At 37.4% G+C, this 59,539-nt stretch overlaps 1 protein-coding gene across 1 annotated transcript; it reads left to right on the forward strand.

Moving 5' to 3' along the window:
* Window positions 1–12,759: 12,759 nt before the first annotated feature.
* TTC8 (tetratricopeptide repeat domain 8) lies at window positions 12,760–44,514 on the forward strand (the record flags this gene model as incomplete). Its single annotated transcript, XM_009701500.1, has 13 exons — window positions 12,760–12,880; window positions 17,317–17,380; window positions 17,535–17,694; window positions 18,607–18,696; window positions 22,338–22,382; window positions 28,624–28,709; window positions 31,811–31,898; window positions 35,657–35,767; window positions 37,825–37,964; window positions 39,248–39,422; window positions 40,745–40,867; window positions 42,705–42,788; window positions 44,325–44,514. Coding segments are annotated over 13 exons (1,404 nt in total), but the record flags the coding sequence as incomplete, so codon positions are not given.
* Window positions 44,515–59,539: the final 15,025 nt, after the last annotated feature.

The following is a 59,539-nucleotide window of genomic DNA, read 5'->3' on the forward strand; positions in this document are numbered from 1 at the left end:
CTCCCGCCCAGCCCCAGCAAAGTAAGCAGAGGGGAGTAGTGCAACAGTACGTTCTGCTGCTGGGAATGAGACGGTGACAGTAGTGGGGTGCAAGGACTCCCCACAAGAATTTTAACTCCCTCAAGCTTTTGCGGAGTTAAAGGAAGAAAAGCCAAGACTACGAATCAGATCTGCTTAAGGATGTTACTGTTGATTTTACACGGATGTTCAGGTACCACAGTTGCTGTATGGACTAAACCTCATAAGGTCAAGAGGCACTCAGGTATTAGCATGGGACAGAAGGTGTTTCCATTCCTCTTTCTGTGCTGTTTCTTCAGCTGCAAAGTCTCTGGAAATGTTGGGCATGTGTTGTGCAATACCTACATATCTTCTTACCCTTCTATAAGAAGGAAGGATTTGAGAATGTTGTTTCTGGATTAATATTTGTATGCGTGTAAACATTTTTACTGCTGTATTTGGAAAACAGTAATTGAATGGACTTTATCTTCATCATAAATACTTTACAGTAAATTAATAAGTCTCTCAAAGCATCCTATAGCTACATATTTCAAGAATCTCAAAGGCGGTTCCTTTCATCACAAAGGAATAGTCTTTAAAGAAAGCTGCATAGTCACACAAATGTGTAAATGTAAAGCACAGTAATTGTTTAAACTGGTTTAGGATAGATATTTAAAAGATGTTTTTGTTTATATTATACACTGTAAGGCACCAACAAGGAGCCATCAGCAGAAAAATTTTTAGTGGAGAAAGCGTTCTGTAACATTGGTCCTGAACAATAAATGGGACTGAGTATTAGTTCTGTGCAAGTCCTGTATCATTTATGTGTATTTACATTATTGAATCTTAGAATCATAGAATCGTTATGGTTGGAAGAGACCTCAAAGATCATCAAGTCCAACTGTATAACCAATGCCACCATGCTCGCTAAACCCTCTAAACCATGTCTCGAAGCGCCACATCTAAACGTTTTTTGAACACCTCCAGGGATGGTGAGTCTACCACCTCCCCAGGGAGCCCGTTCCAGTGCCTAATGACTCTAACAGTGAAGAATTTCTTCCTAATATCCAGCCTGAACCTCCTCCGGCGCAGCTTGAGACCGTTTCCTCTTGTCCTAATCTTGATACATTAAATCTTTGCATATGGAAGTACAGCACTTGCTTCATGATAGAAACTCTTGAGACAATACAGATAATAACAGTAAATAAGAGTTTTAAAGATCATAGCTCTTCTGTTGCTATTCATTTCTGATTCTTTTTGATTAGTAAAACATTTTCCAATCTATGATCTCAACATGGAAATATAAAGACAACTGCATTTCTACTGTATGCTGAAGCTCAAGTATAAAATTGTTTTATAACACCTGGCAACTGAAAACTTTGCTGGGCTGTTTCCAGTAGCACTGGGGAAACTTGTTGAAGACATCTGCAGCTAACAGAGGTGGGGTAAGGAACATAAGGTGTACAAGGCTGGGAAAAATGTTTAGGTGGAAAATAACAAAAGAACAATGAGACGATGTAGATCCCATTTGGGTTTTCTTCTTTCTTCCAAATATGGATCACACATGCTGCAAACATTTAAGTATATAAATTAAATTGTTTTCTTCGATAAAGCTACACATTCTCCTTAGAGAACCAGGACCTTACATACCAGCAATATAAGAGTTCTTCCAAATACTATATAAAGTTGGGACAAACAGTTGATCAGTTAATTTAATCTTTAAAATGATGACACCAGCCTGTAAGCTTCCTTATCTGTAAGAATGAAAGTGTGAAAACTTTTAAGATAATTATGCTTTGAGAAACAGTGGAGGATGGGGATATGAATGATGTCTATACTACATCAAATCACAAGCTCTTAGAAAAGGTCCCATGTGAAGTCTCAGATTTTAAGATTGAGTTTCATCAGTGTTTTGAAAAGACTTACAGGTCATAGTTGCCTGCAAAGGACTGGACTTCCTAACTTCAGTATGTTCATTTCAGAACTGTATTCCTGTTCACAGTTTTATGGGAAAAAGGTAGTCTTCATCAGCAGTATCTTTCAAACTTACCTGAAAGTTTAAATGGAAGAGACATGTCTTTGGTTTCTGTAGAGGCAAATTTGAAATATGGTTAGTTTGGCTCTTGCCCCATATAATCTTCTTCAAGAATCCTTATTAAGGGCTCTTTTTAAGCAGGAATTAATGACTTCTACAAATACTTAAAAATATATCTACTTTAGCTTGGAAAATATCAGTCTTCTCTTTAACATTGGAATGATGTTTCAGTCTTTCTCTGAAAAGAGATTTCATAGAGCAATGTTCGACTAAAACACATCACAAATTTGCAGACACCAGCAAGTGGGTTTTACTCTTAAATAAGTACTTTATGTAAGTGGGGTAACAGTTTAGAGACTTTTTAAAAAATAAAATAAATGGAGAGGTGGTTATTAGGTGGCAATTCAGCATGTTTCTTTAGAAGGATCATGGAGTATACTGTACTTCATGGTGTATAATGTAATGGCTATACAGCTTTCTTCCATCATTCTTCTCTGTCAGTCCAGACAAAGAGCACAGCTCCTGACAGGAGAAGGTGTAGCATTATTTATTTGGTACAGCAGGTTGGAGAAGCCAGAATATCGGTTAAATAACTTTCAAGAGTACAGCTTGAACCAAACTCAAACCAACTCAACACACAAAAACTTATATTTGAAATCTGTTCAAGTAAAACATTTTCTAATTATCTAGTTAAAACATAGCTTTAACATTCATGGCAGACTTAATGTGGAATGGCATTTCGCTTCTTCAGTCAACTGTGCTCATGATGTTTTAGATGTTACACTTTTTGTTGTAATCAACTCAAAATCTTAATATTTACTGGTTATCTGTCCAAATATGCCTGTATTTTATTATCCCGCTTCTCATTTGTAAAGCTTTGCAGGCCTTTTTCCCTAGCTTTGTCCTTGCATTTCCAGCTTATTGCTTGCTGCTTTCAGGTACCACTCTGTAACATTTGGTCTGCTAGACTTCAGGCATAGACTAGAGGAAATAGTAACATGCCTCAAGAATGTGTATTATATGTAGTTGAAACCTTACAAACTATTTGGAACCTACTTAATATAACAGAATGAAAAAACAAATCATGTTTATGTATTGCAGCATGTATACTTTGCATTTAATAGAACCATTTTTATAAAACCTTTGAAAGATACTAAACTTCAAGGCTGAACACTGAGGTAATTAGGACTCAAATGAGTGGCATACATTACTTAGTTCTCCTGGCTTGCCTAGTCTAATACTATTTTACATTATTCTGTATTTATTCTAATGGTGGCATATCAACTAAGTTGCAGTAGTTGTGAATACTAGGAAAGTGATCCACGATTACTTTTTTTTTTTTTAAAGTTAATTAAGAATCCAAGACCATTCTCAGGCAGATTGACTGTTGATTCCTGAAGTCTGTGTCACTTTTTAAGGTGGCGTGTTAGTGAAATCAGTAGTTCCTAAATATTTTGATTGAACTTAATTTCTGTCTTCTTCAGCCACCTACCAGAAAATGGTGCTGTCTTCTATCTGTGTGAATTACATTAGTAGTATTTTAGCATAACCTGGAGAAATAGCTAAAATTAAGTATATATCATTTTTGGTACCTAACCCAGTATGTGTGTTTTATTATACTTAAAAAACACATAGCAATTCTAAAACATTTAATGGTCAAACCCTTAATGGGAGCAATTCTGCAAATCAGGCCCAAGATATGTCATGTTCGGCACCAGGAAAGCAAACAGACAAATGACAACACTTATGGAAGGTTTGGATTAAGTGAGCTGCTGTGCAGCACAAGAGAATACTCAGCTGCTGTAATCACCGTGCCATCTGTTCTCATCCTCTTGTGCCATATTCAGCTAAGCATGTGCCTCCCAACCTCTGCAACCAGGGAAAGAAGGATCTTGTAAGAACAGTAGCCTCGGTCGCTGTTCAGGAATTCACTGCTTTGAACAGCATGCATTAGGATATGATATAAACCAAGCCACAGGAGAGGATACACTTTAAAGAGATGTTCAGGAATGGTTGAGTTAAACTGTGACTGTTACAAGTCAGAACTTTTTCATTTTCAGGCAACTAGCCTTCTCCCTTCTAAGACATATAATGTAACAATAAGTAAAGGAGGAGGCTAATGGTGCATAATCGGAGACTGTTTTCATGCCTGAAAGAGGCAACCTTGCTTGTCTGAAAGCCTGTCCATTTTTCCCTGCTGTCAGCTAGTCTGCTAAATGATAGCACCGCTCCTGCTCCATTGCATCCGCAACACTGTCGCAAAACTGTGGGCAGCTGAAAGCAGCTTTGTACAATAGCCTTAGAAGTAGGTGTTTTTGCCAGTCATACTGGTAAATGTAGTAAGAAATTTGCTTGACCAGTACATCTTGATATATGTCTAAATTTACCACTCCCTGTACATATAGCTTAGTATTCAGAGTATGTTTTCATCACAAGGATAATGATGTTTAAGATGTTCACCTTTGAGAACATGGTAAAAGATGATTTGAAGGTCTCAAAAATAAGTTTACTGATGATGTAATCAATAGTTACGTGAACATACATTTAGAAGCTATCTTACTTGGTGTAGAACTCTCTGAACTCTTGTTACCAAATGTGGTAAGCCTTTGAGGTTTTTAAGGTATGACGTTGACCTTTTAGGCAACTGACCATGAATCAGGAATTTTCTTATGTAGCAGTATCAAATGCTATGCCATTATAAGTTTGAATTCTTAAAGAACACGTCAATGAGATCAAAACATTTTAAAATCAATTATGTTTTCATGAAGAGTTCTTAATGAATAAAATGTGCTGAACATTTCGGTTAAAGAAAATTAGCTGCTACTGAGTTAGATTTTATGGAAGACTGAAATATTTTTTTCTATAAAATGTCCTGTGCATTTCTTCGTTTAAGAATTAGGAATATGAATTTTATTGATGGAATTTACTTCTATGCCGACAACCTTATCTCAGAATAGATAAAAGCTGTATTTTCTATGACTAGCATTTGGGCATACAAACACATAAAGAACTAATGTTCAGCTTAATTATTTCCTAATGTAAGCAAACAAGCGTTGTCTTCTATGTTTATAGTAATAGCATGACCTGGAGGAAATACAATCCAGGGCTGTCTCTGTTGATCATCCTGATTTGTTACCTAATCTGATTACTCTTCTTTGTGTTCCATATGTCAGATTCAAGGCAATAACCAGGACCGATGTACGAGGCCTGCTGTAGTTTAACAATAAAAAAAAAAATTGCCTAATGTAATTAATAGACATACAGTGGATACTTTAACTTGATTAATGGTCTACTATGAGGATTTGTTTTTGTTCATTCATCATTTCTCCTCCCATGGTGAACTTTCAGTTACTATTACTTGCATACTGTTTTTTGTAAGGTCATAATAAAGTTATCATGGATATGTTTATGTACATGGAACTTGATTCGAAAAAGAATCTTCAACTGAAATCAGTTACTGGTTCAAGAGACTGTAATTTATTAAGTTTATGCATAAAAATTAGTGATACCTACAGTGAAGCCATTGTTCCTGGATAATGTTTTTTCTGTGTTTCTGCTCTTAATAATTTGAAGAGCGTTTTCAGAATATGATATTTTAATATTCTGCATGTATTAAATCATACTCACCTGAAATTAATTGTAGAATGAAGCTTTATTAGAATATAAGGTATGTAATCTTGTTTCATTCCCTCTTCTAGGCTATAAGCATCAGAAGACTTATTTTTTCTAAGTATTTTTGGTCTTCAAATAAACTGACTTTACATATTAATTTTAAAATGCCCTCAGTGGATTTAGAGATCTGGGTTAAATCCTTCCTTCATTGCTTTTACAATCTTATTAATTTCAAAGGAGCTTTATATGTGTAAATGAAGAATAAATTTGACCTTTTGTTTTGAGATACAAGCTTACAGGGCAACGCCATTTGTTAATCCTCTCAAAGAAATCTTTATTTGGAATCTAGTACCAGTGGATTACTTGCATGAGTAGCAACTACTGGACCCACCCATCTTAAAATATATTATATTTTAATGTTAGTTTTTGTTGTTCCAGACTTGTGTTTAATGGGAGGGTTCTATCACCTGCTTGAGGGTTATTTAAAATCTTAAGTTACTTCTTGTCAAAAACTGAAACAATATAATAGTATGTATGAACAATGCATACTATCATCTACCATTAAAAGAGAGCAATGTTTTTAGTAAGTGTTATTGGTCAATTCTACTTTTTTCTGAAGTGATGAGGGATGTAATTTCTCAATTTTTTAGTAATATGAATGCTCCTATATAAGCAAATTTGTTTTATTTTTGAATTATCTTTTAAACTAATGAACAGTGCCTAAAGTAAGATACACATCTGTAACATCAAGGCATTTTTGAGTTAGTGTTGACGTAATATTCATAATGTTGTCCTCATTCGTTACTGTAGCACATACGGTATGGAAGATGACCTGTTGCTCTGAAACCATTTTCTACTACACCGTATGTGTCATAACACTCGGACACAATGGGGTGAATAAACTGCGAGCTGAAGTATCTCAATGTCCTTTTCTTTATTACTGAGAAAGCTAGAACAGTTTAATTTTTAGAAGACAAATACTGTGAATAAAACAACATATTAAAAGAACTTGGAGTTCATTTAATCATACATCTAAACTGCAAAGGCAGTTTCAGTGCCTTAGTCAAGCCCAGGTACATCACAGACAGCTGAGATTAATCTGTGAATTAATGTTTTGTTCCATAGAATACTCAATTTATAGCTGTGTTATGCATTCTAACACCGGTGAACAAGTTTGTGATTCCAAATATGATCCTTAAAAGACCACAGAAATTCCAGTACGCTACTGAAGCAAGATGCAAGAGCATCACCAGTCTTCTAGGTCCCTGCTGTCATGGAATTTACTGAGTAAAAATGCTCAAATTGAAAGAAGTAGACCGTATCTCATATTACAGAGGAAAAGAGTGAGCTTGACTTTGCCATTCTCTTGGCGAACCATGAGCCAGCAGTGTGCCCTGGCTGCAAAGGAAGCTAACAGCACTCTGGGCAGTGCTTCAACTTGGAGAAGATACTGGTGTGATCTAATAGCAGTCTTCTAATACATACAAGGAGGTTATCAAGAAGATGGAGCTAGGCGCTGCTCAGTGGTGCATGAAGTGAGAGACAGTGAACATAAATTGAAATGAAGAATGCTTTGGCTTGATACAAGGAAAAACGTTTCTCCATAAGGACAGTCAGGCAGTGGAACAGGTTGCACGGGGCATTGTGCAGTGTCCATCCTTGGAAGTTTTCGAGACCCAACTGGATAAAGCTCTGAGCAATCTCAACTGGCCTCATAGCTGACCTTGCTTTGAGCAGGGCTTTGGACTAGAGACCTCCTGAAGTCCCTTTCTAGTTTGAATTACTCTAAGGTTCTATATTCAATGTAATATAGCTGGCTTAACTGTGATAGATTTACTCAAGGCCAGATATGTAAGAAATTTTCCACTGCCTCGAGGAGCAGAAATGATCTGACTCTACAAAAGACTAATATTGATTTAGAGAAAGTAACATCTATCTCCCACCTTCCTTGGCTTTCCACCTAAAGCTAAGTAATATGTTATGAGAAATTCCTCTCCAGTCCCTGGAAGTAAGCTGCAGAAGCCCTGAAAGATAGTTTAAATATTATATAAACATGATAATTACACAATAAATTATGGTAAACCTACATTTCCTGTTGTTAGTATTTACTCACTTTTACCTCAAATTTTCAAGCAGATGCAAGTTCCTGCTTTTTGGCTTGTAGTAAACTTAATCTGGTAGTTTTCCTTTTGTTTATTGGATGATGCAATAAGCCATTAGTTTGACATTTATTCCACTTACGACATTACTTTCCAGAATACAATAAATACATTGTTTCCATCATAAAAGTACAAAAAAAATTCAATATATGCAGAAATTTTCTTTTAAGCACTTCAGTGATATCAGTGCGAGCACCATCAGCAGCTAACAAAAATGCATAAAGGTGGATTTTATTACGTAGGCATTCTAAAGCCCATGACCTAATAATCTGGTTAACTTTTGAGATATTTGCTTGCATCTTCCAAGTTTTTCTATCTTTTTTTTTTTAAATGTACCGTTTTTCAGTTTAATAATTCTGTAATGTTCACCTAAGATTTGGCCAACATGATCCAGCAGAAGCAAGAAAGCAAAAAGTATCTGAAAAATGTACTTACTGCAAATCTGCTTTCATTGTGTAAAACATTCATGAGCTCCTTAATATGTGTAAGTTGAGATAATGCAATAAAATAGAAATTTGGATATATGTGTCAGAGAGAAAATGTGTAAAATGAGGTGGTCACAGGATAATTCCATTTTTTGTTGGTCTTTTTACTGTTTGGCATTTCCATTCCTCAGTTTCTATATCCTCTCTTTTCAGGAGCCTGATTCTGAATACACCGTGTTTCAGGTAAATTATTTTCATAAATACAATTATTAGATACAATCATTGGGAAGAATTTCTGATACACTGAATAATACTTGTTTTATTGTTAAATCCTTAATGGCATCAATTTTTTTTTCATCATTGATAAGGCAATACCTTTGATAAGGGGTGTATTAAATAGGCAGCTTTTATATTTGATAGACATTTATTTTTCTCATATGTTTCCTATAGATTTATTCAGCAGTTCAGTAGCTTAATGCCTTCTAAAAGCTAAATTGAATCTATCTTGAACTGAATGACCTTCATCTGCTGAAGAGATTAGGAAAAAGTCAGTGTGTATTTCAGACAGAACAATGTTTATGCCTTTAGGGCCCACTTTAATGTTTCATTTAATGTGCTGTAATGGTGGGCTGTTACTTACGTCCTTCCTGCTCCTACAGCTCATTCTCACTGCCTACCTTGTGTGGAGTCTGGTAGCCTTGAAGCTGCATGATGATACTTTGCATAAGTGATGGAAGGCTGAGAGTAATTGGTTCGTTTTCACTCTATCCACATTAGCACTCGATTACTGCACTGGGAAGAATAGTAATATGCAGGTGGTGGCATCTTTTGGCTCCAGCCCACAGTCAGAAGAGATTAAATGCAATGTGAAATTGTATCTTTAAATACGGCTCAATAACATATTTTACAAGTCTCTAATTACATTCCAATGAAGTCATGCAAGTTGTTTGCATACAAAATGATTTCAGTGAAATACTGCCAGATATCTTCTTGACTTTAAAGATTACGCTTCACAAGGTAGTTGTTGTGTTCTGGGGTTTCAATTGTGTACAGAATAAAATTTATGATGATGGAAAGGATTATTGGAGAATGAAAACTCTTAGAAAAGTGTGTTACCAGATTCAGAAAATACATTTAGATTTAGAGTTTTATCTTTTTTTTTAATTTGGTTTTTGGACTTTTCAGGAACAAGAGGAAGATTTTCGATTCAGTGACAAACCAGTTCTGAGGAACTAAGTGAAAAACACTTTGTCACTTTTCTTTCTGGAGTTTAGACTTCTTAAGAAATATCCCATTTCTGTGCTTATGGTATATAAGATACTGCTTCCCTCTTTAGTCACTACTAGTTATTGTAAAGTTCTGTTCTGATTATGAGTTGAGTAAGCTAAATCTGTTACTATGTTGTGAATATATGGGTTGCCTGAAATGAGCTGTCCCTGTTTTGTTCCTACAAAATGCTCATTTCATAAAAACGCAAATCTTCTTCATAAATGCCAGACCTGTTCCTTGTCACAAACCAGAATTATCGATCCCGCAAAGAGAGAACCGATAATATAAGTGGAATCTGAGGCAACAGTTTGAGTGCTAAGTCGAGGTGTAAATAATACTGTCATGTGGTTGCTCAGAAATGTGTGCACTTTTTATGGCTTTTTGTGAACCTTCCTCTCACTGTTGGCAGTAATTCTTCTTCAAGGTTTGTGCTGCTCTTACTAATTTTAAGTGAAGTTTTTCAGCTGAAATTCTTCTACATCAGTTTCAGATTAAGCCCTTACAGATTTTCACTGAGCCAAAAATCTGTGCATTGTACTATAGTAAATTACTGAAGCTGTGTACTTTCTTATGAATAGAATTGTTAAAATTTTTCTGGATAATTAAAAACTGCAACACAGAAAGTAAACTTCATACAAGGATAAAGTAGCTATAGGAAATGCCAGGATTCCTGGTACAAATTCTTTATAGAAAGTCAGCAAAAGTTGAAATTACTGAGGTGTGAAGAAATTTTTGAACCTTGCATGAGTTTTACATCTCGTGATAAAAGACACCTTTACTTTCTGAACAAAAAAAACATCAAAAATTGTTGGGGAGGCTCTGTTTTAACAGAGAAATGTACATCTCGGGTTTTCTTTTACAAAATAAGACAATAGACCTATGCTGTAGTTCTAATAAAGTCCTACGTGACTTTTTATGAATAAGTAGCAATTTTTTAATGAATGAAAAGTGTCATAAATTTCATTTAATTCTTTTGAAAAAAAGATCTTTTTCCTACATCCCCCTTTGTAAATGTGTGTCAGTATACATTTCTAATTCCTTTTCCCATTTCTTGATTTTTCAGATATTCAGCATAACTGTGTACATGCATAGAAAATACACTTTTGTTTCATATAGGTCTTGTGACTAGTAGTTAGGAACTTTGAATTATCTTCTTGTCTCCCCAGGTAAAGGTCATCTTTCTATAGTTTAAGTCGTGAATTTGACATTTTTCTTTCTCTGCTGTTTTGATCAGAAGTCCTGTAACAAACGCTGCTGCAGGCAATACTCTAATCTACAGAGTGATGTTTAATTAAGATATAATATGTGATATTTGTATTTTTTGTTGGCTGTGAGGCTTCAGACTAGGAGCTTAAGACTGGAAGAACAGCCTAAGGAATCTATTTTTTATGACAGATGTTTGTCCAATAATGCTAAAGAGACGTTACTTTTAAAAACACGTTGGTTCATGTTTGTTATTGGAAAAATCACAATAATATATTTATGTCTATGTTAAGAACTGGCCTCAGTTTTAGCAATTAGTGTAGAGAAGTTGCTACTTTCAATTCCCAGGAAAAGGGGAATTGAGCAGCTTTTCTTTTCTCTACTAGGAAATTAGCCTGTGTTTGGCTATATTGAGACCTCTAATTTCAGCATAGTCCGAATATAGACATGATTATTTTGACTTCAGATGTATATGTCTTTGAAAAAAAGCAGAGTGCCGTCAAGGTGTTAAAAATTCAACAAACTAAGTACTTCTGTAGAATAATGAAAAACAGTTAAGGGTGTTGAACATTTAACTGCAAATCTCAATGCTAATTAAAGGTTGTCACCCTACTACGTAAGAAGAAACTAAAAGATAATAAAGCAGATCTGGATTATGTCTGTCTGGCCTAGATTCAAATCATCGTACCCTGTTCCTTTCTCTTCATACTTGAACAAAGGTTTCTAATTGTGGTTGAACTGGCTGGCTAAATCCCTCCTTTGCTTCTGCTTGGAAGAAAGCGCTTTTAAAAAGGAGAGTTAAATATTTTGACATTTTTCGATATACTTTCTTTTTGGTAGACAGTTATAAAGTTGCATAGAAATAGGAGGGAAGCGTAGAGGAAGGGATGGTCTGAGACATGATGAGTGAGATGTGTCCCATTAAATGATTACTTGAATTATTAAAAAAACCTGAAGTCCAGATCTTCTACCTCTTCTTTAAAGAACAAATGTTTCCATGTGTTTGACCTTTAGTTCTATTAAGGTAGCATCAGTCTGTTTCTATTTTGAAATGTCTCCTTAGCAAATATTAAACATGCTTTTCCACCAGACTACTGCACTCCGTGTCAGAAAAGAAACAAATCTAATTGTTTTGGTAGTGATTTTTACTCTGGAAAATTTATGATGATCTGTTCAGTATCTGAAGAAAGATCAGGGATTGGTCTTGTGGCTCCCTTTATGATGTCAGCTCTGTGAGTACATTATAGGCATATTAAATTATCAAAGTGGTTGTATCTGCACTTATTTTGTTGGTACTTCTGTGTGGCTGCCACTGTTTTTTCTTTTCCCTGTTGATTTGGTGTCTCTGCAGTCCACACAAAGCTTGTCACATAGGCTAGAATTATGCTTGCCTTTCAACGCTACTCATATGATCCTCCAAGTCATTTAATGTAGTAATTTGTCAGTTCAGTTCACTACAAGTACTTCAATAATCTCACAGTCTGAGATGCTTAATCTATACATTTACACATTTTTACAGCTGATGCTTTGAACAAAGGAGTTTTAGGTTATCTTTCTACAGTCACTTGTGGATAGTAATGTACTGTATCTTTGACTGCTGGTTAAAAGATTTTTGTTCTTTCTCTACAGATGCCTGGGGAGGGCATTACTTTGCATTACAATGGTTTACTTGCCGCCTTCTCCCATCCCAATTTAAATAAGGTGTCTGTCAGCAGTGGGTTTTGAATGGCACTGATAGCTGGGGATTTCTTCAAAAGCACAAGATCTCAGAGAGTTGCCTGTGACCTAAATTAGTCATAACTTTTCATGAGGCATGAAATTCTGTCCTCCAAACTCAGTGACTGTAGCTGTTCTGCTCTAAAAGAGTTGTCTAAAGTCTTGGTCCCCTTTCCACCTCCATCAGGCAACTGGTGGATATACCCAGCTGTTTAAGTCAATACTTTATTCAAGCCTATTAAAACTGTGATGGGAAAAATAATTTAAAAATGGCAAAATTGCTGATCAGATTATTTATTTGGTGTCTTGAATGTATTTTACTTTTTACTTTATCCTTATTCAGGCTGCCTGGAGCCTGAAAACACGAGCTTTGACAGAAATGGTGTATGTGGATGAAATCGATATGGATCAAGAAGGAATTGCAGAGATGATGCTAGATGAAAATGCCATTGCTCAAGTCGCACGTAAGAACGACTTTCACTTAAATACATTGAAGCAATGAGAGTTCTTTTGGTCAGGATTGTCATCTAGCATAAAATAGTACATACTGAGGGGACCTAATAACAGCTTTTAGCTTTTGCTACAAGATGAGTTTTAGATTGTTTTATGGTTGCATGGCAATGTTGAGATACATCACATGATCTTGATGTAGTGCTTAGGCCTGTCAGATGGGGTTTCAGACAAATAGTGTTTTGTCAGCTTTTCCTCTAAATTTCTGTACTCACTGGCTCTTTTCTGTCAGTGCTTTGATTTCTTTTACTCGTTTCTGGCTTCTTTAGGCACTGTGGGAAACTAGCAAAAAATATATGCCCTTGGGGTACTATGAATCTCATCCATATGCCTGTACTGTAGGCAGCAGTCTGGCCAAATCTGACATCACCTTTTTATATCATGATCCTGCAAACATTTTCTAACTGATTTTCTCTTTTCTGCTTTTCTCTGCTTTTTCCTCTCTTCCTTCCCATGGCAGTTCTTCAGCCCTGTCATTGTTTCTTGTATGCGGCTCTTTTCAGCTTCATCGGTTCCCTTCTAAGTGGGCAGTAATTAGTAGTCTTCCACTACTTTTTGGCATTACTTCTATTTTTCTCCGTTTCTTTAGTACAGTCCACATGGGAATTTTTATGGATCTTGTAAGATGTGACTCTCAACCACCTACCATGTCAAGGAATTCAAGGGAAGAACTGAACGTAGGCCAGAACTAATATTTGAAGCATTAAAAACTTTTCTCATCTGAATAGAAGTAGGCAAATTTATACCTGTCTGATTACATTTTTTAAAATTGTCATTACGTGCTAGGTCACATATAAACAGTCAAGCAGTACTCAAGTTGTGTTTATACATTATAATAATCTAATTACATGTATCCATCTTAGAACAGCATAATAATATACTCTAAGCATAATAGAGACCATCTGCCAAGAAAAATAATTTGATGAATATTATTGAGAAATAAGGCATTCTGGAAAAATACATTCATACTATATTTAAACTGAAAAAGGTAACTTTCTGGATAGTGTATCACAGATTTCAAAGCCAAAGAAAATCATTATGATAGTGTAGCTTGCACTCCTGTATCACTGAGATAAAACTTTGCTATTCGTGCTTCAAATCCAGATGTGCCTGGGCTGGTATATAGTTTTTCTGAAAGTGTAAGAAATTTCCAGAGAGAAGGAACCTCCTGCAATCCTCAGTAAATTATTAAATTTATTAGCTTTTATGAGCGTATGCCATATCTTTAGTGGGAATTACCAACTATAGCTCCAGCTGTTGCTTCTTTTTGTACATTTTATACCTGATATGAAGTCTTTATTTTCAAAGGTATATTTCCAAAGTAAATCGTTAAAACTGTCATTAAGTCATCCAGTGATATTTTCTTTGATAGGCTAAACAGTCTTCTCATTCTGAGGTGTATCTTTTAATTTTTGAGTTGAGTCTTGAAACTCTGTGCTTAACCCTTTCCAATTAATCTGCATGCTTTTTCAGTTGTAGTCACCAAACCAGATAACAGTCCACTGACATATAGAAAATACATTTTTCTTTTACAGCTTGATTTTACTTTCTTTATACATCTGAAGTGTTTTTGTGTTACACTTTTATATAAAAAGTTACCACAGATATCACTAGGGAGGGTGCAAAGACGATGGAGCCAGTCTTTGCAGTGCTGCTCAGTGACAGGACCAGAGGCAGTGGGTACAAATTGAAACATGGGACGCTCTGTGTAAACATCAGGAAACACTTTTTTTACTGTGAGGGTGACTGAACACTGGCAAAGCTTGCTCAGGGATGTTGTGGAGTCTCCCTTCCTGGAGATACTCAGAAACTGTCTAGACAGGGTCCTGGGCAGCTGGCTTTAGGTGGCCTTGCTTGAGCCTGGTTGGACCAGCTGACCTTCAGAGGTCCCTTCCAAACTCAACCATTCTGTGATTCTGTGATCACTTCCACTTTTACACATGATTTAATAAAAATGTATGCTTGCTGACTGTGGGCTTTTTCTTTTGCTGTTAAAGTGTGTTAGCCATAGTTGGTCTTGACTCAGTGGCAAATTTTCCAGGATATCATCCCAGACTATAATTACAGTTTACAAACTCAAAAACCTGTAGTGGTATCTCTCGTATTACAACTGGTATTGTCTGTACTTTGCTTACTAAGCAGTTCAAATCCTGTTGCATCGGTTACATGTCCATTTTAATTTTGCAACTGCCCTTATTTTAGTTTCCAGATTAAACTATCTTAATAATGATTTTGCTCTAATTCTTGCAGTAATAAATAATTACTGAATTGTATAGGGTCCACTGGAAACAACTGCTTTTCTGTGGTTCCTCTTCACATATATATAATGAAAAACATCTTCCACCAGTTTTTGAATTTTTATAATTTTACTGTGTTAATTTTCCATCAGTCTTGTTTATTAATAAAAATGTCCTATAGCATAATTTTACAGAAAATTCCTGATATATTACCTCTGGGCTCTTAACACCATCAATTTTATCAGCTAATGTTATAATCTTGTTTAAAAGTGTTACCTTGACAGCATATTTTTCGGTAACTCGTACTAATTGGCATTTATGGATAATCACAGCTATTTAATTAACTAGGGAGTTAAAGGAATCATCTGCAGTCATCACTAACTGCTGAAATTACACTCTTAAATTCTGTTGCTGTTAGTGGCCACATGCACTCCTGTGGACTTGTGATACCTATTCATAGCTAGTTCAGTTGGGATTCTCAAAGTAAGGACTGAGTGGCCTGGAGTGAGATCAAGGGAACTAAGTCCTGTAATCATTCTCCCAATACAGCAAAAGCACTAAACAATTGTAGTTATTAAAAAACATGTCTGGAAGAGGGATTTTAATGCCCTACCTTTTTAATATTAGTGTCATAGTTAAAAAAAAAGACTCAGAAAGTGGAAGACTGGTTCATTGTGTGCTGGCCTGAAAGCCACTTTCTCCACTTCTCAGAAGACTGCCCTAGTTATCACATTAGAAACTCTGCTGGGTGGACTGTCCACCCTTTCTGTTGTGGAGTAAAAAATTCAAGATTCACAGAGCTGTAAAGAGCAAGTAAGCAACAGAGATCCTACGTGTGGCCAGCCAGAAGAGAGAGAATCCTGAGTTTTGGTCCTTACTGTAACATCACTTGCATATTTATTTGGTTTTACCAAGGAGATCATGGTTAATACTTTCTTTGTATTATTTAACTTTAAATACAGCTGTAGCCAGGTGTGTTTTAGTCAGAGGTGCTTGGTATCAGCATGGATTAAAAAAGCTAGAAGGTGTTTAGATTGAGTTAGAAGTTACTGATTTGGACAAACTTGTTTAAATGATGAACTGGTAGTATCTCAGAGGGTGAGTATTAGCTTGAGGGTGTGAGAGAGAGAAGACTGAAAAAGGGCAAACTTGGGGTTTACCTTGGGGAAAAAAAGAAGGAAGGAAACTATCTACCTATCAGTTTAACTTCAGTTCTTGGAAATATTTGGAATAAAAGCAGTTCAAAAATATACAGAAAGTAAGTAGACGAGTAACAGTGATTTGTCAAGAACTGGCTATGTCTACTTAAATCTCATTCCTTTCTGTATGTGGTAACAAGCAGTGAACAGACCAGAAGGTATAGATGTCATATCTTGCTTTTAGCCAAGTTTTTAAAACCATCTCTTAGATGTTCACTTAGGAGATTAGAAAAACTGACTAGAATCAAATGTTAGCGAAGATGATGGAAAACCTACATGCTGGAACTAGTAATCCATAATGATCCACTGTCAAAACAGAAATATGTGAAACGGGGGATCCTTCATCTGTTCCCCTGAGCTCAAGCCAATTCAGTATTTTTATTGACGACCTTTGGATATGGATGAGTTTGAAATTTACTGTGCCCTCAATTGTGGGTGGGAGTCCTACATGGGTCTAATGACATGAGATGTCATTCTGCATCTGCCCTGTAGCTGAAGGTTTTGGTTTACTTACACATGTCTGGGTGCTATTTTAGTCCTAGATAGAAAATATACCATTTCAAATTAGCATGATCTCATTGTTCCAGTAACCTTTCTTACGTCCATGCTATATGTTGCTCCTAAGATGTTCTTGAGAATTGTTGTGGGTTAACCCTGGTAGGCAGCTAACCCCCACACAGCCACTCCCTCGCTCCCCCTAAGTGGGCTGGGGGAGAGAATGGGAAGGGTAAAAGTGAGAAAGCATGATCATTGTGCCAGGTTTCTTGCAACAGTCTGACAATGTATCAGTAGTACAGTGCAATATTTATTTTTTGTCTTCTTTGTCTAGTGCTATGTCCCCTCAGTTTGAACAAAGAAATTTCCAGTTTATTGTAAAATACAATCACTTTTTAAAATGCTTTGGACAAGGGTGTAGTAGCTCAATGTGAAATGAAAAATGCTGTCATTTTATAGGACCAGGAACATCTTTGAAACTCCCTGGAACTAGCCAAGGTGGAGGCCCCAGCCCAGCTGTTAGGTATGTGATTGTTTATTTTTTTTAAATGTGACTAGTTACAAATGAGCAAATCCTAAATTTTACTTCTGAAAATTAAATACTTCAGATATAAGTGTTTAAATTCTCTATCGATAAATACCACTCAACATAAGGATAATGTGCTTAACATCTTCAGGCCAGTAACTCAATCAGGAAGACCTATTACAGGATTTGTGAGACCCAGCACGCAAAGTGGACGGCCAAGTACTATGGAACAGGCTATAAAAACACCTCGAACAGCTCTCACGGCTCATCCAATTACTAGTGCTTCTGGGAGATATGGCAGGCTAGGAACGGTAGGTTGACTGTTCTCAGAATGATGCCTTTCTTGGTCATAGTATCAGGTACAGTGACATTGTAAGTGACTTAAAAGCTGCATCTAAACTCAAGTTTAAAGGAGGTGGGCATTTTTATTTTTTTGTTTAAATTGTTTTCAAAGTAGGGTTTGAAAATGCTACTTCTTGCTAGTTTGCTAGTCTGTTTATATAAAAACTGTACATAAATTCACAAGTTCACAAAAATTCACATAAATTCCAAATTAACAAGTTCTGTGAGACTCATTTTTATTCACTGAAGGCCATGAAAAGTCTATGACTTGATTTCACCAAAAGTATGTTGAAAGCTTCTCCAAGTTTTTCAGTTTATTACAAAACAGTTACTTAATCTCTCAGTGTCTATCACTTCAGAAGATAAGGAAAATAAACTATACTAGTTTTATCCTGTTCTATTGGCAAAACTAATAAACTGCATCTGGCACGAATATGTAATACAGATTAACATCACGTTATTACATCACATAGTTAAATGTGGTATCTTCTCACTATCGCAGGTATGAATTGATCTTCCTTAATCTTTCTTGAAGATTTTTTTGTTGTGTATCCCAACTACCTTCAGTCCATCTAACAGTTAGTCCAAGCTACATGCTTAGGCACATTACAGAAATAGTGGAAAGAGAGAAGAAAAAGGTAATTCCAGAAGGTAATTCATACAGCCTCTTTCAGGGACTGTATGGAAATAGGACAAATTCCTGGCTTTCAGAAATGATGAAATTCAGTAAGAAGACTCTATACTACACAGTAGAGCAATGCATCTGCAAATGCTTTGGTTGGGTTGGGTTGTTGGGTTTTTTTGATACTACTAATATTTTGAACGTTTTCAGGAAAAGTGTAGGGGATCTTCCCACTTAAAAACTTTTTTCTCCCCTTCAGGCTTCAATGCTAACAAATCCAGATGGCCCTTTCATAAATCTGTCTCGACTGAATTTGGCAAAATATGCTCAAAAACCCAAACTGGCAAAGGTATGTAACTATTTTGATTAACGTTGTGATATCTTTTCTTATTTTCTGGCATCATTCTAATGTAGCTGTACATGAGATTGGGGAAACAAACAATGATGAACTGTGTTGCAAGTGTAAACTTCAGAAAAATAATGTGTTATTTATATTTGACGGTGCTTACCAGACTTGAAATTGAAAATATGTCTGAAGAGGTTGAAAGTATAACCTAGGAAAAACATTTGTATAGAATAAAATATTCCATTGGTAAATAACTTTGAGCTGTGCATATAGGAGTGATGAAGGGCAACTAAAAAAAAAAAAACCAGGAAGAAAACCAGCAGAACCCTCCTCAGTGTCCAGAAACGTGGCAATGCTGGCCTAAAAATGTTCAAGTGGTTTGGATTTTTCCCTTTGATTTTATGGCATGAGTTAACACTTCTTATATAAAAGTATTTCATATTTTTGTTCAGAATTCTTCTTCATTTTCAGTTAAGATCTTATGATTGACAGCCATTGAAACCGAGTCTATCTGCCAATAGAACAGGTTTATCCAGGTTATCTGCCTAACTTAGGGGTTTCAGCTCTGAGTGGAAGGGACTTAAAAGTTGTGTAATGCTTTATCACTATCCAGTCTTTCATTTGAATCTTTCCCTGACACAACCAGTTAGTTGTATAGATGAAGATCTTTTCTGCGCATACTTTGTTCACGGAAAACAACTGTTGGGCTGAGACCACCAACTCATTTTGCACAAGATATCGAACAACTATCAGACACACTCTCAGGAGCTATATTTGACTAGCAGCCTAGAGTTGAAGGAACCTGTACGAGTTCAGTCTATTTTGAGAAACATAGTGGTGAACACTGTTAGAAGACTAGCAGTGCCTAATAATCTGCTGGTGGAAATTAGATCCTCGAGTCCAAAACCTTAGTTAATAATTTTTCATAAACAATTAACAAATTCTTTTGCTTTTTAAAACCTGTTCTTCACCCACTCCTTACATCTCTGTCTCTGGGCCTCTTAACCAAGCTAGGCAGAAGAACAGATATCAAGTATAGTAAGTTCTAGTCTGGCAAGATAAGGAAAGACTTCCAAACTATCATCTGAGGGCAGTTACGAGTCAGTTCTGTATCAGTTTTGAAAAAAACTGCAGGCCTTTTGTCCAACTATGTCCTTGCCAGCAATCAGCCAGCACACACATTATTCTAAATCCATCACAGTCTGTAAAATATGGAGAATGTAAGAAACCTGGGAAGGATTAAGAAACACAAGACACATCCATAAGAAACGAAGCTTAGTTCTTCTGTTTGAAGATAGCTAGCTTTTAAATATATTTGGTAATTCTATATTTTATTTAAGTAGGTAGGTTAGCTTGCAGATGAAATGTTTATTCTCAGCAACAGCTCTCAGGAATGAGAAACATGTATATTTTTAAGAATTTTGTTTTTTAATTAGCATTTTCTGGGGCAATGGGGTAGCTCTGTCATCCTTCAGTTTCATATGAAGAGAGGCTTAAGCCAAAAAATGTAAAGCAACACTCATAGAAACATCCATAGGCAGCAAGTGTACTTGTCAGTATTGTGAAGCTAATACATGATGACGTTAACATTTCACACAGAATGTAAGATCTAAGTTTAAATTTGGAGCTACATGGATTTACAAGCTTTTTTTTTAAACCAGACAGCATTAAGGTTAAAGCCAAAGCAGGAGGTGAGACTGCAGACTGCACTCCGTGTTAAGAATCATTGATTAAAGTTTTGAAACTCTTGTGAGTTGTCACCTCTCTCAGGTGCAAAAAGATGATAAAATTTGCAACTATTAAATTCATGTAATTAGCCTGTGTATTCATGTTGGTATATATTCCTCCTATGTACTTCTTCCTTAAATGTTTGCAAAGTATACTCATTGCATCTTTTTTAGGTTAGATTGTTTATCTTTTCATTGCATGACTAGGTCTTCCAATGTTTTGAAGTATACATGCATGTTGCTTCTCTCTGACTAGCATCAGCCATTTCAAGGACTATCGCAGGAAACCCCGTAGTAGACATACAAGGTATCACCTGTCGCCATAGAGTGCCTCTTGTAGGCCTCAGTTAGCAACTGGTTTATGGGATGAAACAGGAAGTTTTATCTTTTTTAGCTTGTGGATTTTTAATAGAGTTATTAAGATAACTCTAGATATTTTTATCCAAATGAATGTTCAATCATTTAAATCCCTTCGAAGGTCAGGGCGTATAGATAAGAGCAGTAAATTCCTCATGCCAGGCATGCAAGAGAACATCTTTTTTTATCACTTTAGATTTACTCACTTTTACTGAATGCTTCCCTGTTATTGAACTAGAGGAAATGTTCCACTACTTCTTTATTTTCTATTCTTTTGTCATCCACCTATTCTAATCTCCCTATAAATGTGTTTTTATTTATAATTCTTCAATGTCTTTTAGTAATCTGTTCAGAGTCTTCTCTGACCAAAAGTAGAAGAAAAGTAGGTTGTGATTTACTTTCCTTATCAGATGTGACAATTCATTAGTAATTCTCTAGTTTCCTTAAGGTAAATCTTTCAAGAATTTTGTCTAAGAAAAACTGGCAAAAGAGTCATGGAAGCCCCTAGAAGACTGCTGTCTTGTTCTGTGTTTCTTTCCTCATAGGGCAATATTTTCTTTTATTTTTTTTAATGAATAATAAGAATTTAGAAAAACATTCTGTTCTTTTGAAGCAATTAAGACCTGGGATTTGGATGCAGAAAAAGATCAAGGTTCAACTCAATTGAACCTTGTGTTACTAGCACCCATACTACATTTCTGGGAATAGAGGCTTCCAGTCTTCATTTAGTTATCTAGTATCTTTCAACATCATTTTATTCACTTAAAGTGCCACCTCCATTGTCTGTTAAGTACTATTCTATATTCTAGTGCAGAACAGCTACAAGGTAATATGACTTGCTTAGCTTTATACAGGAGTAAGCAAAGATGCAGTTATATTGCCCTGTAATTGTTGTGGGTTTATGAGCAGTTACCACAGCACAGCTGATGCATGTAACTTCTTTAAGCTTTGGTATTATGATGGTGTGTTTGACTTTCAGAAGCACAATATTGTTAGCATTTATCATTTACAAATAAAAAAAGTTTTTCCTTTACAGTTCCCCCAAATTCTGTGAGGTTTAGAATTTTTTATTTTTCCTAAGGCAAAATTTACTCAGCTTACATTCTTAATAAACCTGTGTTTAATTTAAGTAGATTTTGCACTACATAAGCACCTAACTATACATTGCAAAAAGTCTTTGTTAGGTCACTTGTTGATTTTACAGTTAGAAAGTCATGAAAATGGTACTAGATTTTCAAATCTATATTCACTTTCAAATTATAGCTGCCTTTTTTTTTTTAAGTGACTTTAGGGACGGAAGATAAGAGACAATTCCACTAATCTCCTGCAACACATTAAGAATTAAAATGCTTTCCTGTAATGACAATGTGGCACATCTATAGTTTTTGTCTATTCAAGTCTTAATTAAATGTAAATGTCAGCAATTGTGATGTGTGAATGTGATTGCTTTCGCAAAGAATTAATTTCTGCCTAACATAATCAAGATTCTGTATTCCTCTAAAATAATATTAACAAGTTGTATCTTCAAATATGACAATGTTTTAAATATTCTTCTGACAGGCATTGTTTGAATATATTTTTCACCATGAAAATGAAGTAAAAAATGTGAGTAATTCCTATGTTCCATTTTCAGTTTTTATTAAGTATCATTCAGTTATTTCTGTCAGTATTTTGCTAAACTAAGGATCTAGGTAGTACATCACATCTGAGTACAAAAGTGAAGCATTAAATGTTAAAGAGAGGGAAATCTTTTCTTACAGGGGTGATAATCAGGGATGATAATTTGCAAATACCAAGATATGGATTGCTCTCTTTTTTGAGAAGCAGAACATTCTAGTGCTTAAAACTAGGTCCCTCATCTATCAACATGGTAAGATCCCTGTATCTAATGATTTCATGTTAACAGAATTTACTGGAGCCTGAGCAGTAACTGAAACTACATGCCAGGTGGCTGAACTGCCTAGAAAGTTCAGAGCTCCTGAGGCTTGAGAGTAAGAACTAAGTTACAGAAGACAGTCTGATAACAGAAGGTGGTGAGAATATCTGAGAAAATAGTGATTGAATTGAACATCATTTGACATTTTAAACTACTGAGATGGTTGTTTATGCATTTGAATGAATAGAAAGGAAAGGTATTTGGTGAAACTGCAGAAAAATAAAATATCAGTAGGACTTTGGACACTTTTTCTAGAAATTTAATTCCATAGTGCTGAGGTGTTTTGTGGCCTCAAGAGAAAGATTATATTGTCTGTACAATTGTCTATAACACTCTCCAAAGGTTTTCCTAATTGTACAGTTTCCCTCTTACCCTATCCAAAATTTTTCTTGCATGATTTTTCGTATGTTACTGCACTGAAAGAGCAAGATCAAGTTTGGGTACATATTGTTTAAACTTTCAGAATTAGATAAAGGTTGCAGAACTTTTTTGGCAGCTTACCCAGGGAAATAATTGATTTATTAAATAAATAAAGTGTCAAAATATTTCATTACTATGTTAGATATACGCACACAGTTGAAATGGAATCAAAATTTCTGCTTGAAGTTTGTTTGAAAGAACAGTTTGTGTCAATAATGCATAGCTGACTAAACAGTTATTGAATTTCCTGCAATACTACTAATTGGTATGTGATTACATCTGAAGTTAAACTCTCCAGTTAATCAATAGCACAAAAAAGATATTTTGTTATTGTTGACATAGATCAGAACCATTTCCAAATGTACTGCTATGTGAAGCTTTTTAATCTAGTATCAAATTATTATAGTTGTACACTGTCAATTTATTGCATAGCATTCTTTTAAGAGGATTGAATTGCAATGCACTAACAATCCAAAATATGAAACAGGAGGTGCAAGTGTCAGAAATGTCAGAGAGATATAGCAATTAACATTTACATATTCTGATACTGAATGTGAAGAAAGTGCCTGGGTTTTATGCCACTAGTAATTAAAATGTTTGTTGTTTGTTACTGAGAACTCAATTCACAAAGAATAAAAGGGTCACTTGATAAGATGCCACATATCCTGTGACCTACACTTTAAGGACATGCAGAATCTCTAGGCTAGACAGATAATTTCATATAATGCAAGGAATTTTCCAAGCACTCCAGTACTGCATGTATTTTGAAATCCTTGCTGAGAATCCTGAATCACTGTCTCGCAGGAAAAGTTTTGCTTATGTTTTTTTATGCACTCTCGCCATTTGAATAAATATGCATAAGCAAAGAAGTGTCAGCTTAGTCACCACTGTTTATCGTGTAATGAGAGGGAGATCAACATGTTTGGTTAATGATAGCATTTTGTAGGAAAAAAAATTGTGTCACACTTCACAGTATGAGAGGTACCTTTATAATGTAATGTGTATCTCTGAAGAGAATTTTTTTTAACTTTTCTGCGTGAGATGAGATGAAAGAATTTGGAAGGCTTGGAAGCCTGCGAAATTGGCTTAAGTTTGTGACTGTATAGACTGAAAAGCCTCTACTTGTGGACTTCTGCATGGGTAGAATTGGAAGACCAGTTCCTGCAGGTTTGCAAATAAAACACAAAAGTAGTAGTGACGATATCCTTCCTTTGTCACTGTGCTGATCTGGAACAGTCTGTACTGTTCTCAACTGCATTATTATTTAAGAAGCAAAGGCAATTTTATTATTTATCTTCTGTTTAGTATTCAGCCAGTATATGTAAAGGAAAAAAAAAAGCCTCAGCAATTTCAGTAGAGAAATATCATTAATCAGTGTGCATTCAGCTGGACAAACAATGCTAGGAACTTGGTTCAAATTAAATGTAAATACATCTGTAATCTATTACTGATCAGAAACGTGGGGATGCAAGAAGAAGAGAGAAGCACTGAGCTTTTTCAGCACTTGAAAATGTATTCAAAAGTCTTTCATCTTATTTAATGAAAAATTAAACACTTCTCTGAAGAAATTACTATTACCCTATATTGTTCTTGACTTGTTTCCTCTTCAACACATACATTTAATAACTGACTGTCTGTACTCCTTGAGCTATTTCTGTAAGCCATTTTATGGGCTAAGTGCTGTAAGAGCAGGACAATTTAAAAGACTTGGCCAGAAATAGTTCGGCTACTACTTTTTTCAGCAGTAGACTGTAACATCTTAGTCTGACGTTATTCACAGGTGGGTAATGATGACAAGACACTTTGTCCGGAGGAAGAGCAGTGAGTGTACAATATATACTTGGGGCTAGAAGTCATGACCTCTGATATTTCCTACTACTCTGAAGTTCATACTCTCTGATAGAAATTTACTTATAATGGAATTATGTTAGATTTACAAACCATAGAAATCTGGAAAACACTCACCAAAAGAAATTGTGTTAAATTGACTATGGCTAATGTAATCTACTCAGCTGTCTTACAGACTGTCCTGTGTTGATTTGTCTACAAATAAGACTTTAGTCAATAACTGTTGCTAGAAGAATTACTGCCATTCAACAGCACGTGAAAGAAGTAGCAGACACTTGCTATTGTTTCCATCTGTCTAATGTCTTGATGCATACAATACTGTGTATGAAATTACTAAATTTCAAACAAATATACATTTACCAATTTAATTTTGCAATACAATAATAAATTACCACAACCCTACAAGCTGTTTTATACTGAGTTACAGCTGGTAGACAATTTGGAAGTCTTAGTTATAATACAGTTTAGCTAAGGAAAGTAATGGTAATAAAATGAATCTCAGAATCATGCTAAATACAGTTACAATTAAAGAATCTACATTCTTTTCAGTTAAAAAAAGCTGTGATTCATTCTTCAAGAAGAACTTTTTTTAAAAAAAAAACCCACTAAGTATTAGGGGGTTTTAGGGGTTTTTATTATTTGTGCAAATAAAAATACAAGAACTGAGAGTAAAATTAATTTGTTCTGAAAGGCTTCCCAGTGCTAAGACTATTATTGAAATGGACTTCTGCATACATGAGTAACTGTGCCAAGTGCTCTATAGAGTAACAGTTTCAGCTGACCAGCATTTCCAGATGATGAGTTATATCCTAAAGTTTATTCCAGCATTTCCAGATGATGAGTTATATCCTAAAGTTTATTAAAAATTTGGGGATAATCTTTTGGGATAATTTTTCTGATATGTACATTAGAAGTAAAAATCCCTAAAAGGACATGCCAGTATCTGCCAATCCACAATCTGTGCTGTTTTTCCCTTCTAGTTACTAATACGGCTGCAACAACTTTCAGCAATGCGCAGGAGTGCAGGACAGGCCCAACACTTACTACTGCTATTATAGATTGGTTTTAATTTAACATGCTGTGCAACTAAACATTAATTTGTACCTAAGCTGTGCAATTAAAAAAAAAATATTTTGCAGCAAACTGAAATTGAAATATGCTAGCAGTTGATATTGACATGGCAAGGTGAAGGCTTTGACTTTTAAAAGTCTTATTTTAATGAATTTACTAACATTTCAAAGGCCACATTGTCAAAAGATTTTGTTGTAATACCAGCAGTCTTAACTACTAGCATGCAAAAAGCTGACACTGATATGCAGAAAGCCTTTTCAGGCAAACTCTTTTAGATATATTGGTAACATTTGTAGTATTTTTGGACAAAAGTTTTGGTGATCGCTTGTAACGTATCAGAAACAGGATTTTCCTATTCCTTTCCTACTTCCTCAATAGGAAAGTATAAAAAGAGGACCTAATTTCAGAAACTAACTTCAAAATGAAGTCATGCTTTGTTTCTTGATGTTAGTAGTAAGATCCCACCGAGAGTTCAGGATCTGCACTGACAGATAAACTGCTGATGTTAGTGTCTACTAAGCCTGAAGCAGTCTTAGTTCCCATTTTCCAATAGCAGCCAGAATTGTTAGCCTTGCATAAAGTAGTTATCAGAAATAATTAAGGTACCAGAAAGAAAGCTGAATGTGTAGCTACAGAAGGGATCGTTTTCTGAAATTCAGTCCTCTCCTTGAATACTTGTCATTAGAGCATTCTAAGGAAAGCTCTTTGAAGCATGTTATTTGCAGTATGATCCTTACTCATTTTAAGTGGCTGCTCATGCTGCATTAGAAGCAGGTGTGGTATTTGACAGACAGGCACATTGTTTATACACTTGTAAACGCAACAAAAGTAACTGATATTTTAACATCAACTACTTCCCCAAATGTTCCCAGTACTGGGACAAAATTTTTTATATACCTTCAGATGAAAGAAAGTATTTTATATTACTATATTAGTGCCATAGTCTAGTTGACATGGTGGTGTTAGGGCAAAGGTTGGACTTGATGATCCCAGAGGACTCATCCAACCAAATCAATTCTGTGATTCTGTGATTTGGCTGGAAGGGAAACTGGTAATTTCTGTCTTGAAGCAAGCTTCTTCCGCATTATAGCTGTAGTGTCCAGAGGGCCTGTTGTGCAATTTGCAAAGCCATTAAGAAACAAAGGGCAACCAAGGTAAGAGCTAACATCTGAGGTCTTCAAGGATTCCACCTAACTGGAAGAAATAGTGACTTCAGAGTTGTAAGCTCTCCTCACTTTTCTCTGTCTTGTCACTGAGGCAGGGAATGACAACTGTTTCTTTCTCTTTGAGGACAGCATTAATGCAACTCCTTAACCTGAATTGCTACAGAAAACAAATTATTCTTTCTCAGAGACCCAAAAGAGAGCAACGTCTAACTTGTCATAGCTCCACTGACTTTGCTGTGCTATGTTGAATCAACACCCATTGATTACTTGCAGCCTCATTTTGCTAGCAGGAAGAACAGGAATCAAACCCAGAGGTAGATGTCACTAAATTAGGCTCTTTCTAGTATTTCAAGTATTCAGATTATTTTTTTCCTGGAAATTATTGGTTCCTCTGCTACTCAGTGACCAGTGCACAGAACTTTTCCATATTGTACCTAATAGATAGCTAGCTTCTGATTTCTGTGGTCTGCAAAATGTTTATGAAAAAAAAAAAAAGGTCAGTACTTTGTTGTAAAAATACTGCATTAAAGCTTTCTAGACTATTTCTGATGATATCCCTAAAATATAAGTAACAAACGTAGCATGGCTTTGATATGTTCTGGGACAAAATGGAATTTTAAAAAAAGGAACACTAGCAGTTGCTTCTTTGATAGGTTTTGGTACAGAGCACACATCTATTTGTTTTAACAGAAATGTTGAAATTATAGCTAAAACATGAAAAGCCATAGATTCTGTCTGTGATGGCTGGTGGTAGCGTATTGATTAGCATACCTACTTTTCAGATTACCAGATAAAAGAGATTTTAGACCTCCACATTCTTCAGTAGCTATCTGTTTCTTAGAATATTTATCTGTTTTTCTTATATGTCATAAAATAATTAATTACATCATAGACTTTTAAAATGAAGAAGTATTTCTTACTGTACACATCTGAGAGTTCCCAGAAGTGGAGGCAGCCTGACATTAGCAATGAGATGACAATTTCTACAGTATTTCAAACTGGCTGAACTGATTTCTTTATTTTAGTATATTTTTATTTGTTTAAGAACATCTAGTGAACAAGGATGGGAAGCTTGGAATAAGTGTATTGGCTTACACAAATATTCTCTATATATTCTGAAGCAGCATTTCAGGAGTCTGATCAAATTAATTTTATATTTTTCTTTTGAATTACTAGAAGCTATTTGGATTACATGTTCTTATATGGACAAATTGTCCTTTCAGCTAGTTTATGCACTAAGCTATAAAATTAGTAAACATAAAAGAATGGCCGCACCTCAAGTTTAACAGGAGTTTTTGTCAAAATTTTCTCTTTACAAAAACCTTTACATTGTTCACTTCGTGTTCTTTTTCTTTGTGTAAACATTGAAGGTATTAATGTTAAGATGATGGGTTTGTTTTGGAAGGCTCTAGATTTGGCAGCCCTTGCCACTGAGCACGCACAATTCAAGGACTGGTGGTGGAAGGTCCAAATTGGGAAGTGCTACTATAGGTAAGCCATTGTTCATTTCTTCTTTGATAAGTGAGTATGAGTGCAGGACCTGAACTGCTGGGTATATTGTGCAATGCTGAATGATGAGAAATAGTTCAGTAAGTATTGAGTTGGAGAGCACTGTGCTTACAGTTAAATCTCCTTTACTATACAAGGACATCATGTTCAGCTGCTTGAGGTAAAGGCATCGACATTGAGTACCTTTAAGTAACTGAATTTGTTGCATCTTCACCTTTGTTAATGTGTTTCAAAGTACTTGTTTGAAAAGTCAGTAAATAAGTGCAAAGAACTATTGTTAAAACAGACCACACAAAATTAATACAATATTAGCTTGAGAAATTAACACTCAATGAGGGCTTCAGATTGATGAAATAATAAAAAATGAAATATTCACATTAGACACTTTCTGCCAGAGATACATTGCTCAAGAAGTATCAGTTTCAAAAACGCCAAGGCCTCAAGGCTGGCACCCCATATTCAAACATCCGATACATATGATTTAGGAGTACCCCGACACTGTGCAGTGGTATGCCTCTCTGAGGAAAAGGTGGCAGCAGCGGGGAGGAGAGCTCGTTGCAAGAAGTTTACAGTGGTTGCTGAGGATCTAGCTGTGATTCTAACAGCCAGTTCTACCAGATCAGGTGAAACTCCTCCTGATACAACCCTGCTTCACATAATTCTAACAAATACTGAGGCAGCTTCCCCTTTCATTCTTTACGATGTGTACATATGGATACTCTATTGGTTGTTAAAAAACTGAAGCAGCGTCTGCAGCCTTTACTATTACTATACTAATTCTATAAGCAATTCTTGTATGAACACACTGATAATACAAAACAGTTGGCCCTTTAAAATTCCATGTTGTATCTTGGCTTTAAACTATTGGTTCTTTGTAGATGCCCAAACTATCCTTAACCTTTATTTGGCATTCTTTAGAAGATTAGACTAATGTTTGGGGGGGTTTTTTGAGCTGTGGACAGTTGACTCTGACGACACCAGGTGCCCACCAAAGCTGCTTTATCACTCCCCTTCTCAGCTGGACAGGGGAGAGAAAATATAATGAAAGGCTCATGGGTCAAGATAAGGACAGAGAGATCACTCAGCAGTTATTGCCACAGGCAAAACAGACTTGACTTGGGGAAAAATTAATTTTGCTTTAATTTACTACCAGTCAAATCAGAGTCGGATAATGAGACATAAAAACTGAATTCTGAAACCACCTTCCACCCACTCCTCCCTTCTTTCTCAGCTCAACTTCACTCCTGATTTCCCTGCCTCCTCCCCTCCAGCAGCACAGGGGGATGGGGAATGGGGGTTGGGGTCAGTTCATCACGCTTTGTTTCTGCTGCTCCTTCCTCCTCAAGAGGACAACTTGCTCTAGTATAGAGTTCCTCCTCTGCCCCTGCTCCAGCCTTGGGTCCCTCCCACGGCACACAGTCCTGCATGGACTTCTCCAACCTGAGTCCTTCCCACAGGCTGCAGTTCTTCACACACTGCTCCAGCGTGAGTCCCTTCCCCGAGGTGCAGCCCTTCAGGCACAGACTGCTCCAGCATGGATCCCCTGTGGGGTCACAAGCGTGGCCAGCAAACCTGTTCCAGCCTGGGCTCCTCTCTCCATGGGGCCACAGGTCCTGCCAGGAACCTGCTCCAGCGTGGGCTTCCCATGGGGTCAGAGCCTCCTTTGGGCATCTCCCTGCTCCAGCGTGGGGTCCTGCACAGGCTACAGTGTGGAGATCTGCTCCAGCGTGGGCCTCCATGGGCTGCAGGGGGACAGCCGGCCTCACCATGGACTGCACCACGGGCTGGTGGGGAATCTCTGCTCTGGCACCTGGAGCACCTCCTCCCCTCTTTCTTCACTGACCTGGGGGTCTGCAGAGTTGGTGCTCTCACATATTCTCACTCCTTCCTCCAGCTGCAATTGCTGTCGCACAACAACTTTTCCCCTTCTTAACTCTGTTATCCCAGAGGTGCTACCATGGTTGCTGATGGGCTCAGCCTTGGCCAGCTGAGGATCCGTCTTAGAGCCGTCTGGCACTGGCTGTATCGACACATGGGAAGCCTCTAGCAGCTTCTCACCGAAGCCACCCATGCAGCCGCCCTGCTGCCAAAACCTTGCTACGCAAACTCAATACGTGACCTTAGAGGTCATTAATCACTTTCAGGATTTTATGAACAGTATTATAGAGACTAAAGCATCCAAGCAGGCTCATGTACTTTCAGGATCCAAAATTACTTTGTGTCCCCATTGGTTGCGTTTCCTTGTTGTGGCTGTCTTGTTCTGGCTGTGTTTTGTGTTTCTTCACCAAGTGCTCTTTGGCTGGAGGAAAGAAAAGGCAATTTGCATATGAGAAAGTGTACCTTTTTGCTGTTGTTGAAATGGTACAATCCTCTTAATTTTGTGGTCTATATAGCATTTATAGATTACTGCAAAATATTCTGCAGTAATACTGCAAAACAAATGCTTTTGGGATGAAACAGACTTCTGTGAGGTTCATGTGCCATATACTGTCTCCTCCCAAGTGATCTGTTTGGACAGTCTTAAGCTGTGGTGCCGCCGTTTAGAAGATGGCATGTTTTCAACACACAGTTAAAGTTTTTTAATATCATCAATAGAAGTTTCACCATTTCCCACATGAGGCTAGGAGAAAGTGTTTTATAGATGATTAAGCATTCCCTAAACTTTGCAGTGGAGAGTGTCTATGTGATTTTTGCCATGAGGAAATCCTGTTCCAAAACCATATGGGTAGAGGTTGAGGCATGACTTTAATTGCTCGTTTTCTACTGTCTATTCTGTACAAAGAGCAGGAAGGAGTCCTATGAAATGAGTACATCGTTATTCAATTAGCATCAGAAGACTGCATGTACAAAAGGGGGCCAAATTTCATGAATTTGCCTTTTTCGTAGTATTGAATGGTTGTCTTTGTAACCTTAATGTATTTAAACAACATGGTTTTTGTTAACATGCAAATAAATATATGACCTTAAAGTTTGCTTTGGGGCAGTTCATGTTTGGTTTAGTGTGCACTGCTTCATTATTTAATAAGCTTTTTAAAACAAACAAACAAACAAATACCTTCTCTGTCTGTCTGTTATCTCTTTAGGTTAGGATTATATCGTGAAGCTGAAAAACAATTTAAGTCAGCTCTCAAGCAACAGGACATGGTTGATACAATCTTGTATTTGGCAAAAGTAAGTCATAGATTTGCTTATTTAAGAATGAAGTGAAATTCCAGATGATCCCTGAGAAGTCCATACACCAGAATAGCTAAGTATTGAGCTTGATACACTATTAAGTTTAATAGTGTGTGATCTCCATATAGACCTGAGGCAATATACGCTAACAGTTGAAATTTAAGTCTATAATTTATAAAAAGATTGTGGAGTTTCCAGATTTCACACCAAAAAAAATCTCCTATGTTACTGTATTCTTTGCTGTAAACTCCTGTGAGGATTATATAGCTAAGGAATTATTGGAGTTCCAGTATGAAGAACAATGTAGCTATATATGGTCTCCTAGGAAACTAATGCAATAAATCAGTAAGTGAAGAGTGAAGCTCAGAATCCTAGTTTCACAAGCAAAATCAAAACAAAGTGAGCTTAAAGGAAGCAATCAGAGACCTTGAAACAGAGAATGTTCTGTCAAAATAAAGGCATTAAAAGCTTTAAAAGAACAAGTGGCACAGCTAAGCCTCAGAATTATTTGTTTACCTGGGTACACATCAGATTCTAAACATTTTCCAAGACATTCAAGAAAAGGTGTCCTGTGAGAAACTAAAACTGCATTTTTCTCCCTCTTGTCCTAGAAAGAAATTAAATCAGTTGCTCTTTATCAGCTCCCTTTAAGCCAGCTGTCACAGGCCTGCCCAAAAGTCATCACTACTAGTGGATAATTCAGATATTCATATTATGATACCTGCTTTACCTTTACATTTCTTGAGTAATTTACATTTTGTATTTAAATGATCATCATTACTATCTGGAGACTTGTCTTCAATACAACAGTTGGAGTTAGTTTACTCAATTGAGCTTAGTAATTCTAGATTTCTGTCACTACCAGGAGTCATTCTGCAAAACACAGAAGCTACACAGAGTGATTAAATTGGCAGAGTAATTGGATTAACAAACAGTGATTCATTATGGGAGATATACATCCCCCCTACATCATTACTAGCTGAAGGAGGAACTGCATTTGGACTTCTGCCTCCCACTCCATAGACCAGCTCGCTCAAGTATAAACCATTGCACAACATGATTTAGTGACTGTGGGTGGACAGGCAATAGAGTAGAGCACTGAGATAATAGCTCGATCTGACAGTACTGAAAAGATAAGACTTAAGCAGCCATTAAAAAAAAATAGGATTGCATCAAGTTCTGTGCAAACAGACCAATACTACAGTACCAATTAGTTTTCTGTTTATTCGTTATTACAACAGCTATCTGGTTTTTTTCTTTAAATATTTTCCTGAAAGCTAACTCTCCCTTGAAATGTAATTTATTAAAAGATAAAAGACCAAAAGAAAACTAAAAAAATAAAGAGTCTCTAAAGAAGTTGGGCCTGCTGAGAAGTTGCAAAGTATTTTATGACCCAAAAAGCTGGAAATGGGATGTTTTTACCAGAGATAAGAGAGATACCAAAAAGAAAATGGAGCCATTCTGCATTTAGCATCTAAAACTTAATGATTATAGCTGTAGTACTCTTAAAGAGCAGATCTCCTCAAAGCAGCTACGAGTAGGTGGAAGTTGTCCTGCCTGTCTTTTAATGTCTTTTGCCACTCATCTGGGCAGCAGCTCTACAATCTGCAGAGATGTTTGACAGTGTGATATGCCACTGGATATGGGAATTACATAGTAGAGTACTGTGGCTGTGTTGCCTTAGCATAATATTTGCACAGAGGATCTGTAGCAAGTGCATCTTTGGCGTGAACCTCCAGAGGAAGCAACAGAGCAGACTTGAGTCATAATGCTCAGAAAACATACTTCATAAACAAACATAAAAAGATAAAAAAGGTGCAGATCTAGTGGAGTTTTCTGTCCTCCATTTTTTACATTTTTTTCCCTAAGAGTATGAAAATAGCTGTGCTTCATAGCTAGATCAAGTCAAAAAACAAGCAAGCAAATGAAACAAAAAAACCAACTAACTAAAATTTTCTCTCAGTTCAAACAAAGAAAATGTGAAATTATTTGTAGGTATGGCAGTGTGCACTGGCTTACAACACATATTTAGTATAAATTGTACAAGTCATTCGCATAGGTGATACTTAGGAGTAAAACAACCAGCCAAGGTTCTTCTTAATTAAGAAGTTATAACCAGCTATCATGTATTCTCTTTCATCTGTGTACTTTCCACTGAAACTCTTTCAGGGTAATTTTGCTGTAGAAAGCCATTGCTAGAAAATAAGGAGCATGACAGTCACAACAGAGACAATTATTTAAAGTTTAAAATTTAATGCAGACATAAAATTAATCAGACACTTCTGCATGGTTTATAAATGAAAAACTATAGCAAACGACTTGAAGTCTATTTTAGATACATCAACATGCCCAGGTAGAGTGCATTTGGAATAAATTCCTGATTTAAAGCATATTCATTGATTGTGTCATTAATGCAGTTCTAGTCTACCAAGTACCATGCCTGCCAAAAAACCCAAACTTCTCACTCTTTTATTGCTTTTCACAAGAAGGAATTAGTTTTCTAGCTTAATACTGGAAATGCAAGTGACATTAGCAAAATGACTGGAAAAAAATCCCTGTATATTTTTTTTATTTTTGCCAGTGATCAACTTGAAATGGCAGTCCCTTTACTAGGAAGGCACTCGCAGTTGACAGCTCTTTGACAGTTAAGAATGTCACTTGAGTGGTCATAGGAAAGAATCTTTTGCAAATGTCTACAGTATTCTATATCTATAGGGATGCAAATAAAGAACTTACAATTTTGATTGTTGGCGCTCAAAAGTCCATGAAGCTCAAGGGCAGAAGCAGAAGATGTGTTTGGAGATTTCTCAGGTGTTCAGTTAACGTTGATTTTTTTCTTACATTGCATCATAAAATGTTTGTGTCAGGATACCAGTCACAGATTCTTTCCCTTATTTAGTCATATCAAGTACTAGCACTATTTAATGTAATATTTCTCCAAGAGGAGCACTCAAAACACTTTTCCACTGAGTGGGAGACAGATTAATCACTCTGGCCATCTCATTTCCCAAAGTAGGTGTGTGTGGTTTTTTCCTTTGCTGTAGCTGTATTTACCATACCCCACAACAGGAGGGCTTTACAACCATACTCTCAGACAGCTGCAGAGGTGGTCCCTATCAACACGTTGATGTCCTCTATCCAATTCTCATACAACGTTGTCCACATCACACATTGTCATAATCAACACAGAAGCCAAAATCACAGAGGCAAAAGTGCTCTCCTTCTCTTAGGTGATTTTGTTGTTTGTGACAGGAGAGGTTGGCAGAGCAGTAAGGATATTTGAAAGTGTCACTGCTCTGTGCAATGCAGTCTTATTTGACTAAGTAAAATATTTTGGTATTCCAGCACTATCAACCTGAACATCTAGTTCTTTCAAGCCTGAATATAAGTTTTTAAAAATACATTAAACAGGAAAATATTCAAGGTGATACCTTCACCTCAGTGTCAAAGTATATTACTTTGATATGATAATAAATAACAAGATACTTTTTTGGTTTATTAGTAATGTCCAGATGAATTCATAATGTCTAGATCATACACATGCAAATTTAATTATCTTAATTAGCCTATTTTGTCTTCATTACAGAGATTTATTCAGTATTCGCTCCATTATTTTCCATGTTATTCACCATCTCAGCTAATGGTTTACTGGATAAAGGGAGGTGTCATCCCTTTTATTTATCTCCCTTATTAAACAGCAGTACAAGTATAAAAGTCAGACATTTGACATTTATATACTCTTTTTATTTGCTTAGGTGTATTTGCGCTTGGATCAGCCTGTAACAGCTTTGAACCTTTTCAAGCAAGGGTTAGATCGATTTCCTGGAGAAGTGACTCTCATTTGTGGAATTGCCAGAATCTACGAGGTATGCACCCACTATCCAATCCTTATTGTGGCCAAGGTTAGCAGCCTGAGCAAGAAAAAAAGAGCCAATAGTTGAGCATAACTGTAAAATTGTCAAAAATTAACTATGCTGGTTTTCAGTATCACTACTGCAAAACAGGTAACATTACACAAAGATACCAAAGAGGAGCCTTGCAGGCTTATTTGTTTAAATGGTTAATCACGCTACTGAGATCCTATTTACCCTTGACACCAGAAGCAAGTCCACGTTAAGTCAGCTGGTCCAGATGTTGTCCATGTAGCTAAGTCTAGTTTATATGTTTCATTGTGCTAAAACTGCTCAAGTCACCAACAGCCTGCTAGCAGGATTAAACAGCAAAATAGTTTACTCGTCAATGTTGACTTTATTAGCACTATGTGTTACTTTTAGTTTCTTAAGCCAGTGAGAACAGTTGGAATGTGAATGTTTCTTAGTTTAGGAACATCTTAAAATAAATCTATGTTATTTTAAGTATATATAACATCTATGTTATTTTAAGTAGGATTACTTTTAAAGCAGTTTCATTTTAGCTTGGTAACCATGTATTTTGTATTTTAAAAGTGTGTATTTTCATGTCAAACAGTGGACTTAATATTGTTTTTCACTGAAGTTGGTAATTATGCTATTCCAGAACAAATGTTTTAAACAAAGTCATGAATTTATTTGGTTTTTTTGTCTACATTCATACTTGGCATTCTTTCCTGTTCTTATCATTCTCAGCTAACCCCTAAGCATTAATCCATTTTCATATTAAATCCATTTTGTCCTTCAGCAAGGAAGAAAACAGCTGCATAATTTTTGGAGACTTTTCTTTCTGAATTGTTAAACAGTTTTTAATATGGATATTATTTTGCAGAACCATACATAACATTGCATAACCGTTTAAGGAATTATTAAAGAGCAGCATATAGCTGACAGGATCTAGTTTTGCACTGACACCTGAGTGCAGGATTATAGCTTCATTAGCAGAGATTTGTACTGCAGCACAGGGCTGTTCTCATTACATGGACTCACGAGTGGAATATATGCATCAGGCATCTTAATCAGAGCTTTTCTTCTCTATCACTGCCTTTGGACAGTAGGAAGAGGTGTAGACCATTTTTGGTTTTTTAAAAAAAACATTATTTTTAAAGGGACTGCTTTAGTACTATGTCCTTTAATCACAGGAAATACATTTTTTCATAGCTAAATACAATGCTGAGGTTAAATAAAAGCTTGTTCTTTAGTCATGTTGAGAGTACAGTGTATCTACAGCACACAGAAATTATTCCTCTCTAAACACGGAAGCATGTTTTGATCTTTTAATTTATTTTCTTCTGATATAGGGCAGAGTCCTCTGTTGACTTGCACTCCTCAGAAACAGTGTGACAATGTTTGCAGCAATGAGCTTACTCTAATTTATCTTCCAAGTAGCATACATCCAAGCATATATTTTTATACAATACGATTCCCTTAACTGGCATATCCTAGCTAGTACAAGTTTTGGTAATAAATCCATGATTCCTGTTTTCAAAGGCACGTAATAATTCTTCATATGCAATTATATTCTCATTTGTGTTCATTAATGAGTTGACTTACAAAGCATTGAAAATAATTGAGACATTGTCTGGGGAAATAAGTCTACTGTATGTTACCATACTGGGAAACCAACTGCACATACTGTGTATCACAAGGCAGTGTGCAAAAAGTCGCAAATGCCTATTGCACATGCTAAGCTTCTGACCAATCTCTTTTTCTAAAAAAATAAAAACCAAATAAATGTCTTTTTTTAGCTATGGCATTGAGTTAATAACAGATACGGCTAGCACTGATAAATTAATATGCATTCTTCTCATGGATGTGTGTGCTGCTTGTGAAGATGCCAATCAGTGATGTTGCATTGTATGATCAGAGAACTGTAAGAGCACATGTAATTAATCTCAGTTAAGTACTGTACAGGGCATAGATAAAGCACTCAGTAGATAGACATTTTAATAAGTTTTATGATAAAAATTGGTGATAAAAAGTAGAATTAATATGATTTTTTTCCAATTGTACAGGAAATGAACAATATCTCCTCGGCTGCAGAGTACTATAAAGATGTCCTAAAACAAGACAATACTCATGTGGAAGCCATTGCATGCATTGGCAGTAACCATTTTTATTCAGACCAGCCCGAGATAGCTCTGCGGTTTTATAGGTATCTACATTTGTGGGGAGGGATGGGGAACTGAGCGCATGGGAGGGTAATATAAAGGGTTGATTTTTGTAATGCTAATAATAAAAAAAGAACACTAGGAGATTGGCATGGCAGGATGATTCAGCATTTGGACAAATATCACCATAAAATCAGCATACCAACTTACGTATCTTCTCGGCCAGTGATAATTACATCTCTCTCTTAAAAACTTGTCATCATTACATGCAGAGTATGTAGAAGTATCAACAAAGATTATCAAAACAGTTATTATTTGATTAATAAACAAGAAATTATCTTTCACTGCATGAGGCAGTTTGAGAACACTGGACCTTTCTCTCAATTTCAGTTACATTCAAAAGGCACATGGACTTCCTATTTACTTCTTTGAAAAAGAGTGGTCTTTGAAAAACTCCACCTGAGGTCATGAGAGGTTGTGACCGCAAGATCACTTACTTGAATGTGGGCTGGAGTTCGCCCATCTTTTACTGAAAGCAATAAAAAAATAATGTTAAATGATGCTGCTTGCTTTATATTTCAATACAGTCAGAGTGCAAAGGAGCCTGTCTCATGTTCTTAAGTCTAAGAGCAGATTAAGTCAATATAAGCACTACCATCTCATTTCTGTTGGACCCGAGCTCTTTTGTGCTTTGGGTTCAGAAACTCACAGTCATGCTGCAGACAGCAGCCGTCTTTTTCCCTGGCACTCTTAGCATACCTGTTTTTCCTGTACATACTGATAAACAGAATTTTTATAAAACATCTCCATTCTAAAAGACACATTAAACATCGATTTGAATGAAAATATGAGTTATGCTTCAAATGTAAGATTAATGTAGATTCACATACTAGATGTACTGGTACTGAGTAGAGCAGTGCTGAAGGACAGGAATCAAGCAAAAATTGAAGTCTTATGAGTTATAAAAAGTAACTGCAACAAATTACAGCTTGATTGAGATTGAGGGATTTGAAAGAAGAAATGGAAAAAGTCTGCATACAGCTCGGTCTTACAGTAAAGTCAGATCATGTGACACAGTCAAAAAGACAGAAGTTACCTAATTTACACAAAGTCTGTTTTGCACAGCTTTGATTCTACTAATCAAAAATGCCCTGCCCTGCCCTTCATGAAACTTTTACCAAGCCTTTACCAAGTATAAAACTGTAACACTTGGTGATTATACCCTCTCAGAATAGGGAGAAAGGAGAAGAGAACTTTGTCATTTAGAATAGAACTCTTATTTGAAATTTATCTAAAAAAATCAATTAAGTATTTTCTTTTAATCTAGACGGCTCCTGCAGATGGGTGTTTATAACTGCCAACTTTTTAACAATCTGGGCCTCTGTTGCTTCTATGCCCAGCAATATGACATGACACTATCTTCATTTGAACGTGCACTGTTTTTGGCTGAAAATGAGGAGGAGACAGCAGATGTGTGGTACAACTTGGGACACGTGGCTGTGGTATGAAAAATATTAACAACTTTTCTGAATAAATACAATTTTACAAAAACTGGAAAAAGAATAACAAGGAAGGAGTCATTGCCCTACTTTGAAATACGAAACCCGATAGTGTACAGGATAAAGTGCAGTACAGATTAAAGGTTTATTTGCACTTCAGTAGAGAGGAAGAGGCAAAAGAAAAAAGCTCTGTACATCTTCACAGAATGTGGCTTACTCCTGCTCCCTCCCCACCATCTTTAACCTTCCCTTCTTTGTAAAAAAAATTGCAACACATACCAGCCCTTGAAGGCCTTTGCTGTAATACAAGCTAATCTGACAAAAAAATTGAATTCAAGGTATTTTTCTCTGAGCTGTTATTTGTGTCACATGGAACATTAGACTGATTCTGTTGTCATAAAAATATGTATTCAGTAGCATGTAGCAGACACTAAAGCACTATGTATGTCATAGCACTGTGTATGTCTATAGCTGTCTTACAGACAGATAGACAAATATTGTGTAATTGTGTGATAAAGTTTGTTAAATTTCTACACTACTTTGCATTCATTGCCCATTTTTGCAGGTGTTCTTTCAGAAGTTGTGTTAGATTTCTGTTTAGCTGCATGCCCAGAATAAGGTTACTGAATAAAAGTTTTTGACAGCTTTCTAGTATGAGTTGTGTTCAAATGCTGATTATGATTTAACTTAAAGTCAGAGAGAAACTGAACTGTTCATCTTGATTGTACTGCAGCTAGGATAAACACATTAATTTATACTGCCTAAAACATTGAAATTTGAACTGGTGTGCTTGTATTTTTCAGCATATGTCACTTTTAATGTTGAACGTGTTGCTGTATCAGTGTTGGTCAGAACACTAGCGCATTAAAGAGTAGTCAGCTGCTCCATACAAAGAAATTAATCTCCCTTAATTTTTATCTTCTAAAAACTAGGCTTATATGTGATTTTTTTGTGTGATCTGTGTACACAGAGCGGCAAGATGACTTCCACTCTGGAGACATCTCTGGTTTTCTTACCCTACTATAGACGGTAGCGGATAGCATAGTCTTTAGATGACACTTTAGTCGTCTAAAAGTTAAATAGGTGAAGTGAATATCACTTGAAGCATGAAAGTTTGTGGTGGAGAGAAATGGTTCTGTCTGGAGGAGGAATAAGAAGCAAATGAAACGGTCTGGGAAGAAAGCACATATGGTTGTGATCAGCGTGCTTTTATTGTAATTTGTATTCCATGGTAGTACATATGGGTGAAAAGATACTCCACACAACAAAACAGATGCATGTTGTTTCCAATCCTTTCACAAATTAAAATACAATCTTACTTCTAGGGGATAGGAGACCTGAATCTGGCTTACCAGTGTTTCAAGCTAACGTTAGTCAACAATAACGACTATGCAGAAGCTTACAACAACTTGGCTGTGCTGGAAATGCGAAAAGGTCACATTGAACAGGTTGGTGTTGAATCTTAGCCTAACAGAATGTTTCCTTTAGCCCTTTTGTACTTAAGAATCGTGTTATTTCCCTGAGGGGGAGGCATTATATGAACATTTAGCTTACTATTACAAGCAGAAAACATGGATAACTTTTCTGCATGTTTCAGTGTACCCTCCATGTTGTCATGCCATCTCCCATTAAACTGCTCATTCTTAGGCAGATCCAAATGGTTCATCAAAGACAAACAAGGTTTACAGTGGCTTTGCAGTTCTTTAAATGTTTTTTCTAAATTGATACCCAAAACAAAACCCATCATTCTATAATCATCACTTAAATTACAACTTTGACTATATATTCAGTTTATAACTGTAGATGATACACTTATGTTGGCTGGCAGAAGACAGCAAGGAGATCAACTCTTAAAAGATTTTTTTCAACAGGGAGATTGCTTTAGAGTTTTGTCCCAGAGGAGCAAGTTCTTGATAAATACTTTTGCATCAGTAAACTTGGTGGTTTGTCTTACCTAATGTGAGTATACTAAGTTGTATTGTGCTTAGATGTATAATTGACATGCACAGTGGATTAAATGCATTCATTTTTTTATACACATGCAGGGAAATTAATATGCGTTTGTTGGACAGTTTGAACTACTGTGGGCTTGTTTTAATCCTTATGGGAGCAAGCCTGTTTTGGTGGATTCATATATACATCAGAAAGCTGCAATACGATATAAAGACTTGCAAATACCTTTTTTAAGAGCAAATTCTTAAACTTAACTGTATTCAGATACCGTAGCAATTACTATGGAAACACTGAAATGAACCTAGCACTGGATGTTTCCAGTGACAAATAAACTTTGGGTTTAGTTTCAGTTTCATAATCAGTAAATTTACAGACATTTAATTCCCAGATAGAACTTAACGTCCAGTTGTGGAGGTTGTGATTGCTAATAATTAGCACTGCAGAGCCTTTCCATTATAATCGATTGTTTCCTGTCTATTTTAGGTTTTAGCTTAAAATTTTCTATTTTCTTCTTGTATCACATGTATAATTAAAAATAAAAAATCAGGATCATCTGGCAATAAAATTATGCACAGAAGAATAAAAAATGTGAAGTTATTTTGCTTATCTGGAATTTTACTTTATTTCACAATGTTCTTTCATTAAGTACTGTTGCATGTACTCAGAGCTGTCAGATTTAGGGAGTTTTATTAAGTTCTTATCTCTGCCTTCCCAAACAGTTTACAGATACTTTTGTTTTTAAAAGATCTTTTTTTTTTCCCCCTCAAAATTCTAGTAAAAGTTTTAGTAAAAGCATTCACAAATTTACCTTAATTTTGTATTGGATTTACAATATGAAAATGCACACTTTGATACTTTGTTTTTAATTATTTTTAGTGCTACTATTTTGCTAGTCAGTAATAAAGAAATAATCTTATTAAAATTTTTGAGTATGAAAAATGTCATTTTTATGATAAAATTTAAGTTTTCAGGGATGCTTAAGACAGTACTGTCAGAGACAACAGATAAATACAGTGGGGTGGGACTTGAAATCCTTTTTTTTTAAAATTAATATATTCTGTTCAGTATTTAGAACTGAATTGCTTAATTGAAGTAAGTCCCAACATGTTTTTTCTGACTCAATCAAGAGTCTTATTCATTTCAATGCTGCTAAACTGTATTATGCCTAAATGTACTATTGGTGTAACTCATACATAGTTGAAGATGGCTTTCTTAGTAAAGGCCTAGTAAAGAAAACACAGAATTACTTCTTTTAAGAATGATGGAAATTGCATTAGATTCTTGTTACCCTCCCTCCCAGATTTCTTTTTTTTTCTTTCTTTCTTCACATAGGCAAGAGCTTTGCTGCAGACTGCTTCATCTTTAGCACCACATATGTATGAGCCCCATTTCAATTTTGCAATACTCTCAGAGAAGGTAATGCGTTATCCTATTCTTGTAATTTAAAAATTGAACCTTGGTGGGGCAGTTGGGTTTTTATTGTTATTACTGAGAATTCACAATAGGTAAGACAAAAGAATACACAGTGCATAAACTCATGGAAAATTAAAGTTATGTTTTCATTTTAGTTCCCAGAAGCTTTGTGTGTAAAAGTAGTCATTCAAGTGTTTGCGTTTGAGAACAAGTGAGGCCAACTAGCTACAAAGTAACTTTGTGGTTTTCCAGATGCCCAGAAGATGAACAGTCCGTTAACAATTCCATCTACCGTCTTTACAGTTGTTGGCTTTTTCAAAATGTGAAGTGAAATAGTATCATATGATTTATAAGTTATTATAGAAATAATAAAATTTATTCATCCCATGATTGTCCTGATCTCAAAAGGAAAGTCTGTTCTTCAGCTTTACAACCTTTTAAATTTGTGTATTAAGAATTTCTTTCATATAGAGTGTCTCAGACACGGAATTAACAGTGTGTCCAACATTCGTGTTAATAAGGAGAAACTTGTAGAAGTCCTTACATTTTTCACAAGAAAAAATTGTTCCTTTGCTTATGCCTACACCTTCAAGATTCTGTTATGAGTCTGTGTTGTGTGGGCTGCTCAACTCCTACAGATACTAAAGTACCTGTGTCAGTGTCAAGGAGAGAACAATTAATTTGTAAGCATATCCTCTCCATTGTGAAGCATAAGATGATTTTGAATAATGGCATTCTGTACTTCCTGATTAAGTAGTAATCCTAGTCTGGAAAAGTCTTGTTACGTAGCTTTTGCACAAAGAACCTGCATAGGTTGTGGGAGAAGACAGATGGCTGGATTAGCTAGCTGTTGATGGAGGGTGGTAATGCAATCCTTAGATTCGGTGTAAGGCCATGGTTTACAAAATGTAACTTCTCTGGCCAGGACCCTGGTTTCTTCCCCTTCAGAGAATTCTTGCTGCGCTGAAGCTCTGTGTTGACTGAGGCATCCTACTGACACTTTCCGTAGCTTCTTCCTTTACACTCCGAAGGTATCACCTTTACTAGATGTGTTCCCAAACATTTGGGTTCTTTTTTGCTGAACCCACTTTCTGAGATGCTTTCCTTACATACACTTCCTCCTTCCAAAAAATGATGACTATTTAGGAAAAAAAGTTCCCAAAGTAGGGAACAATGTGGAAACATACTTCTAAAAGCAGCAGAAGAGCAACGTCAGCTCTCCAACACCGTTGTGCCTCTCTGTGAGGAAGCAGGAAATCATGAGTTGCGGCTTTTACAGAGGCCTGATTGGTTGTGTTTTGCCTGTATATACAACAGCACTTCAAATCTTCCATTTCTCTCTTTTTCTTCTCATCTTTTGATGTAAAGGGGACATAGCCCTGAGTTGAAAAGCCTCCATACTGACCCTGGTTTATTTGTTCACTCTCAGGACCAGCTGTGTTTAATTGTTTGTGAGCATCAGAAATGTACTGCACAGAATACATGATGTAAATGCTGCAGTGCTTGGATTTACAAAATCAGTTTGTGTGTTTCTTACAGGTTGGAGATCTTCAGAGGAGTTACACAGCCGCTCAGAAGTCAGAGGAAGCATTTCCAGGCCATGTTGATACACAACAGCTCATCAAACAGTTAAAACAGCACTTCGCTATGCTCTGATGAGCATATTTTTTATTATGTAAAAACAGTTAGCCAAAGCGAGTCCCATACATCTTTTTGAAAATACTAGCTCAAAGTAGATAAACTATACTTACTGCATTCTTGTGGCAAAGCCTGTGTTACTTTGAGTAGCAGGAAAGTCCTAATTACTTTCTGTCATCTTATATCACTTACTAAAATGTAGCTAGAACACACATTGCAACTACATACACAAGAGATTACAGGAATGGCAGGATACTGCCAGGATGACAACTGAAATAGTTGTCTGGTATATCAGCAAGTAAGTCTCCATCTAATATCAATGAACATATTAAAGGATTTTTTTCTGACTTTTCTGCAGAAAAAAGTGTTTTCAAATATTCCTGTGTGACAATCTGTCAGGTAACACACAGTAAGAGTACTTCCTAACTGGTCTTAAAACTTGGCTTTTGATAGATACTTTCTTACTGAATGTTAAGTTTTAAAACTGAAATACCTAAAAAGAATTTAAAATACATATGTAAAGCAGAAGTTCTTACATTCCTTGTTGTACTGTATGAATTAAATAAATTCCAGTTTGTATGGTTTGTCTTGCTTGTTTATGTAGGTTAAAATTACATCCTCATTGCTGTGAAAATTAGAGTCAGCGATCTTAACGTATTTTGAAAGAGTCCGTAGAAGTGGTACAAAATAGCATAAATATATGTGTTCCTCTCTACCCAGGAGAGAGTTTATTCTTGATCTCAGTGAGAGAAAAGGGTATTAGAAGCTTGCAGAGTTAAGTACTAATAATTGAGAACAAGGCATTGATTGGGTGGTTACATGTGCTACCACATAAGCACTGTTGCTAAATAAATACTTGGATCATCCTAACTACAAGAATACTACTAATAGCAACAAACAAATACATTCTCTCTGTCATATATCTTTGTGTTCTAACTGAAAGGGATAATTTTGCATGATTTCCCAACTTGGCCCTTTTAAAAGACCTTTAAGAAATGTGGGATGTTAAGGCATTCTGACATGGCACATCCGGAAACAGACCTTTGAAATCTTTTCATGTTTCTCTGATATATTAAGGGATTATCTTGGCTTAGGGACCAACCCTAAACATGCTTATGAATATTGTGTCTTCCTTTTTACTACTTGTTACTTCCCCACCCTCATCTTTGTATGACTGTTGTAGCTGGTGAAGGCAGATGCTGGAGAGCTTAGAGAAGCATACCCACAGGCTCCCCACCAGAGCAGTCTGCAGGTGGCAGTTAGAAACACTGTCATTAAATGCTGTCACATCAGGTTGTGAAATGCAAAAGTATTATTGGCTGAATAGATGCAGCATCTTTAATGGAATTCTTTTTTTCCACATTGATCTTTATATTGGCAGAAATTTGTCACAAAGTAATTGAGAATTTAGTTATCAGCGATTTTCATTACCTAAATAAGATTTTACTTTCTGCTAAAAAGAAGAATTTATAGGGAAGTTCCATTTTTTGATCTACTATACTCATGTCTTTCCAGTTGACAGTGCTAAACTTAGGAAGCTACCAGAAAAGAAAATGTTTGTCTTAGCAGCTTAAACACAACTGTTGAGAATTTTTGAATGTCATGTTATTAACTCAAAGTATTTTTAAAATTGCATAGTAAATAAGATTATTTCTACATGAACTGGAACAGAAACTAGTGATACAACTGCAGTTTTTCATCCAGTGTGGCAGCTCAAGAGCTCCTCATAGGTGCTTATAAGATCCCACTTACTGGGGTCGCTGCTCAAGTTAATGATCTGAATAACTCTTCTTTTTAGAAAACAGTACTCATTAGAACATAGATCTGACATGCTTATTCTTTTGTTATTGGGGGATGTGTGGAGATTGAAAGGGAAAAGGCTCATGTATGGTAAGGAATCATTTTGTTACACAAGATGCTTGTGCAAATTAATTATAAAAAACCCCCACCCCCCACACAAACACACAAAGTTCTAAATAAGGATTAAAACCTTTTTAGCTCCCTAATGTGCAGCACCTGCAAACCATTCCAAATTTATCTTACGTGGTGTATTTTGATTGCCCCAAAAGGCAGCAGCTATTTGCTTTGTTGACCTTTCATGCCCCAAAGCAAGGGTATGACAGTATTTTTTTTCACTACTAGCACACGTACAAATTAAATCAAATGTGGTAATGAGAACAGCACCACAATGAAACAACAGATGAATGAGCAGGCTGTTTGTTGTGGAAGAATCTTTCGATTTTGTTGTATGTTAATTCGGTGCGAGCTCCAACGAACAGATGAATCGGCAGGCCCTGGGGCAAACTGCCTTCAGTTAATTGAGGACGACATAGCACAACACAATGCATCAGAATCTGTATTCATCTCTGTGGTAGGATCATGTTAGGACAGTGTGACCTTCATATTGCAAGCAGCATTTCTGTAACATAGAAATCATTTTTCCTCTTAACCTGTAGCACAGCTCCAGCTATGTCTGGCCAGCATTTATAAAGCCCCTTGGGAGCAGAAAATAAAAGACAATGAAAAAACAACACAAACAATTTTTTAATCTACAAGGGAGATGGTGTCCACAACAATGCTGCCTGGAAGGAAGCTCAAAGCAGATTGCTGGGAGGTCTTGAGGTTCCTATGTCACTGCAGGAAAGGTCTGTGCAGTTTATGGCTGTTACCACCTATTCCAGTCAGTCTTTTGACCAGCCTTCTTGCTAGGGCTTTCTGATGGATGAATCCATTTAAAAGTTGATAATGAAGGGTTAGGTTATTAATGGATTTTGATCGTTTTGCAAGATGCTATAGCCACAAAACTGTGACTGAAATCAGTCAGAATTCACAGTTAAGGGTTGTGGATCTTTTTGGCTGCAAAAAGCATCCTCAGAGGTTGTGGGGCAGGACAGGAGCAGTTTGCCATTAGGTGCCAGTTCAGTCACTGCAAGACTTTACATAATGATCCTATTTTTTATTGTTGTGGGTGGTGGTGGTTTGTTGTTTTTTTTTTTTATTGCTTCCTGTCTTGAGAGTCTAGAGGGAGAGATTTTTGGATCATTCAGTCTGATCTCTGATATGACATTTTATATGTCGAAACATTTTAAGCCAGGAGCTCTTTTAATGAATCCAGTTTGTGCTTGACTAGTGATTACCTGCCAGAGCAGCAGCAAGTGTTGGTAGAAAAAACCTACAGCATCTTCTGTGAAAGATTTTGGTTCTAGTCACTCTCACTACCATATGTTTGTTTTCTTTCTGATGGATGATTTCAAGCTCATTCATGTCCCCCACCTTCACCAACTCCCCAAGTGGGTATTCATTATGCCCCAGCACCAGCAGCTGAACCATCATTAGGGTTTCCTGCAGCTGAGTATGGACCATGGCCATTTTGCTTCCTTTAGGAAATACCTACTTTGCCTCTGTCACCAGAGCTGTCACTGGCATCTGTGATGATCATTTTTGACCAAATACACTGTTTCCCTACCATAGAGAGCATGAGATAGAGAGGTTAGAAGAGCCCTTTGCACCAACCCACTTGTCTAAACTAGGACATGCCGTTTCACTCCAAACAGCAAGAAGCAGTTGCTGTGAAAACTTACTGGCAGGTATCAGCCATGCCCCTTCAGCAAGGACAGAGCTGGACAGTCTGAAATGCAGGTCAAAAATAAGTTCAAGGTAAGTACAGGGGAAAAGCAGCTGCCTACCAGGAAACAATGAGCTGAGTAAAAAGCTTTGTGAGATAACCACCCTATTCCTCACCTACTCCAGAGGAAGTCTCAGAATTGCTGGTTTTGCATGTTTCCAGATGAGAAACATTTTATATTGCACACAGCAATATAAAATGTGGGGCACGAAGCCACTGTGGAATCAGACTCAAAGAAAGGGTGAGCTTTCACCAGAGGGGCAGGACAAGAAGCAGCTCGCACAATTTTCTCTGCTTTTTTTGTTTCTCTCTGCTCTGGAATTTATTTAAGATCTAGGGCTGCTGCAAACTTCCAGTTCACAGCAGATGACTGTGTGTACACACATGGTAATTTTGCACCACCAAGCTCTGCAGGCCACAGAGCAGTATTTTACTGATATCTCAGCCATCACTGGGAACAAGCGAGCAGATGGCAGATGTAGAATGCAAAATGCCCCTTTATAAATAAAAATAAAACTAAGTTTCTCTTTGTGCCTTAGAAGATGAATGAAGCAAAAGCCAAGAAACCTTGATATTCAAGTCATAGACAGACTTGTATCTCCAGTCACTCTCCAATAGCATTTGAATTCCTGTGCTGGTAAGATAGTCGTGTTACTAATTTCCCTATTCACGTTTTCAGAGTTTGGGAGTGCTCAGGAGCTGCAAATGCTCAGAAGCATCTGTAAACAGGCTACATCTGAGAGATATGTCACCAGAGAAAGCAGTTTTTGTTGCAAAACCGTCAAGTAAACATACTCTGAACTACACTGAATAGCTGAATGATTTGCCTGAGTACTATATTTACCTTCTCCTTCTGTTGGTTAGTTACAGCAATTGCTTAACGCACAGCCTTCTCCCTTCTTATGTTTAGTTTACAAAAGGGTCATAAAAGCTGAAAAAGACTGCCTACTTAGATACTAGACCTGTATAGAATATGTAAAAAAAAAAAAAAAAAGAGATCAAATCAAATGAGTTTATAGTAAAAAGCTCTCTTCCCAACACATAGTGCATTATGTTTAATTGTGTATGTGAATATATCAGCACATACAAATGTGGGGTTTTTCCCCATTTCCTGTTTGCTTTTTGACAGGTATTGCCAGTGAAACCGATGATACTGCTTCAAAGATAAGTCTTGAAGCTGTAGAAATGAGATGCAAGAAGAAACAGCAGCATGCAAACCTTGCGCAGCACTATGGAAAGGGCAAACTCACGAAGAGCCAGGAAACTTGGTTCAAGCAAGTAGATCACCCCAGCAATTTAATCTCATTTTCAGCTTATTCAGTTTACATAGCCATGAAGTAATTGCCAAGAATTTACATTTTAGCTTTGGAATTATTTTATACTACTATCAGTTCTGTATTTTGCCAAGTCTATGTCCTACAATAATGCCAAGTACCTTTAAAGCTATTACACATGTTAACTAATTAATCCTTACATACAATAAATTTAGATCATCCTAACCAAGGGTCATAAAACCTTCGATCAAGAGACTGGTCTATTTGTATTTCAGATACCACAGAAAAGCTAATTTAGGAACATAAATGCAGACTATTTTTATTCCTGTGATTACCATAAGTCAACAGTTCAGGGTTCAAATAAAACCATGATCTTCTAAAATATATAGTCACTGATTTTTTTTTTTAATTGATAGAACAAAAACAGATGCATTTATCTGTTCTAGCTTTTAAGGATGTAATTGTTGGTTCTTCCAGAGATATTGATGTGGGAGGCCCAGTAAAAAAAAATTTTATATCTTCTGACTTCTGCCTGCAATCCTGAGATGTCTAAGGGATAGGCTTAAAATGCTGTGTCAGTACCAAGCATTTATTTGTTACAGGATTAAATGGTAGCTATTTGGATGAACACAAGATTTGAAATTCAACATAAATCCTGGGAAGGCAGGCTAATAAGCAGAGGACCAGAAGCCTTGCCAAGGTCATGTACCAAAAATCTCTGCAGTATAATACAGGGATATCATTCCTACATGTGTGCAAGACATCTACAAATAGCCTATATCTTCAAATCAGGCAGCAGCTGTAGACAGTGAAGGAAATAACTCCCCAAGAGTTTCTTAGACCCTGACTAACCAAACACTGGGAAAGGTGGGTGGAATGGGAGATCCTGTTTTGCAGGGTACATGTATATTTGCAAAATATAGAAAATTAATGGTAAATAAACATAATATGGCTACTTATAAATGACTGAGGTCATTTATACTTTGCAGCCACACCTATGATAATCTTTATTATCTTTATTAGCAGATGTGTATGTATTTATCAAACAGATCCATTCCTAAGCAATTACAAGCAAAGCTCAGAAACCCTGAGCATTCCCAATCCCTGGCATTCAAATTCCTGGCATTATGTGACAAGTCTCATACTGTCTACCTGAATACAACATCATCTTTAAAGAAAAAGTTAGACATACTCAGCAATCTTGGAAAGTGGTTCTAATTCAGCTGAAGCTTCAAATGCTCCAATACCTTTAAAATCAAAAAAAGTCACCACCACCTTCCTGTTAGATCGAAACTTAAGAAAACTTGAAACAAAACCTCAGTAATGACAGATACTTGATTTTGAAGGGGAGGGAGAGTTGTTTCTTGGGGTAGCCCATTACTCATGTCACACCATCACCTGTAACTTCATATCATGTCAGCTTGGTGGATCCCACTGTGCGGCAACATAAGCCAATGACACAATTTAAAGTAACATACATTGTAAGCAAATTCCTTTCTGGCTAAATACCTGTCATTTCTGGGCAAAGAAAGTAATTCGGGCACAAATCTCTTGAATGACAAAGAGTAAGAGAAAACCTGCAAATTCTTATTTGGATTGGAAACAGAAGCAATATTCTCATGTTATACCAAGAGGCATCTCTGGGTTTCTTGGAGGTTTTCACCTAGCAACATAGTGAACTTTTCCAAGATGAAGTTCTGTTGCAGCACAGTAACACTTATAACCATGTGCAAACAGACAAACTTTACCCATACAAGTCTATTCAAGCATACCAAGGAAAAATAAATGCTTTTTTTACATGGAACTCTAAGATGTACATACTATAAATGAAATCTCCTTTCCCCTCTGGAAGTCCCACTTCAGCTCAGCTTTAAAACAGCACAGCAGGTAGTTTAACAGGCCTCGAATAGTTTGTGGTTTACCATAAATCTGTCCATCTTTAAGGGGTCCACAGAGCACAGGGCAACCTCATGCTGCCACACTCCTGGGAGCAGTGCCGTCCTTGTCTTTGTGACAACGCAGGCTTGAAAGTCAGCGCTAGGCACCGTCATAACATTTTTCTGCCCCCTCAGGAGTTCATATCACCAGACGTGCTGAGTGTAACAATTATGTTTTAACAATAGTAAAGGAGCTAGATACAAGACAGATGAGTGCTTCTTTCACACTCTTTTTCCCACACGTATGCACAACAAGTAGTCAGTGGTTTGCTTCCCACCAGTTGATTATATCTGTAGTAGAACAACTTTTTTTCATCAATCCTGATTTCAGGGTTTTGTACCAAGGTTTTCATCTCTCCTTAGGTGATGAAACTGCTTACAGCAAAGAACCAGTAGATATGATAGCCCTTCATAGCTGCTGAGAAATGAGAGCGCTCTCAGGCTAAGTACCTCTCACAGGGCAAGAAGAAACCAACCACCCTGTGATGCTCCCAACCACAGTCAGAGCTGCTCTCTTACATGGATAAGATTCATTATGGATATAGCATCTACAGTCAGGTTTTGGTTAAGCTTTAAGTAGCTAAAGATACACTTGATAAAAACCTCAGCAGACAGCCCAGGATGTATTTTTAAGGCTTGTCTTACCTTTAAAAGAAAGCTGCTGAGAAGACGTGGGTGCCCCAGGGCTTTGTATAGCTCCCAAAGACTCAGGAGGCTGCCTGCCATCTCCCTTGGCTGGCATGCTGCCACCAGTGAGATAAGGAAAGGGAGCTGTAACCCTTTCCTGGGAGTTACAGCCCACCTGTGTGGCTGGAGCAGGCTGGCACATGACAGCTGATGTAAGAAATACCTTTAGTTTCTGTAATAAGACTTGCAAAATTTAAGTTTTTTTCTTCAAATTGAGCTGAAAACAGGAATCATTCTGATCACTGTGAAATCCATCTCTGGATCAGACACTTGATCTGAGCTACCAAGCAACCCAGGAATCGCTAACGAATAATAAGTGTGGTTTCTCTTTTCTCAGTTTTTATGACCTAGTTTCATCTTTTCTCTCTGGATGTGTTCATCCTGCCACACTGCACTTGACTTCATGTTCTATTTCCAGGCAGTTTTGACCTCAAAAGCATTCCTTTCCTCCTCCAGCTGCTGACTATGTAAGCCTGGCTTTTTCCAAAGAAATGCATTCCTCAGACAAATTTCAGGTCCATCTGCTCAAGCTGTCACCATGTCAGGCCAGCTTTGCCACAAAGCCACCAATAACTCTGGAAGTGGTTCAGATTTGACAGGACAAGAGGGCATGGTCTGAAACTGTGACAGGGGAAGTTCAGGCTAGAAAATAGGAGGCGTTTCTTCACAGAAAGAATTGTTAGACATTGGGATGGGCTGTCCAGGGAGGTGGTGGAGTCACCATCCCTGGAGGTGTTTAAGAAAAGACTGGACGTGGCACTTAGTGCCTTGGTCTAGTTGACATAGTGGTGTTAGGGCAAAGGTTGGACTTGATGATCCCAGAGGTCTCATCCAACCAAATCAATTCTGTGATTCTGTGGCTTGACACTTCTTACTTGAAGAGAAATGCAGAACAGTTCATTTTGGTTGGGATTGTCACCTGAATGCTTTGGGTTTGGCCTGTGCACACATTTGGAAAGCAAATTAAATTTCATTTAATTGATCATGGTGACTAACAGGAATAACAAGCTTTTCAAGTCTGATAACCTGTGTTTAATCTGATGTCCTTTTTCTATTTCTGGAGGTATAGGAGAAGATTGCAGCAGTAGACATGAGCAGTATTTACTTTTATCTATCTCCAATGCCTCCTGCTCTAACACAATGGAAACTCCAGAACATTTTAAATCTTGCAATTTCTAAAATGTATAATGACAATAGAGATTATTTAGAATAATCTTTCCTGAGATGTTCACAGCAGCCCTGTCAAATCGCCCCTGCTAGGCATGAGACATGCTATTTGGACACCTTCCAGACCCAACTCCTCTGCAGTGCATGTTCATGCTGCATTTACAGCAGTATATCACAGCTTTCCATTTTGTGACCCTATGTGTCACACACAGAAAACCGGATCTGTCGGTGGCCAGTCTGTCAGCTTCAGGTGTCACAGAAGGTCCCTGGAAAGCATGAGGTTGTGTATCTGTACCCCACAGGGGAGCTTATGTTGCCCAAGGGTATCCTGTGCTCCTATTGCATAAGCTCACACCACCATTGTGGGCCCTGCCGTGCTGGACCCGGCACAAGGAGACCCAGATAAGGTGAAAGGTCTGCACCAGCAGCAAGAATTTTGCTTATGTAGCCCTGCCTGACAGCAGACAGTCGAACACAAGCCAGCTGGCAGCCAGGGAGTGTGTCACACCAAGAAGCAGCTAAGAAGCATGGAGGAGGTGAAGCTGGGGAGAAGGGATCTTAACATGGCACCATGCTGCAGAGGTGCTGGGGGACAAAGATCATAAACAGTATCATAAAGGACTGAAAGAATAAAGGAAGGAAATGATTGTACTGAAAATAGGACATAGGACTGCCAAGTTCACAGATACTGTCTTGATAATCATGTTAGGTGTCATACTCATGAGTCATTTCCATATTCTGTCAAATATTCATTTGACTAAGGGAAGTTGCAGACACACAGACAGCTACTTTGGGCTCCTCCTGGAGTAATGAGACTTACTGGAGGCCATGTGGCAATGAGTTCTCTCTGGCAGGAGGGAACAGGATGGAGCATGAAAGGGATGGAGCGTGAAAGGGATTGAGCAGTTGCACATGGGCCATGTTCTCAGCATAGAGTCAGCACAGAGCAGGTAAGAAGAAACAGTGATGACTGAACTCCTGGATAATGTTGGAGGAAGGTAAAATAGCAGGCACACCTGAACAGAAGTCCACTGATAACATGACTCCACCAAGTATCTCCTGGATCAGAGAAAGGACCTGACATTTCTTCTCTGATTTCAAATATTGAAGCATATGTGCTAAAATAGCACTGAAGTGGTGCTTATTTATGTACTTTGATCTGCCAGAAGTGTGCCCCTCAAGAGCATTGATGAGGACCCAGTAGACACATGAGTCCTCCCAGATCTACCTAAAAATCAGTGCCCTCACCTCCCCGTCACCCTCTTAGCTGGACAAAGCCAAAGAGGATAGGAAGCCCTGAGGACATTATTAAAAACAAACATTCATGGTGAAGATTGCTGGTTTACCCATTCGCTTTCCCGCCACGCACATGCTCTGTCTGGTTGCTACAGTTAGCCCTTTCCCCATCACCAGCAGCTTCTGCGCTGGCCATACGCCAGCACGGGGCAGAGAGGGAGGACGGATAGAGCAGCCAACCTGCACAAGCCCTGAAGACTGGAGCTTCTCAGTGCCGTTCAGCTTTTACAGCCATCGGGTAGTGTTGTCCACAGAGTGTATTTGTATGTATGACTTAAATAAAAACATAGGGTTTCCCAGGCTTCTTCCATGTCTGGTGAAGCCACAGCATCTGTTCCACTTTCTGTTCGGCAGCTCTCATGTCTCCTTACACCATGCCAGCCAAGGAGCATGGATATGTCTGAGCTCATTATCAGGGGGATCCTGGTGGGTGCTTAGTGTCCGCTGAGAGAAACTGAGTGTCTCTGCTCCTGCTGAGGGCAACAGATACCGAAGATGCTCAGCACTTTTTCTGATACTCTTAGCACCTTCAACTTTAAAATAAGCAGCATCTTTCAGTGTCCAACATTTCCTATCATCACACAGTGGCATGGCATTATTGTCTCTATGATTTTGTCCTTTTTGCCTCCTTCCTCCGTAGGCTTGGACTGTCCAAAAGGAACGGGAGCTAAAACATTGGTACAGGGTGCAGTTAGTGTGGTAGAATTCAAACATGTTAATGCGATGTAGAAAAGGGCTCGGTTGAGCTAGATCATACAAACACAGCCGCTGAGCTGCCAGTTGAGGTATGCTCATCCAACAGCCAGGTGCTCCTCAAGAGGCAGCACAAATATGACTGAGGGTCAGTAAGGATACTGAACCTCAAAAAGCCGTGAGGGACTCTCCTGACAAGTTATAGTCATGCTTAATAAAGAATATCAGGTAGCAATTGCATGTTGGGCTCATGCAATTTGGTCTAGTCGATAGAAGACAGACCTGGAAAGGGGGACATCCACATCCCCACCCCAGCTTCCCGGCACACTGTGCTTTTCCATGCCTCCATTTCCATATGTGTAAAATAAGGCTAACAGGATAGTTGCTGCTATTATTATTATAAATTAATGCACTTTCTGTGAGCTGACCCCCTTTTTCAATGCTTGCATCTGGTGAGCACTGGGGTTTTTGCGTGAATAGTCCTCCTTAAGAGATGATGAGAGGCAGTGTGCTGGGGGTTGACAGGACTGAACTCTGAAAGGATTTTGTCTTTGATTTCCCTCAGTAACACTCACAAGCATTGGAAGAATAAAAGCTGTGTGGGAAGGCGGAGCGCTGCGGGCGCGCTGGGCTCACAGCACTTCTCCTCCTCTTGGACAAAGGCAGCATCTTCCCTCGCCCGCCGTCACCTCCCATTAATGTCAGGAAAGTTCACTTGCTGCAGCTTTTGCAAGTGAGAAGCTAATATGTTCATGAGGAGGGAGCAGAGGCCGTTTGTTTGTCTAAGTAAGATAATGCTAACACCACAAATGGCAAGTCAGGATTTGGAAAACAGCATTTCTTTTTAAATCATGCAGGAGGTCCTCTTCATTTTATTTATTCACAGGGCCTGAATCAACAGCTGCCCAGTCAAAGATATTTAGAAAGAGCAAACAAAAAGGAGACTGTTCACTCTGGGCTCCAGATACAAATAAAGAAGAAAGAAGAAAATGTCAAATCTGCATAAACCCTGGATGGCTCCCTGATGGGTATAAAAATATCTCTTTTGAATACCATCTTGTAACTACAAAAAAGTTGAGGTAGCCTTTTCTTACTTTTAGCAAATATTTCACTTCTAATCCTAAAGCCATTTTTCACTTGGTAAAAATGCAATCAAATCCCAAACCTGTACATCATTCTGTTGTTCAGATCTTGCATCCATTCTGTTTATTCACAAAAACATAAATGTTTTCTTGCCATATCTTTATTACAAAATATGGAATATAGAGTCTATTGTTCACTCTGGAAATGTGTCATGCAGAATGGCAAAATAATTACCGTTAGAGTCAGAAAACTCCTGACAAGTGATTATTAATGATGAATTCTGATAGATTAAATAAGATTGTTGCTAGAAAATGAGAAATGAAGATAAGAAAAAAGCATATTGCCCTAGAGGCAAACTGCGCTGCCTCAGGAACTTCTGCTTTCATAAGGATACAAGATTTTTGTCAAGGTACGAAAGAGTTTTGTATCAAATAAATTATTCATATGGTCATTACTTGCCGCAGATTTCCTCTCTCTTCATGCTCTTCCACATACACACAGAGTCAACTTCATCAGATTATTAAGAATATCACAATATTCATTAGGTCTTCACAAAGTCCATTTTATGGGAAGTTTTTGTAGCATATTTAACCCCTAAGTCAGTAGAAGGCTGTAGGATCTCACCTCCTGGAGGAAGGCTGCCAGCCCCAGGAGAAGGTGGGTGTTCATCATGATCATCCTCTCCCCTGACACTCCCTGGGCCCTTCACAGCCCAATGCTGGAGGCAACTTCCACACATCTCTTGCCTGATACAGGCACAACAAGCCTCTGGAACAGCTTAAATAAAAGCAAAACGAGAAGGAAGCAAGGATGATTTGCCAGAATCTTTATATTCAGATATTTGAAGTGAAACCGGTTCTTCCTACCTGTCTCTTTATCAAGAAAACCCACCACTTTCTAGGGAAGCGTTTTAAATGCAGAAATTCATTGCCTCTTTGAAACACAACTAGATAATAAACACAATTTTAGGAGGAGGGAAAAAAGATACACATTTAAAGTACAGAACCAAAAATAGCATTTTCTGCCTCCAGGACCTCACTGCTGCTCCCTGCGTGATGCAGCGAGCAGGTGCAGAAGGTACTGACCGCAGCATGCCTTCATCTGGGCAAGGACGATAATGTAAGGAAATATTTAGTTGTGTTGTTTCACAGAAAGATTGCCATTGCCCAATAAGGAACACAGTCCACATGCACAATGCAATTTGACTCAGTTGCCAATGAGAAATAAAATAAGGCTGAAAGCTGGGAAAAAGAAACATCTGTCATTTGCAAACCCAAGCGGCGCAGGGGAAAGGAGGGCAAGTCACGCTGTCCTAAGTTTACAGGGCTCAGATTCTCTAACCATGACATTTCCCAAAATACTGCTTCCCACAGCACTCTCTGCAATGGAGTCTACAAAAGTGGAAGTAATCTAGGCTGCACAGTTGACTTCAGCTCTGATAAAATACTCAGTTGTGCTACGTGTAACGTTCATGTTATTGTCAGTATGCCAGTAAATGTCATTGCTTTTTTTTTTTTTTGGAATATACCATGTTAGGAAATCATTTGGGGTAGGATTTTCATTTTCTCATTGGGTTCAGTAGCAGATGAATGCTTTCCTCGCTGCACGTCAGCAGGTCAGACAAGCCCTGCCCTGCTGCCTCCCGCCAGAACATGGCACAACAGCTTCCAGTCTCAGCAGTTACAGCTCCCCCATCCATGAGTTAAATCAGCATTTGTGTGTTGTGGCCTTTTTTTTTCCTCTTCTGTGCAGCGATACAATTTTTCAGGCTTCAACAACAGTGACAGGAACCCTCAGCGCCTTGTCACAGCTTTGCACTGTGAAATGTCTTTTTGGCAACTCCAGGTTTTGGGTTGATGAGTTGAACAGCCTGTATCCCACGGAGTTAGGGGTGCTGGGTCAGTGCCTCAGTGAGCAAATCTGAAGACCCATTGGGCCAGACTGCAGCCAAATCCAGGACAGACAGACAGTTCCAATTCCAGGAGCTTAAAACCTGGAAAACCAACCGGGATGCCTGCCCACCTTACTTAGCTGGTGGAGCACCCTTTGGGAAAACTCCCTGGTGCTATTCAAGGGGGCTCTACATGACTTTAAACACTTCACTTCTCCATGTCTCCGCTCTTTGCTCATAAAAACAACATGGCATGGTTCCTTCACCTACATGGAGTTGTGAAATTAATTATAAATGGCTTTGAGTTCATTATCTGAGAGGAGCTATAGAAGTGTGACTGTTATTTTTAATAATGCATAAGTAATAATTTATTTAAGATTTTTCTGTATTCTTCATCAGGTTCTTGAACATGGCTGCACTTTCCTGCTCTGTCTGCAAGATCTCTCATGAAAGTTGACAATAAGCTGCAAACTTTTTTGTTGGGTTTTGGGAATTTTTTTAGGATAATGAGATACTGTGTCTCAGTCATTAAAGCTGTGGCACCTGTTCTGTTAAAAAATAGGATATCAAGTTTAAATGGAATAGGATATGAGAAGAAATGAAAAGAATCAAACAGCTACTTTGTAAACATGATCTGTTAAAAACAGTAACTAGAATTAGTCTTATTTCTCTGCAGCAAGTTTATGCTATGGTGTAACACACACATTCAAGGCCATGGTGTCTGGATGGAGATAAATAGACAGTTTAAAAATTGAATGCGGTGTGCTGCGCTGTCTGTAGAATCAACTTGTGTTTCAAAATGACACAAAAAGGCAGTGACTGTTTATTTATATTACATTGAACTATACAAAAGGAAAATATTTTTCCAGGTAGAAAAGAAACAAATAACAATATGTCCTACCTATAATCTGCACTGCAGGGATCCATGTCTGGAGTGAAGCAGACAAATATTCAGAGGTTGAGGCATGAGGCACAGCCCAGCTGACAAAAGCTGGTGGACCTTGCCAAGTCAAGCAGAGAAAGTCCTGAGTCAGCCTCACCTCCAAAACCAAGCAACTGTGAATACAAAGCAGTTTGGATCTATGTTATTCTAGATATTCTGGAGGCTTCTGTCTTCTCTGCAACAGCAAGAAATATCCCGTGGATTTGGTTTCAAATTAAATCTGAGCTTATTTTCTCATTGAGGGCAAATGACAGCCCCAAGGGAAACTCAAGATACCATTGGGCTTGTGGGCACTCTGACTTGCCGTGCCTGGCACAGGAATAGGAGAGGTTGATGGCCACCTGGGCTTTAAACCCAGGTAAGGAGAGAATCATAGAATCATAGAATCATTATGGTTGGAAGAGACCTCAAAGATCATCAAGTCCAACCGTATACCCAATGCCACCATGCCCGCTAAACCCACTAAACCATGTCTCGGAGAAGCGTGTCTTTCTGTGGCTTTAGCCTTCCTCTCAAAGAT

The sequence above is a fragment of the Cariama cristata genome, unplaced genomic scaffold, assembly GCF_000690535.1.
Source record: "Cariama cristata isolate BGI_N322 unplaced genomic scaffold, ASM69053v1 scaffold2236, whole genome shotgun sequence".
Lineage (NCBI taxonomy): Eukaryota > Metazoa > Chordata > Aves > Cariamiformes > Cariamidae > Cariama > Cariama cristata.